At 43.8% G+C, this 72,089-nt stretch overlaps 1 protein-coding gene across 1 annotated transcript; it reads left to right on the top strand.

Annotated features, from left to right (window-relative positions):
• The first annotated feature begins 12,034 nt into the window (after nt 1-12,034).
• LIN28A (lin-28 homolog A) lies at nt 12,035-35,582 on the top strand. The gene is made up of 4 exons (XM_040422240.1): nt 12,035-12,065; nt 20,528-20,706; nt 33,051-33,235; nt 35,396-35,582. Exons 1-4 carry the CDS (start codon nt 12,035-12,037, stop codon nt 35,580-35,582), a joined length of 582 nt encoding a protein of 193 aa, XP_040278174.1.
• The last annotated feature ends 36,507 nt before the right edge of the window (nt 35,583-72,089 follow it).

Genomic DNA, 72,089 nt, shown 5'->3' on the forward strand with positions numbered 1-72,089 from the left:
GTCCAGACTTATAATAGAAGTCAATGGGGACGGATCCGCTTGAAGATGACACTATATGGCTCAATCTTCAAGCGGATCCGTTCCCCATTGACTTTCAATGTAAAGTCTGAACGGATCCGCTCAGGCTACTTTCACACTTAGAAAATTTTCTAAGTTATAATGCAGACGGATCGGTTCTGAACGGATGCAAACGTCTGCATTATCGGAGCGGATCCGTCTGATGAAACATCAGACGGATCCGCTCCGAACGCTAGTGTGAAAGTAGCCTTAGCTGCATCACCATGGACCCATCAAAGCAAAAAAATAAAATTCTGGCAGTGACGATTAGCAAATAGATTGCATATAATGCTTGCATCTATTTTGTTATTGCATTATTATATATTTTTTCTGTGATTTTTTTTTAGCAAATAGATTACTTAAGTTTTTCAAAATTATGTTTTTTAGTTTTTTTTTACCTCTCACTTATAATATGTGAGTTTATGCCTCCCAAGTGTCCCTTCTTTTGGAGGTACAGTCCCTCTTTACTCCTTAAATGTTCGTCTTTTTGACCCAGGAAATAAATGTGCTTTAATAAAATTTAATAAACTACTCCAGAAAATATGGGGCAGTTGGCAGTGGATCCACCAAAGTTATGAAGAGGCGCCGGCCTGTATATAACTTGGGCGGATTCTCCGCCACTTCTAAATGTAAGACAGCTTCCTTGCTAAAACAGGCATAGAAAATGGTAAATGAGATGGGTCTGTTGGCCCGTCCCCTTACCCGCCCATGCCATGCCCACTTTTTTAGACCTGGTCTGAGCGAGGAGAAGTCGCAGTTTGTGGCGCAATTAGTACATAAGTGATATTTGATAAAGCAGTTATGGGCCATAATAATTGGAGCCTACAAATACCAGACAAAAGGGGGAGATTTAATATCACTTTTATGCCACAAAAGGGACATTGAACAGTCTCAAATTATGGTGCACACCATATTTACACCATAATCTGCGACTTTTAGCTCTTCTAGGCATTTTCTAAAGTGTCGAGAAAACAGTTAAAACCTCCCACAACCTACCCGATTTACTATAATTTATCTAGCATTATATAATAATGCCCCTTTTATTGCCTCCACACAGTAATAGATTTCCCTTTATGCTCCTCTCAGTAATAATGCCCCTTTATTGCCTCCACTTAGTAACAAGGCCACATTTATGCCCCTCTCACTAAGGCCTTTTTCACATTGCCATGTGCTGGCGGTCCGCAATGCACGGGCACCGACCGTGGGGCAGCCACATAGGGTCCGCGAACTGTCCGTTCCGCCAGAAAATAGTTCGATATTTTTGCTCAACAGAAGCACATTCCGTAGTGCTCTGTAGTGCCTCCGTGGGGTTCCATTCCGTGCTTCCGTTCTGCACCAGATCTCCGGATTTGGGGACCCATTCTGAATCCGTGACGCGGAATGCACACTTCTGGTGACCCGTGTATTCCGGAACCGCCGTATGCAGCCCACAATACAGCGATGGGAGCACTACTGCCGTGTGAAAGAGGCCTTTATTTGCCTCCACTCAGTCATAGGGCCCCTTTTATTGCCTCAACTCAGTAATGGTGCCCCCTTTATGCCCCTCTCTGTAATAATGCCCGCCTGTATTGCCTACACTCTGTAATTATGCCCCATTTACCGTATGTCCCTCTTATAACCCCTTTATTGTCCCCACTCACTAATACTGCCCTTTTTATGCCTCTCTTCAAAAAAATTAAATGTGTACTGACCTAACCTCGTTTGTATTACTAGTTGGCAGTGATGGTCAGTTCGCAGTGTTCGCCAGCGAATACATGCGGGCTGCCATCTTTAGTAAGGTAGACTCACCCATCCGGCGATGCACAGGTAAGCCCTTACCTGTGCCTGTGCCGGGAGCCTGTCTGAAATCAAATGCAGTCACCCGGAGCAGGCAGTTCCGAGAACAGCCCGATGAAGGCCCCCGGCGGCTGTTCTCAGAACTGCCTGCTTCCGGTGACTGCATTTGATTTCAGACCGGCTCCCGGCACAGGTAAGGGCTTACCTGTGCATCGCCGGACGGGTGAGTCTACCTTACTAAAGATGGCAGCCAGCATGTGTTCGCTGACGAACACTGCGAACTGACCATCACTGCTAGTTGGGACTCCCTCTTCAGTTTCAGTTGCCCAGGCCAGGCATCGAACTGCTTGTCACTGCCTGTGATGAGCTGCCAATGTCAACAGCATGTGCCCCAATGTCTCATAGGCTGCAGGTTGAAACCATTTGCGACCTACAAGATGTGTAAATGTTGGGATAAGAAGCCAATGGTGATGCACCCGGCCTGTAACATGGTCCCACACAAACTGCCCCGACCCAAAAAGAAAAGAAAAAAACATGCCCGAGTTTGCCTGGGCTGGCACTGGCCCAGCACATGCACTTTTATGATTGGAGCTTCCCTCTGTGGAAATAGACACATGACCCTGGAGTGTGGCATAAAATGAAGTGAGCAAGTTTTCCATGGATAAATCCACATTAGAGTGGGAAAATTTAGTGACCTCAGCCGCTTTGAAGAAGGCATGGTCATTGGTGCTAAAAAGCTGGTGCCAGTATTGAAAAATTGGTAACTTTGTGGACCTGTCTTGTGCACCGGTGTCAAGCGTATATCGAGAATATTCTGATTGAGGAAAAACATCCAGCGAAGGGGGTCATATGTAAGTAAACAACTCATCGACAAAAGGAGTGAGAGGAGGATGTCAAGAATCGTTCCGAAAAACAGGTGGTGCACAGTCAAGCAGATTGCAGCCAAGACAACGCTGGGCCACATACTGAAGAAACAACAAGCTAACCCCTTTTATGTCGTTCAAAGTCCTTGTGCAGTGGATACACTTGGAGCTTGGGTCATATTATGTAGAAAAAGGCTGAAGATTCGACAAAGAGTGTAACCAATAAAATCCACTGTTTATTGTATCAATAATATATAATCCAACAAGGAACATTGCACGATTGGTGTTTCAATGGAGTGCTTCTTTCACAGCCCACTAACCAGGCTGCCAAAACACATAGGAAAATCATGCAATGTTCCTTTGGATTCTACTGTACATTTTGGATAAAATAAACTGTGGATTTTATTCATGACACACGGTGTCGGACTTTCTGCTATTTCCTAAATACAATACTAGTGCTCCAACTGACATGCTTGAATGGAGAGTTCTTCATCCCTAAGTAGTCAACCAATTCAGATGTAATTGCTATCTAAGGGAAACAGGCATAGCCAGAATGGGACTAAGGGTGGCTATACACATTCAATAACGGTCGAACGTTCAGCCGACAGCTATCTCTTCCGATTCCCCCACGTGCATGTGTATTTATTGGGAGAGGGGAAAAAGCCACTGCCAGACACCCCCCGGCAGCATCCTATCTCCCAAGAGAAAAAAAGGATGGATTGCCCGATCCTTCTATCCTCTGACACCATATGTCAGGGGAGAGTTGAGAGCTCCCCACACACATTAGACTGACATTCTCAACAATACACTAATGTGTATGGGGGCCTTTAAAAGCAGTTCTGGCAAACAAAGCTCACCAGCTCACATGAAATATCATGAGAAGATGGTGACATACAATGCACACTGCAGCAAACTTTGCTTTACCTGGTCACTTGACATTCCCTTAACCCCTTCCTGTCATGGCATTTCTGTTTTAGTTTTTTTATTTTTCTGTTCACATAGCCATATGAGGGCTAGTTTTTTTTTGTGGGACAAGTTGTACTTTCTAATGGCACCATTTAAGACTGCCTAAGGCCCCTTTCACACGGGTGAGATTTCCGCGCGGGTGCAATGCGTGAGGTAAACGCATTGCACCCGCACTGAATCCGGACCCATTCATTTCTATGGGGCTGTGCACATGAGTGGTGATTTTCGCCACATGCTCCTCTTTGTTCGTTTTTCACGTAGCGCAGGCCCCATAGAAATGAATGGGGTTGCGTGAAAATCGCAAGCATCCGCAAGCAAGTGCGGATGCGGTGCGATTTTCACACACGGTTGCTAGGTGATGATCAGGATGGGGACCCGATCATTATTATTTTCCCTTATAACATGGTTATAAGGGAAAATAATAGCATTCTGGATACAGAATGCATAGTAAAATAGGGCTGGAGGGGTTAAAAAAAATAAAAAAGAATTTAACTCACCTTAATCCACTTGTTCGCGCAGCCGGCATCTCTTCTGTCTTGTTTTGTGAGGAATAGGACCTTTGATGACGTCACTACGCTCATCACATGGTCAGTCACATGATCCATCACCACGGTGATGGATCATGTGATGGACCATGTGATGAACGTAGTGACGTCATCAAAAGGTCCTATTCCTCACAAAACAAGACAGAAAAGATGCCGACTGCGCGAACAAGTGGATTAAGGTGAGTTAAATTCTTTTTTTTTTTTTTTTACCCCTCCAGCCCTATTTTACTATGCATTCTGTATTCAGAATGCTATTATTTTCCCTTATAACCATGTTATAAGGGAAAATAATAATGATCGGGTCCCCATCCCGATCGTCACCTAGAAACCATGCGTGAAAATCGCACCGCATCCGCACTTGCTTGCGGATGTTTGCGATTTTCACGCACATCCATTCACTTCTATGGGCCTGCGTTGCGTGTAAAACGCACAATATAGAGCATGCTGCGATTTTTACGCAAGGCACAAGTGATGCGTGAAAATCACCGCTCATGTGCACAGCCCCATAGAAATGAATGGGTCCGGATTTTTTTCCTTTGCTTTGCTATATTCTGATCCCATAACTTTTTTATATTCATGGGGCTAGGTGAGGGCTCATATTTTTCTGTTGTTTTCAATGACACCATTTTGGATTCTGTATGTGTGCAGTACCCTAGAAGGGTAGGAGTGTGCTGTCCTACTTCCTGCCAGGAGGGGGAGTTCGAGTTCAGACAGCAAGGAGAAAGAAAGCACATGCCAGAGCTCCTGCTCAAAGGGACCATATCCAGTTCTTCTGTGAGACCCTTACTCCAGGGAAATTATCTGAATCAAGAACACTGCTTCCAAGAAGCTTAAGTGTGCCTAGACAGCAGAGTGTAGAAACTGTATATTGTGTGGCACAGTGTATGCTATATGTGTATAACATAAACATATTTCACATGAAAACTTACAATTACTTGGCTTGGCCCTTGGGGATCTCGGACACCACTTCAACACTTTGGCTGGGGGCTCGGCGGAGCTGATGATGTGTTTTATCCTAATGAGAAAGATTTCATAATAAGGATTTGGAGAAGGGGCAGAGGGTTAGCAGAGCAGGGAGAGGCTGGTGCTGCTACTAGGGGGTCATACCATGGGGGAGTAATAAAGCCCACCATAATGCCCCCAGTAGAAATAATTCTCCTTATAATGTGACAGTGCAATAAATACCCCCTTGTAATGCCCCCAGTTGAGCTAATGTTCCAAATAGTGCCCCCATAATATGCCAGTATAAAATACCCCTATATAGTTCCCCCAGTAAATGCCCCCATAGCGTTCCTCTCCCCCCTCCCTCCTAGTGCCCCCATGATGTACCAGTATAAAATGCGCCATATATAGTGCCCCAGTAGATGCCCTCAGTGTCCCCCATAATTTGTAAGTATAAAATACCCCTTCTTAGTGCCCCCGTAGATGACCCCATAGTACTCCTCTCCCCCTTCCCCATAGTACCCACCATAATGTGTCACAGTATAAAATGCTACTGTACAGAGCCCCCCATATAAAATACCCCTTCTTTGTGGCCTCAGTAGATGCCCCTATAGTGCCCACCAATAATGTGCCAGTAAGAAGTGCCCCATAGATGCCCCCAATCATGTGCCAGTAATAAGAGCCCCCCCACCATCTTGTGCCAGTAACAAGAGCCCCCCCATATCATGTGCCAGTAGCCAGAGCCCCCCCCCATATCATGTGCCAGTAGCCAGAGCCCCCCCATCATGTGCCAGTAGCCAGAGCCCCCCCATCATGTGCCAGTAGCCAGAGCCCCCCCTATAATGTGCCAATAGCCAGATGCCCCCCATCATGTGCCAGTAGCCATAGGCCCCTCCATCATGTGCCAGTAGCCAGAGCCCCCCTATAATGTGCCAGTAGCCAGAGCCCCCCTATAATGTGCCAGTAGCCATAGGCCCCCCATCATGTGCCAGTAGCCATAGCACCCCCTATAATGTGCCAGTAGCCATAGCCCCCCCTATCATGTGCCAGTAGCCATAGCCCCCCCTATAATGTGCCAGTAGCCATAGGCCCCCCATCATGTGCCAGTAGCCAGAGCCCCCCATCATGTGCTAGAAGCCAGAGCCCCCCATCATGTGCCAGTAGCCAGAGCCCCCCTATAATGTGCCAGTAGCCATAGGCCCCCCTATCATGTGCCAGTAGCCATAGGCCCCCCTATCATGTGCCAGTAGCCAGAGCCCCCCTATCATGTGCCAGTAGCCAGTGCCCCCCTATCATGTGCCAGTAGCCAGAGCCCCCCCTATCATGTGCCAGTAGCCAGAGCCCCCCCCTATCATGTGCCAGTAGCCAGAGCCCCCCTATTATGTGCCAGTAGCCAGAGCCCCCCTATAATGTGCCAGTAGCCAGAGCCCCCCTCATATCAGCCCCCCCTATAATGTGCCAGTAGCCATAGGCCCCCCATCATGTGCCAGTAGCCAGAGCCCCCCATCATGTGCCAGAAGCCAGAGCCCACCCTCATGTGCCAGTAGCCAGAGCCCCCCTATAATGTGCCAGTAGCCATAGGCCCCCCTATCATGTGCCAGTAGCCATAGGCCCCCCTATCATGTGCCAGTAGCCAGAGCCCCCCTATCATGTGCCAGTAGCCAGTGCCCCCCTATCATGTGCCAGTAGCCAGAGCCCCCCCTATCATGTGCCAGTAGCCAGAGCCCCCCCCATCATGTGCCAGTAGCCAGAGCCCCCCCATCATGTGCCAGTAGCCAGAGCCCCCCCTATAATGTGCCAATAGCCAGATGCGCCCCATCATGTGCCAGTAGCCATAGGCCCCTCCATCATGTGCCAGTAGCCAGAGCCCCCCTATAATGTGCCAGTAGCCAGAGGCCCCCCTATAATGTGCCAGTAGCCATAGGCCCCCCATCATGTGCCAGTAGCCATAGCCCCCCCTATAATGTGCCAGTAGCCATAGCCCCCCCTATAATGTGCCAGTAGCCATAGGCCCCCCTATAATGTGCCAGTAGCCAGAGCCCCCATCATGTGCCAGAAGCCAGAGCCCCCCCTCATGTGCCAGTAGCCAGAGCCCCCCTATCATGTGCCAGTAGCCATAGGCCCCCCTATCATGTGCCAGTAGCCAGAGCCCCCCTATCATGTGCCAGTAGCCAGTGCCCCCCTATCATGTGCCAGTAGCCAGAGCCCCCCCTATCATGTGCCAGTAGCCAGAGCCCCCCCCCCTATCATGTGCCAGTAGCCAGAGCCCCCCTATTATGTGCCAGTAGCCAGAGCCCCCCTATAATGTGCCAGTAGCCAGAGCCCCCCTCATATCAGTAGCCGCCAGTATTGTACACAAAAAACACATCAGAGGAACAGGGGAGGGACACACCTCTCCCTCCCCTGCCGCACAGCTATCTGTATCGCTGTCCTGAAGACATAATGGAAGCGCTCATCTCCCTGTGCCCTGCCGCCGCTGCCGCCGCTGCCCCCACTTGCCACCACGGGGGACGGGGCCCACGAAAATATATTTAGTTGCAGGCCGGCGGGGGCCCCTAGGACTCTGGGGCCCAGGGGCAATTGCCCCCCTTGCCTTAATGGGAGCGCCGGCCCTGCACCTGGTGACCGAAACTGCACTTTGTCCCTACAACTGCTGGATGTACCATAAGTTATATTTTCCACTAAATTATGCTTTTACTTCTTGCTTGATTCTTCAAACCACCTTTCGACTGCACCAACTTTTTATTCCTTTTTTTGGGGGGAATAAAGCTGTCCTGCATGGCACATGTGCAGAGGTATGAAAACAGGAAAGCTGGGTGACATTACATAAGCTAGCGAGCTAAGAAAGCACTGAAGAGAGAAGTCTGCTGGGAACATGTTGTGAGAAGTCGGCTCCGGCAGGTTTTCTGCCATTATGGGGTGTCTGGCGCAAAAATGAGATGGGAGGCAGAGTCAACTAGAAAACAGACTGGTTAGCTCTGCCTGTTATCTCCATCCACACAGAGTGTCCTCTTCAAGAAGAAGATGATTACATCTGTGCACTGCCATTGCCGGCCCTGACTGGAGATTTACATCAGCCTGGCCCACTGGGAATCTGACGAGACTCCTGTTGGCAAAAAGTGTAAAAATTGTATCAATGGAAAAACATTGACTGGTCAGGAGAATCGAGATTTGTGCTGCACCATGCTAATGGGAGGGTCAGAATTTGTTGTAGGCAGCATGGATGGATGAACACTAGGAGTGAGCGAACTTCAGTTTTCAAGTTCGGCGTACAAGGTTCGGATTATCTAGGAATAACGGAATTCTTAAAGGGTTTCTGTCATCAGAAAAATCGTTATGTATCTGGCCGACATTAGAGATGTGCTAATGTCAGCAGAACATAACTGTATGATCTTTAGGTCCCTGCCTGCTGCCGTTCCCTCAAAATAAAGACTTTTATAATATGCTAATGAGCCTCTAGGTGCTACTGGGGCGTTGCTGCAGCACTTAGAGGCTCCGTCTTCTCACCCTTTGGCACGCCCATGTCCAGTTGATTGACGTCCTAGTTCTCCTCTGTGCCCGTAAAATCCCACCCTGTTTAGTATTCGGCTCAGGCACAAGGAATGAAGCCGGCAGCAGGAGAGCGTCCTTCACTCACTGCGCCTGCAGTGCTGCAGCATGGTGCAGAACAAATCTCGATTCTCCTGACCAGTCAATGTTTTTCCATTGATACAATTTTTACACTTTTTGCCAACAGGAGTCTCGTCAGATTCCCAGTGGGCCAGGCTGATGTAAATCTCCAGTCAGGGCCGGCAATGGCAGTGCACAGATGTAATCATCCTCTTCTTGAAGAGGACACTCTGTATGGATGGAGATAACAGGCAGAGCTAACTATTAGCAAGATTTTTCTGATGACAGAAACCCTTTAAATAAGGCTACTTTCACACTAGCGTTTTTTGCGGATCCGTCATGGATCTGCAAAAATGCTTCCGTTACAATAATACAACCGCATGCATCCGTCATGAACAGATCCGGTTGTATTATGTCTTTTATAGCCATGACGGATCCGTCTTGAACACCATTGAAAGTCAATGGGGGACGGAGCCATTTTCTATTGTGCCAGATTGTGTCAGAGAAAAAGGATCTGTCCCCATTGACTTACATCGTGTGTCAGGACGGATCTGTATGGCTCAGTTTCGTCAAGCGGACAGCAAAATGCTGCAGGCAGCGTTTTGGTGTCCGCCTCCAGAGCGGAATGGAGACTGATTAGAGGCAAACTGATGCATTCTGTGCGGATCCTTTTCCATTCAGAATGCATTAAGGGCAAAACTGATCCGTTTCGGACCGCTTGTGAGAGCCCTGAACGGATCTCACAAACTGAAACCAAAACGCCAGTGTGAGAGTAGCCCAACCTGAACCTTGTACACAGACGTTCGCTCAACACTAATGAACAGTGCCTGTCAGGTGTGGACAGTTCAGACTGGTGGTGGAAACATATAACACATTATTACCTTTCTAATGAAAACGACTAGGGTTATACCTGGGAAGTGTATGAATGTAAATGATGTGTGCCATGTCACCATAGCATAGCAAATAAAGCAACAGCAATGCTAATATCAAACCATATTTAAATATAAAAGAAGTATATGCATGCAGGGTGTAGGTGACAGAGACATCATTGTCAGGATAACAAGTGTGTGTAGCCTGTGGTAGGTGAAGGTAATACTTCAATAAACAAGGGACAATAGCTAGTCTGCCTACACCCATATGAGAAAGCTGGATCCCATCCATCCCAGCAGTGCAACCTATGTCTACAAGAAGCCACTCAGATGTCTATCATCTTGTACATGTGACTATCTGTAGGTTACTGTGGAGAACGTACTGTACTCCTTTCTATTAACAATTAGATCAGGGCTGGGATTAGGAACTGTGATAATCGCTATTTAAATGTCTCTTCAAGGACCACCCATCAGCTCTTGTGTGATGGTCTGAATGAAGCATGGGAATTGTTAGCCGGCTGCTTGTTTCTACTTCTCAGTAAATTACCAGGAATCTCAGCAATGTCGGGTATATTTATCTTCCTTTCTGCCCCCACTACTCTTGTTTCCGTTGCCTAAAAAGGTGAAAGCAATCGGAAGCTTACACCCTCCCCCATCCTCTAGATCCTGCCAGGAGAGGTGATTCTGACCCTTCTGGTCACACTAGACCCAATAAACCCAGGCATGACCCTACCTCTAGTCAGCAGAGCTCTCCAGTCCTGGTACATTATTATTTCAATCAATTGGAATCACCTTCAAATATTTATCCTCATGGTAATCTTCAACAAGCTAATTGACTCCAGCACCCAACAGTCACAGCAAGAAAAACGAAATAGACCTGTAGATATCTGCAGATATGGTCAATGACAGACCACAACAGTTTATCCAGTGACTTCATTATTTTAGGCTCAGGCATAAATTTGTATGTCTTGTATGTGTCCAGGATGAATATATAATTTAATAGACATTTTGACATTGGTGACACTTCAGGCATGGAAAAGTTAAAAGGTTTCAATTAAATCCAGCGACCAAGACTAGTTTAAACTGACCACACAGGAAATTGTGGCTGGACACACGGGTGACAAGGGCTTTGTCCAATGCCTGGGTGTGACGTACAAAGATGGCCTTTACATTCCTCTCTGGGGGTTGAAAGGAGTTATCACCTAAACAGATTCCTAATGAAGAACCAAGGAGCCCTGAGGCAATAAGGGAGTTGTGTCCTGCTGTCTGGTCTACAATGCATTGCTAATGCACCATGGTTAGCAGCATAGCATCAATCTAATCAAATCACGTGGATACATCAGTATGCAGAACCTCATCTGCAAAATGCACACCTCAAACACATTTGAAACTAAAAATAAATCCTCTGATGTGTTTGTTCAGGGTAAGAACTAAAAACAAACGTGATCAAACTCTACAAGTTGGTGTGGCTACTTCAATGCAAAACAAGCATTAAGGGTAGTCCATCACTTGGATTTCCGCCTCCCCTCTACTGCAAGTTGGACCTACACCACTAATTGACAAATGGAAAATACCTGGATCCAAAATCTTAGAATACCTCAACAAAAATTTGAAGACTATAAATTCTTTTCAAATGTTCCCAATACCTCCTCCTTTCTCCTGTGCTCTGGGGGAGGGGATGCAATAAGAGGAGATGGAATTGGGAAATCACTCCTGGTCAGCTCAACCCCTGACTGGACATCTTTCAGCTACATTTGTCCAGGGAGGTGGGATTCATAGGGGAGGTCTTAATAGTATGCCAAAGTGTGGTAGTCATTCATTTTTTTTGTCCAGGCAGGTGGTCTCTTTTGCTGATTGGGCAGTTGTGACACCCCACGCCACAAATTGCAATTATTTCCAGGGAGAGCTGTATGTGAATATTCTTTCTTGACCAGGAAGGAGCATGTGATGGTGACAATATGACAACCTTTAATCATGTGGACCTACGAGGGAGCTTAGCCTGACCTCTGATAGAAGACAACTATTTAACCTTTGGGCTCAACATGGCAGAAGGTGATGGGGTTGAAGGGTTGGGGCGGTTCTTGGCATTTCATCCTGAAGGTGATTTTGCTAAAATTTGAAAAGGTGTTGGTGAGGAGGAGGAGTGAAAGGGGAAGCTTTGCCTGTTGGTCTTCAATTGTCTTGCAAAATTTTGGATCTTTTCAAAGGCAACCGCCCTCCCATTTCTATTGTTTAGTAAAGATGTAGCAAACCTTATTTCCCCCTTCTGTGCGTTTAATCTCCTTTTCTAGTTTTGGGGGAGGGTGGGCAGTTTGCGATACTGAAGTTTCTGGCAAAACTGAAGGACACCGAACGTCTGCTGTGACCAGACATTGGATACTTTATAGCTTCAGAGGGGTCCAAGAACATGGGATCTGTCTCCAACCAGGAGCTCACAGGTGATGTTTTTTTTTTTTTTTTTTCCCTAAAAGAGCTAGGATACCTCTCAGTTGGGACTTGGGTTGCACTGTATAGGGTATGAAGCTGGAAATAATGTATTGACCAGTTTTGAGGACATTTCACTGGTGAAGCCAAGAGCTTCTCTACATGCTTGTGCTGTTTTGCTTCCTTTGCCGGGGTCTCGTAAAAAGCGCCCACAAATCATTGCACGAAACCTGAGACTCCAGATTTATTGTGGAATGTGGTCTTGCGGTCTCCATTCATGAATAAGCTCCAGAAGATCCAGCTCCAGCCCGTCAATAATGAGTATTTCCCAGGCAGCCCTGTGCTCATTTGTCTTCAGTTGATGTTTCTATCATTAATAAAAAGCAACAGGAAATAAGTTGTTGCCTTCTGCTTAGAGCTAGGGATTGATTTGTGTTGATGGATACATAGATAGAAGTATCTCCAATAAATGACTATATCCTGGACTATGCATGCACACAGCTCTGCAGGCTCTGGTTATTGCTAGAAGGGCATCTGTGCTAATAAGGACCATTTGTGGATCTATTCTAGTCCCATGCAGCAATTCTCATAAACCTTTCTGATGCTGGAAATGGTTTGTGTGTTGATCTCATCAGGAAATGTTTTGTCTGGAAAGTGAAAACCTCATATGATCATACTATTTCAATGTGCATATGAATAGGTCAGTGGATTCAGCAGGGAAACTAGCTGCTACTTTAATGCTGTGTTCACATCATATTTTTGTCCCACATTTAATGATGTAGGCATTGAATGGATGGATGCCTACAATGACCATAGAGTTTTATTATATAAAAAATATATATGTTCACGTATACACCTTTTTTCTTTTGTTTTGCTGAATTCTGCAAAATGCAGCATAGTACACATTTTGTATCCTTTACTTTCCCAAAGTATATGTTAAATGTGGTACAAAACCTGATGTGAACACAGCCTAAGATGTTTCATTATTTGCTATTTTTATATTGTTGATACAATGAATAAGTATCAATTGAGCAAAATCTGGCCACAGACAAAAGTGCTACCTCTGTACAAAAAATGGTTCAGTTTGTTAGTCAGAATGCTCATTAGGCCTCATGCACACAAACGTTTTGCATGGGGTTGCAAAAGATGCGCGCAGCACCTGGAATACCTACATTCCAGGACCCCCGCAAAAAACCCCAAAACAGAACATGTCATATTCATTTCCATATCACGGGCAAGGATAAACTGGTCTATTGAGGGACAGACCTTCCATTACGTTAAATGCAGAAACGCACGCTGCCGGTATCCATGTTTTGTGGATCCGCAATTTGCAGACTGCAAAAGACGGTACAGCCATGTGCATGAAGCCTTAGGAGCAGAATTATCTCACAATATGATTTTTCCAATGAAAATTATTTGTGTTGTGGGAAATTTTGTGGTTTTGCTCCAAGTGTAGTTTTCTCAGAAGTTAGTAAAGAAAATGATAAGATCTTGTTTTTAACCACTGAAGGAACATTTTGAAATAATGAATTATTTTTAGCACTGTGCAAGTAACGATTAGACTCGTCAACAAGAAACTGTTCTGGTAACAATAATGATCATGCCTATGGCCAATTTTAGTTATTGATCACTGGACAATTTCCCATATGTAAAATTGCACTAAATCTGCATGGTCAAGCCATATGTAGTAACTGAGGTTAGGCCTCGTTCACATTTCTGTGTGCATTTGACGTCCTTTAAAAAAAAAAAAAAAATCCATCCAGGTTTCATCTGTGAAGGATCCGTGTGTCCGTTTTTTGCCCTCTGTGTGTCATATGTATACCACGCACGCTGCTCGGCAGGAAATAAATTTACATAGACTCTCCTACCAGTGGTTACTGAAAAACGGACTGCAGGCGAATGGCATTCATGTGTGGTGCATGATTTTCATGAACCCATAGACCTGAATGGACACGTTTGATCCACTACACGGATCAAAGTAGTACACGCTTCCGTATATATATATATATTTTTTTATGGAACCATGGACCGTTAAAAATGCTCAAATGTGAACTGGCCTATTGTTTTACATGGATCAGTATGCTGTTCGCAGAATATTGAAATGTGAATGAGGCCTAAGGCCTCATGCACACGACCATTGTGTGTTTTGTGGTCCACAAATTGCGGATCCTCAAAACACGGATGGCATCCGCGTGCGTTCCGAAATTTGCGTAAAGGCATGGACAGCCATTGATATAACTGACTATTGTCTGCAAAACGGACAAGAATAGGACGGGTTATATTTTTTTTGCGGACCATGGAACGGAGCAACTCCGTGTGCTGTCCGCATCTTTTGCGGCCCCATTGAAGTGAATAGGTCCGCACCGGAGCCGCAAAAACTGCGGCTCGGATGCGGACCAAGACAACGGTCGTGTGCATGAGGCCTTATACAGTGAATTGGTGTAGTTTTGTACGGTTCACACATGAGCGTACTCTGTATGCGCGATTTATCGGGCGTTTACATACGCACGGAGCGAAACAAGCAAATGCCCATTGTCGCGCGTTCCCGGAAGTCTATGTACGGGCACGCGGGACCATACGCCCCAAAGAAGCTCCTGTACTTCTTGGGGCGTAGGGCGTTTTACAGTACGTTCGTACGCGCTGTAAAACGCTCAGGTGAGAACCATTCCCATAGGGAATCATTGGTTTTTGCCTGTTAAGCGTTTTACAGCGCGTAGGAACGCGCTGTAAAACGCTCAGGTGTGAACCCAGCCTTAATGCTCTTTTAAGCATTGCAGTAAAACATTTTAAAAACCTGTAAAAGCTGTGCGTTGTAAAGCTAAATCTAATCCCAGTGAGGATGGGGTATGCAGTGATTTTGGCCACATCAAGCATCTTGCAACCAAAGATCGCTGTGTAGAAATGCAGCCTCACAACATAATGGAAGTGAATGGGGTCACACCAAGACTCGTATGTTGCTGTGACCAAAACCCCAGAATCGCAAAAAAACTGCAGTGTTTGATTATTTGTATTTTTTTGTAACTCTGGAGTTGTTGTCACGGTAATTGCAACCCTACTGGCTTCCATTATGTTGTAAAGCTACACTGATACACAGCAATCTTTGGACAAAGCCGCCTGACCCTGACACTTTTGTTACTAACTTAAAGGAGTTATCCGGTAATAAATATTGATGACCTATCCCTATGATAGGTCATCAATATCAGTTCAGATATCGGGACCCTCGCCAATCAGCTGTTAGAGGCCAGGCATTCAGTGAGCACCGTGGACTCTTCCTAGGCTATGTACAGCGCTGTGCTGGGAAAGCTGCCAGGAGCAGGGTGTGCGCCCCAGAGCTCAGGGGAGCGTGGCAGCTCCCTAAAACAGCTGATTGGCTGGGGTGCCGTGACTCGTTAGATTATCATTATATATTACTGGATAACCCCTTTTAAAGGGGTCCAGGATAAAAATATATTTAAAACATCACCCAGTGATTGGCTGCATAAAATGGTGGGGACCAGCCATCCTTGGCATAAGGCTAAATTCACACGAACGTATTTTGTTTCCGTGTCCGTTCCATATTTTATTTTAATTTTTTTTGAGATAGAATGCAGACCTATTCATTTCAATGGGTCCGCAAAAAAATGCAGACAGCACACAGTGTGCTATCTGCATCCGTATGTCCGTTCTGTAGCCCCCCGCAAAAAAAAAATAGAACATGTCCTATTCTTGTCCGTTTTGCAGACAAGGATAGGCATTGTTGCAATGGATCCGCAAAAAAAACAACGGATGTCATACGGACGTCATCCGTGTTTTTTTGTTTTTTTTGCGGACTGCAAAACACACACGGTCGTGTGAATGTAGAATAAGGCCTCTTGCACACGAACGTGTGCGCCCCTTTGCTGTATTGCGGATGGCATTTGCAGATCCGCAATACACGGGTGCCGTTCCATGGGCATTCCGCATCACGGATGCGGACCCATTCACTTCAATGGGTCCGCAAATCCGGAGATGCAGAACGTTGTCCTATCTTTTTGCGGAACGGCCGGATCGCGGACCCATTAAAGTAAATAGGTCCACAATCCGCTGCGGCTGCCCCACGGACTGTGCTCGTGCATTGCGGCCCGCAGCACGACCATGGGGCGCACACGTTCGTGTGCAAGAGGCCTAATAGTGGTAGGAGATCGTTGTGGTAAGTACAGGTGAAACTTGAAAAATTTGAATATCGTGCAAAGTTAATTAATTTCAGTAATTCAACTTAAAAGGTGAAACTAACATATGAGAGACTCATTACATGCAAAGTGAGATATTTCAAGCCTTTATTTGTTCTAATTTGGATGATTATGGCTTATAGCTTCTGAAGCCCCAAAGTCACGATTTTGAGGTACCCTTTGCTCAGGGGGTATGGATTAATTAGCTGACTAGAGTGTGATACTTTGAGCCTAGAATATTAAACCCTTTTACAAAATTCAAATTTTAAGTTGCATTAATGCAATTCCTTTTAATCTGCATTACTGAAATAAATGAACTTTTGCACGATATTCAAATTTTTTGAGTTTCACCTGTACACCTTTTTTTATCTACTGTATTTTTACCCAGCTGAGACTTTTTTTTTTTTTTTTTTCCCTTCAAAACTTCTTTAAAGAGGTTGTAAGAGAGTTTTGAAAAAAAAAATGGAGCAGCAAATTTAATAAAATAACAAAAACAGTGCTAATTTTTATATCCCCACGATCCAGCACTCTTGCTCTTTACAGGCTGCCAACACTGATGTTCCAAACATGTGACTGCTGCAGTCCATAAGTGGTCTCATTGGTAATCTGCAGTAGTACTGGCATCACTGCTGATCTTTTTATTTTTTTCAAACGCTTTGCAGCTGGAGGAAAAGACAGCAGAGGAGACTAAATGAACTATGTTTTTTGCAAACAATTTTTATTGAAATTTTTGAATGTATAACACATGGTTACAGCACAGGCATTGTATGGGTAATTGAGGTCTATAGAAAAATAAAATAAAACACGTTAGTCATTGCCTTGTTCCTGTATAATAATGTAATGTATAACCTTTTTGCATAGATAAGGACCGCCAGGGCAAACTGATTTTGGTGACCTTTTTCTATACATGGAATCCATTTGACCAAACAAGGACCGGAAATCTCTAGTAAACCACCTTGAGATTAACTTAAAGGCTACATGCACACGACCGTTGTGTGTTTGGCGGTCTGAAAATTGCGGATCCGCAAAACACGGATGGCGTCCGTGTGCGTTCCGCAATTTGCAGAACGGCACAGACACCCATTGATATAACTGCCTATTCTTGTCCGCAAAACTGACAAGAATAGGACAGGCTCTATTTTTTTTGCAGGGCCACGGAACGGAGCAACGGATGCGGACAGCACACGGAGTGCTGTCCGCATCTTTTGCGGCCCCATTGAAGTGAATGGGTCCGCATCCGAGTGGCAAAAAGTGCGGCTCGGATGCGGACCAAAACAACGGCCGTGTGCATGAGACCAAACAGCTATAAAAATGCAAATAGAATAAAAGAATGTTAAAAAAAAGTTACAAAACGTAGCAAATACAACAAAATTAACACATCATAAAGGTAACATAGAAGTTTTACTTCTTCCGTAGCTTCATACAAGCTGTAAGGAGCTTTGATAAGGCACCTATAGACTCCTATAAGGCCCTGTAAAGTTCACAAGGAGGGCCCAAAGCTAATACAGAACTGCAGAGACTCTCTCCAAAATGCCACCTACATACAGCTCTGCCATGTGCATGAGGCCTAATCGAGATGCTGTGTACAATGTGTTTTCTAGAAATGGAGTCTTTTTGGGACTGCATTGAATCCCTTTATCCAGATTTTCCCAGTGAACGCAGAAGCACTTTCAGTTATTGGCACTGTAACACATGGTTTTACAAATATCATTACATGAATCAGCACGCATAGTATATTAGAGATACAACAATGTTACATTTGTCAATATGTAATTTATTTTTATCTCTATGCAACATGATTTGGGCTAATGTCCTATTTATTATAGATGTCAATAACATAGTATCCTGTCTTTAGGTAACTTTTATCCTGATACGTCAATAATGCACCCCCTCAACCCTGATGGGGTATTGGGTTCTAGCAGTCAAGCTCCCCATCTATGTATCATTTATTATTTGTCCAGTAGATAAGTGATAAATGTATCTAGCTAGAATAAGGAAATGCATTAAAAAAAAAATCCTGCTTTAGAGTCCATTGCAAAAAAAAGAATATCTCATGAAGTTTACCGTTTTTGTGGTGGCTGCACTTTTCTATACAGTTTAAATAAATATATATTCGAGAAATACCACGCTGACTCCGAGGCCAAAAAGATAGTTCTGTTTTCTGTCGGATGACTGAAGCTCTGTGGATATGTGTGAAGTATATGCAGGGAGATTTTCAAGATGTATGCCCAAAATGTTGAGCTCAAAAGTATTTTATTAAAGGCCATAACAAATCTTTTTGAAAGTGTCGCGCTACCATACTCATTTTGCCAAGTTCTCCTGGCTATACATGTTTGATAGCTGTCTGCTGAATGATCATTCTGCCAACACCTACCTCTCTAAAACCCACTTATTTATTTTCTGCACTTATATAGCGCTACTATATTCCTCAGCGCTTTTACAGACATTAGCATCAAGCTGTCCCCGATGGGGCTCACAATCTAAGGTCCCTATCAGTATGTCTTTGGAGTGTAGGAGGAAATCGAAGGAAACCCAGGGAGAACATACGAACTCCATGCAGATGTTGCCCCTGGTCAGATTCAAGCCTAGGACCCCAGCGCTGCTAGGCATCAGTGCTAACCACTGAGCCACCTCTTGCAGTTGCTGATCTCTCTAATAACAAACTAATAAGAGTTGCAGTTGAAATCCAACTGCACCATCCTGATCTCCCTCAATGTCTGCTGAGGGGTAATTTACACTGCATAATTGTCGTGCCGATGATCAGTAGCGAGCATTGCAACGAACGCTCGTTATCTCGATAATTGCCCTGTGTAATGGTGCTGCAGATCAACTGCTCCTTAATTGGGTGAAACCATGGTTGATGCAGACACCTAAATCATTGTTTCGGGGCAGCAGATCAAAACAATAAAGCTGTATTAGGATGAGAGATAGCAGTAGCCATAGCTCGTACAGTGGAGGTGATGGCTGCATGTGAATGCAGCCCTTTGTCTATACTGATAAGCAGGCAATTGTTAGGAAAGAACAGTTCCTTTCCAATAATTGTTGGCGTGTGGAAATGCGCCTTAAGTTGGTAGATCCCCATACATTTTAGATTGTTAGCTGGACCTGCTGAAATCGGTTCGTTCAGATATTCATCCAATGTTTATGGTCAGCTTTAGGGCCCTATTATTGCGCAGATCTGTAACGTGCAAGCAGTATCTGAAAGACAACTCTATATTATAGAGAAAATAAAGGTTTTATTTTAGTAACAATAACAGCAGATGAGGAAGATCAGAACAGGTACTATTGTGACAAAATATCTTTGTGCACAAATGGCCAACTCAGACCAATACCATATGTGATGAGGGCCCTATTACACAGTCAAATGTCGGGTCAATGAGTGCGCATAATTTTATATGCGAACATAAGAGATATGATCAGCTAGCAAATGAGTGTTTGTTCATTAGTAGGTAGATCGCTGGGCAGCAATGATCATCTGCCTATGTAAAATATCCTTTACTCTTTTATCTTCCAGCATAGTCGTAAATAAAATGATGTATTTGGCTTAAAAAAAAAAAAAAAAAAGCAGGTTTCTTTCATCCTCACCTTATTTTTAGACCGCTACCTACTGATACTGAAAGGCAGATATCTTTACTAGCAATCATTCAGACATTTGGGGGGAGATTTATCAAAGTGGTGTAAATGAAAACTGGCTTAGGCCAGGTTCACATCACCATTTTGTTTTCGCTTCTTCTGATCAGTAAGAAGAACAGAAAAAAAAAATGATTCTGTATTTTAGGCATCCATTATGCAGTTATGCACTTTTTGCATCCATTTTAGCTATTTCCATCTGAGATACATTATTTTTAGATGGTTATTTTATCTGATTGGTTGCTATGTGTATCTAAGCCAGATTCACTTTTGATGAATCACCCCCATTAGACTGTTTGGGGAACTATTGTATCAAAAGTTGATAATGGGGTTGGAACCCTACTTACAGCTGACACACGGAGTGCGACAAAGATTTATTGCAAATATTGTATCAAAAGTGTAACTTTTTACAACTGACTGTTTCTGCATGTAGTAGGTATGTTCTCCCCGTGTTTGCATGGGCTTTCTGTGGCTACTCTGGTCTCCTCCTACACTCCAAAGACATACTGATAGAGAATTAAGATTGTGAGCTCCACTGGGGACCGCAAGTGATAAGGTCTATAAATCGCTGCAGAATATGTAGGTGCTATATAAGCAAGTAAAATAAAAAGCGCTTAGTCTGGGACAACCTTATTAACTGCTTGTTTTTACATCTTCAGGTGGGCTTTCCAAGCATGTTACTGATACCTCAGATCCTCTCCAACCAGAGGAATCCAAGGTCCTTCAAGGATCTGGAGTATGCAAATGGTTCAACGTTAGAATGGGCTTCGGCTTCCTCACAATGACTAAGAAAGAAGGTGTTGATCTGGAAACTCCTGTTGACGTCTTTGTGCATCAGGTAAGAGGCTTATTTTTGTAAGAATTTCAACTTTACAAATAGGTTTCAGTGCCTTTTAAAGTACAGTCTGAGCAGAAGAAAAATAAAAGTTTAATACTTGGATAGTGGCTCCATAGATGGCTCTGTTGCTTTGCAACAGGAGGGTCTTAGGTTTGAATATGACCAAGAGCAACAACTGAATGAAGTCAGTATGTCTTCAGGTCTGCTAGTAATAGGCCCATACCACTCAAAATTTCACCGACGGGTCAACTTCAAACACCACATCTCTGAACTACTGGAAGTAGTTGGCCTGTATCTTTAGACATTATTTTTTTTTAGATTTCTTGTTTTGCTGCGATGTGTTTGTGTTACAGTGCCCAATTGCCAAACTCCACAGTGATAGCCGCCACACAGTTAAAGTGCCTCCCTTAGTGCCCACACATAATAAAAGTACCCCTGAAAAACAGTAAAATAAATACTCGCCTAACTACATTTCCCCAATGATCAGTAAACTTCTGTACTCCTGTCTGTAGGGAATCATCACTGAGATCCAATGTAAAGTTTAGGCATGTGTGGGAAAACATATTTCATTTATTATACTGTATCCCATTTTATTTGAAAATATTTTAATCCAGCAGCATGATGTCATAATGTAAACTTTTTTCTTTTCTATACCATTGAATGATGTGTATAGCAGGTAAAGGTACCCAATCTTTGTAGTAACAGCATGTACATGATTTTACTTTAGATATTGGTTTTAAAAAAATCTGTCCGCCTTCTAATCTAATGTTATCAATTCTGTTGATTTACCTATCTCTCTGGAGATGAGACCTCCTGCAGAGGCCAAAATGATTATTTTGTGATGAGCCTTGAGTAGTGGATTCTTTGTAACCTTTACTTGACCTATGCATTCTCAAGAGATTTTAGAAGTGTGTTGGTGGGATCCTGGGCATATATCTATTTATTGTCCTGAATGTCCAATTTCCTTATTGGAGCCACTAACATTCCCAACATCAAAAGCTCTGATGGTTTTGTTCTGGCTACAGTCATCTCCCACCAAAGAGCACAGTATTTCCTATCTCAATATCTCCTGTTTAAGCAGGACATGGATTAAGATAAGACATCCAGAAACCGGAAGATAAGTTCCAAATTGCATTGTATTCTCCAGATCCACTGATAGGATGCAGTGGGCACATTGCTTGATGATTAACATACAAAAATCTAAACATCTACTTTTAAAAGGATTAATTTTTAGCATCTTTGTCTCTCTCCAAAGCCACCATGAGTGAGGTCATATAAAAGATATTATTCATGTTAATATTCAAGTAAATTACCATTGTGTGTCATGCAAGCAGTACCCTCTTTTATTTATTTTTATATATATATATATATATATATATATATATATATATATATGTCTGTGTTTTGTAATATGTCTACCTATCAAAATACTGTTGAATGATATACTGACATCTATGTTGGTCAGTAGGAATGGATCTGTAATAAAAGTCAACAACAACAAAATCATACACAATTTCAATTTCCTAAGTACTGACCTTTTTCAAACATATTGAGAACTTGCCCCAATGATAAACCTAATAAATGTACATTTTCACTGACTGGCTTTATTTATTTATTTTATGCACTTATATAGCGCTGCTATATTCCACAGTGCTTTACAGACATTAGCATCCAACTGCCCCCAATGGGGCTCACGATCTGTCTCCTATCAGTATGTCTTTGGAGTGTGGGAGGAAACCAGAATATCCGGAGGAAAGCCGCGCAAACACGGGGAGAACATATAGACTCCATGCAGATGTTGTCTTTGGTCAGATTTGAACCTAGGACCCCAGCGCTGCAAGGCACCAGTGCTAACCTATGAGCCACCGTGCTGCCCACAAAGTGCTACTTTAACAATATTTAACATGCATGTTAACTAACTAGTTGAAAGCTATTGGTCTGTAAAGTTGCTTTATGAAGCACTGTCCTTTATTTTACCAGTGTTTAAGAGAAAGTGGGAATAAGGAAAACCGCCTGGAACAACCAATAAACTTCTCCATAAAGATGACACAGACAAAGTAAAATGGAAGGAAAGCAGATGCATTTATTCTTCTCACTATAAGGCATCCTTCACACTGAATTTTTTGTGGCTTTTTTTCGTTTTTGACATTTGCTTGAGGCATTTTTTTTTTCTGTAAAAAGTCTATGGGAAAACACAAAAAAATTTTTTTTTTTATTGTGGTGCTTAGTTGCAAACATTGATATTTGAAAACTATTCCCAATATTGGAAATATCATCATTGCTGCAAGTGTATTTTCATGTGAAGTTATCATTACCTCTAAGGTTTTTTATTATACACTTAGGCTACATGCACACGGCCGTGCCATTTTTTGCGGTCCACAAACAACGGAAGCCGCCCCTGTCCTTCTGCAATTTGCGGAACGGAACGGGTGGCCCATTGTAGACATGCCTATTCTTGTCCGCAAAACGGACAAGAATAGGACATGCTATTTTTTTGTGGGGCCACGGAACGGTGCAACGGATGCGGACAGCACACTGAGTGCTGTCCGCATCTTTTGCGGCCCCATTGAAGTGAACGCAGTTACCAGCTTACCTCTAATTTCCGAGGAGTAAACAGGACGTATGTTTTACGTGGAAAGTAAAGGTATGGTCGGTACTTGCTGCTCATGGCCGCTTTCACACAGTCAGTGTGATTTTCATTAGTAATTGTGGGTCAAAAACACAAAACAGATAGAAATCGTTAAATTATACCTGATCTCTGTGTTGCCTCCACTCTTGGTTTTGGCTCCTAATCGCTGGTAGAAATCACTGATCAAACACTGACTGCATGAAAGCGGGCAAGGTCACCTGTAGAAACACTTGAATTACACACATGAAAAGTGATTAGTAGATTTTCATCTATAGGGTCCATAAAAGTTTGATCAGTTTCAATTAATTTACGCCAAATTGGACATTAATCTATTAGGGTACGGCACCCATTCAGATTTTTTTCAAAATTTTAGATTTTTCTGAAGATTTCATTTTTTTTTTTTTTTAAGTATCGCCGCATTCGTATTGAGCCGCAGAATAAGAATGTCAGGTCATTTTTAGTGCATAGGGAACGCTGTGATGTCAAAACCTTGGTGGAATTTGGTATTTTTTTCAAATTTGCCACACAAATATTTTTTTTCCTTATACAAAACATGGCAAATTAAATGGTGGCATTAAAAAATGCATCTTGTCCCACAAAAAATAAGCCCTCATATAGCTATGTGAACGGAAAAATAAAAATGTTATGGCTTTTGGAACATGAGGACAAATCAAAAATGTAAAAATGAAAATAGGCCTGGTCCTGAAGGGGTTAATACTTTCCTTTTTTATGATCCACTCCTGATTTTGGATCAAGAAAACCGGAACGTTTGGCTGCACCCTTAGGACTATTATATAAACATGTGGATCGGCGCACATTTACACAAGCCTATCACACTGGTCGATGCAAAGTGAATAAGGGAACTATTGTTCGGGCTACTTTCACGCTAGTGTTAAAATCTTCAGATCGATAAAAACTATGGGGGTCATTTATGAAAAGATGTATACAAATTTTTGGTGTATATCTGTCGCAGATTCGGTCACTAAGGGGATTTGCAGCGAATCTGTGACTTCCCCATACGCGCCATGTATACCAGTTCTAAAAATATTAAAAAATAGCCTATCGTAGTCGTTCATTCAGTTCTAAAGATTAATGGCAGCACATCCTTGATTAAACAGGTAGATGTGCTGCTGATAATTGTGCATTTTTCATCCTGACTAACGATGCTAATCAAGGGACAAATTAGCGTTTCGCTCGTTTATTGGCTGATCATGGTATGATTATATGAAAGCTTGCTACTGTTAAATGGCCTGAAAATTGTCCAGTCTAAAAGGCCCCTTTTGTCTGATAAAGATGTTATTTTATAACTTTAGGAACAGAGACAAACGTATAAATCGCCATTCAGTGATATTGCAGAACGATAGCCACCCCAATAGTGAATTTAGAATAATAATTGAAGCCAATTAAATCACAAAAAGTGTCAAATAGTGCAGATTTGTATATGTATGAGAACATTGCGAGAGAGAGTTTTCGGCCAAACCAGTGTGCATGGAATATATTGGCATTATTACTACTACTTATCAATCATTAATTAAACCTTCTCGTAATGCTGGTTCCCTGATGATAGACAAAGCTGATAAACGCAGGCCTAGCTTGGTGCCAGGGCTCTCCTAGAGATAGCTGGTATCTCTGCAAATGCAAGAATGAAAGTTAATATTTTCCTAGTAAATATTGTCAGAGGTTTGAAAAACAAAAATCTAAATCTGAGTACATAGTATCAAAAATACTGGACATTCATAATGCAAATCAACACGTTAATGAATTAAAGGTAAAATGGTATTCCTTTCATGCCATGGCATTTATCACAGCATCTGATGCAACCGAACAAAGTACAGAGCACATGGCTACCTGCATATTAGAGCAAGCCCCTTCCCCCCCACACCGCTTTGCCTTCCCCCTACTCTGTTAGGAATGCAGGGAATGTATAGCATGTCTGAGATCCCTTTGTTCTTTCACATGGATAGTTAGAATATCATCTCTGTCATAGGCAGGGAAACCTGGCACCCCCCACCTGGTGAGAAGGAAATGACTTTTACACATTTGTTAGTAAAAATTAGACTACAAGGGAATCCCCATGCAAATGGACACCTAGGATAATGGATGTGCGTACAGTCTATACAATATGTCACACACTAACAACAAGCCACCAAAACAAGGCACTTTATAAATACTGCTACTACACATGCCATAAATGAATAGTTAAAACCCTACCATTTGGATTTTATTCTTAAAACCATGAAACTTTGTTGGGCATGGGTTGGCACAGCTGTTAGAATGCTGCCTTGTAGTCCTGGGTTTGAATCTGACCAAGGGCAATATTTGCAGAAATCCCTTTGTCCATATAGTGTGTTTTAGCACTTGTCATTTTTTTAATGCATGTTTCACATGCCTAGCATTTTCTTGTAGAGGAAAGTATATGGACCATGAGATGTCACTTTCCTTTCTCAAAAAAAACATTGATAAGAAAATTGGCATGCAAATTTAAAAAAAGCCAACACCTATTGCACTTGCTTTTTTTTTTAACGGCAAGAAAACGCAGAGTTTATAGGAGAAACCTGCCAGGCAATGAGGGAAAACACGCCAGGTTTCTGCAATTTATAGAAAAAAAAACAAACACCTCAAGGGTGAAAAAAAACAGCTGTTTTTCCCATAGACTTCCATTCAACTTCTGGAGCTACTGTTTTTTGCCAAAAGAAATGTGGCAAAAAATGCACCAAACCCACAAAATTTAAGTCTGACACCAGGGGTTACCCCATGAGTAATGTAAAAAATGAAAATCAGATGATATATAGCACATGGCAACCCTGTGCATGACACGGATCTCCCCATTTATTGCTGCAGTTGTTCTGCTAGATCTATTTCAAGCATGCATCTCAGGGTGGGTTTGCACACGCTCGGGGGGGGGGGGTCCTTTCTGCTGCAGCTGGTGGCAGTTGAAGGATGGAACTGAGCATGTATGATAACCTTAGGCCTCATGCACATGGCCGTTGTGCGGCCGTTCCGTGCATTGGGGACTGCGGTCCCCAATGCACGGGCAACATCCGTGCGGCAACCGGGACGGATCGAGACCCATTCAACTTGAATGGGTCTGTGATCCGTCCGCACCGTAAAAAAATAGAACATGTTCTATATTTTATTTTATTTTTTTTTGCAGTGCGGAGGCACGAAGAGAAACCCCACGGAAGCACTCCGTAGTGCTTCCGTGGAGCTCCGTGCCTCCGTTCCGCACCGCAGCTCCGGATTGCAGACTTATTCAAGTGAATGGGCCGTGTGCATGAGGCCTTAGTGAGCTGGACATAGAATTTAGAAAATGAGAAAACAGCAGGTGATACTATACAGGTGGATTGCAGTAGCTATACTGAATTTAATGCAATTACAAAAGTATTCAGATCCAGGTGATGGTTTAAAAAATGTATAATATGTTTTGTTGGACAACCTCTTTAAGGGTTTTACTGATAGGGCATATGGACATTATAGAGGGGGAAGGGGGGCTCTGTTTAGGACCCTCTCACTCTGTGAGCCAGAAAACAACTTCTGAGTACAAGCTTCTCTTGTTCTGATGGACTTGCGTCATGTTTGTATTAGATGGTAGCCATTCATGTGAACGACTGCCATGTAATCCTGAATTTACCACCTGGCTGGCTGTGGATTCCCCCAGCAAAATCAGCTGTTTGCCAGGGGTGCTGGGAGCGGGAGCTGGGGCAATCAATGCTTTTAACAGGAAAATCTGGCCATCATCCACACAACTGCTATTTAATTTTAATCTTGTTTAACCAGTAAGTACTATTAAAGGGGTTGGCCACTTTCTGGTTATTGTTGAACAATGTGTATGTAGGATGATTATATGGCACTTACCAATATAGCCTATGTTGAAATTCTGTGACACTTTCTATATTTCATAAGGTATGCCCCTTTGTTTACAGAGTATTTTGTGCTGTCCACACAGAGGTCCTGTCCATAAAATGGAGGCTGACTGAGGGTCATGTGACCAGGCAAATCACCTCCATTCTAATACATTGTATCTACACTAAACTCCCAACAGAATAAGTGCAGATGGCAGGTGCAGTGTAGGAGAGTGTACAGCCTGGGTAATAGGAGCGATTCTATTACACCTTGCTGCACTAATTGGGGATCCAGATTGGTGTTATACTGCTGCATCTAGTTGTTTGCATTATATGATACATCAGCAAACCTTGCTTGTGATTGGGGTGCAAGTTCTGTGTGATACAGCTATTTACGGGGTGTATTAATAGGAAAGATACGTATGTCCCATTAGCTATTCTGCATTGATTTTACACAGTTAAATTTTTTTGGGGGGTGTATTAATAGGAAATAAAAAAAAGGGAAAAATGTCATAATTGCCATTCAGCGGTGAAGTAAAATTGTACTACAGCCATTTACGTGGTGTATATGGAAATATGCGTACGTCCCATTAGCCGTTCTGCGGTGAATTGTGATTGTTATATTTCTTTTTTGTGGTGTAGAAATAGGGGAAAAAATATGTCAAGTGGCGTTCAGCGGTGAAGTTACATTGTACTACAGACATTTATGTAGTGTATAAAAATGAAATATATGTACGTCTCATTAGCTGTTCTGCAGTGAATTGTGATTTTCCTATTTCTACACCCCAAAAAAAGAAATATAACAATCACAATTCACCGCAGAACAGCTAATGGGAAGTACGTATATTTCCTTTTAATACACCACGTAAATGGCTGTAGTACAATGTAACTTCACCACTGAACAGCAATTGAGATATATATTTTTTTTTTCTGATTTAATAACCCCCCCCCCCAAAAAAAAACTAAAACTAAAAAAAGCAATCACAATTCACCGCAGAACATATAATAGGAAGTAGGTTTATTTCCCTTAAATACACCCTGTAAATGGCTGTAGTATAATGTAACTTCACCGCAGAAAGACAATAAATGTTCCCGCCATATATGTAAATGCACCTTAGATGAGTCCTGTCTCCTCCATGCTTTAGAGATGAGACCAGCGTTCTCTGACTCTTGGAGTGCAGCCATGTCCACAAACGAATAAGACACACCCTCTGATTGCTCATCTCCATCCCTTCTCTTCCAAGTCTCGCAGCTGCACAGTATACATTATATGATCAGTAGTAATGTTGATCGTGAATATTCTAATTGCAAATTTTTATCGCGAATATCGGCACTTTGTAATCTCGAGTATTCTAGATTTTTTTTTTTTCATCAGTGAGTGAGGTGACTGGTTCTGCACATGCGCGGGATTTGGGACGTGAGTTTGGGAGGAGGGTAGGATCTTTCGATTCTGTCACTCATGTAAGGGGAGGTGGGGTTAGGAATGGGAAGTGATGAGGTAAGCATTTAATTTACATAATTTGAAAAAAGCAAAAGTGGACTGTAAAAAAAGTACTTGGAGTTTTTTTTTTTTTTTAAAAGGGAGAACTATCTCAGGATGCAGATGATTCTTACGGTTAAAAACCGGTGACAGGTTCCCTTTAATTGTTCACCAGTGAAGTTACATTGTACTACAGCCATTTACGTGGTGTATTAAAAGGAAATCTACATACGTCCCATTAACCTTTCTGAGGTGAATTGTGATTGTTATATTTCTTTTTTTTGGGGTGTAGTTATAAGAAAAAATTTGGCAGACACACCCAGCCAAGAGTCGGTGGGTTCCTCTGACATGACATTTAGTTGGCATGGCCTGGGAGCAGGCCCTGTGCCCCCACCTGTCTTGAACCTTCCTCTGTCATTTTCAGTTAGCGCGAGAAGTATTATATGCCGTAGGCTCGGCTCCACTTTTCAGCAAGGACAAGCTACTAGAAGACAGTCAGCAGCTACTGCCCAGCCAAAATCTGGAGGAGACATCTGCTGCTTCCTCCAGTAGGCGGGAAAGTAGTGATGATTAGAGTCGCGTGGGAGCAGGTGTTGCGAGAGGTCAGGCTTCTGGTCCTGAGACCGTTGAGGGGGACATCAGTGATGTACAGACAGTAGTGGATGATGATGATGATGATGATTATGTAGCCGATCGCACTTGGGAGCCGGATGAAGAAGAGGCTTCATAATCCTCATCAGGGGAAGAGTGTGGCAGCTTGCATGTGAACCGTGTCTCCGCTGTGGTGGTCCAGCCTGCCGCAGCAACCGCTGCATCACCCAGTGGCACGCACCCAATTTCATGCAGTCAAGGCTCCACCACCTCAGCTGAAGGGAGCTGCCTGTACTTCCCATCATTTGCTGGTCCTGATACCTGTGCTCCTCGTCCTCCTTCTCCTCATCAGTAATTCTGTCAGCAATGGATCACCAAAGCGATTGCCAAGAAACAACAGTATGCGTGCACTCATCCAACAGCTCAGAAACTGAAAGTGCTCCTGGCCAAGTTGCTCGTGCTGCAGTCCCTCCCTTTCCAATTCGTGGACTCTGCACCTTTCAGAGAACTGATGGCTTGTACTGAGCGGAGGTGGAGAGTCCCAAGCCGTAATTTCTTTGCAAAAAAAGGCAGTACCAGCCCTGCACACATATATAGAACAGAAGGTGGGCCAGTCCTTGAGCCTGTCGGTGTCTGCCAAAGTGCACGGCAGCGCCGACGTGTGGAGCTGTAACTACGGTCAAGGACAATATATGTTCTTTACAGCCCACTGGGTAAATGTGGTTCCTGTCCAGCAACTTGGCCAGGTGACGCCACTTCCACCTCCACGTTCTGACGCCGTTGGTCCTGCGACAATGTCCGCCTCTGCCTCCTCCTCATCTTCCACTGTGTCCTCAGCATGGACAATTCACACTGCTCCTCCAGCATACCACATGTGCAGGGCACGGCGGTGTCATGCTGTTCTGCACCTAGTTTGCCTTGCCGAACGGAGTTACACAGGGGAGGAACTGCTCTGCGTCCTTTATTAAGAAATCAAATCCTGGCTTTCTTCTCAACAACTCAAAATCAGAACCATGGTGACAGACAACAGATAGAACATTGTGTCAGCGCTGTGTCAAGGAGGGCTGAGCCATGCACCCTGCATGCCGCACGTGTTCAATCTGGTTGTAAAGCGGTTCCTGAAGTCTTCACCCCATCTGCAAGACATCCTGTAAATGGCCAGGAAACTTTGCATGCACTTCAGCCACTCGTACCCTGCAAAGCACACCTTCCTTGAGCTGCAGCGGCAGAACGGCGTCCCTCAACATAGGCTAATATGCAACGTTTTCACCAGTTTGAATTCCACCCTCCATATGTTGGACCAATTATATGAACAGAGAAAGGCCATAAACGATTTCTTGATGATACAGGCGGACAGCGGTACTCCCCTGTGTAACTTCGATGTTAGCCAGTGGCAGCTCATGCGTGACACCTGCCATTTGCTCAGGCCCTTTAAGGAGGCCACTTTATTTGTCAGTCACCAGGACTACGAGATGAACAATGTCATTCCACTGATTCATGTCCTGGAACAGATGCTGCTAAATCTGGCTGGACAGGAGACGTGACGACTACCTCTCACGACTACATGAGTCCAGTGGGGCCAGAAAGAGGAAAAGGACAAGGAGAAGGACAGTTGAGTACAAGCAATGTGTAGAGAAATGGCTGATTTTTCTACACAGGTGACAGGAGAGGAGGAGCTACAGGGCAATGAGGAAGACAAGGCAGATGACCCAGACACACTGTGGCAGTATGCAGTGGAGATGAAGGCAGGGAGTCCTTCCGAGCCACTTGCGCAAATGGCCCGATGCATGCTCAATTGCTTGCGTAGTGACAGCCGAATTGTCACCATTCGGCAAAAGGATGACTACTGGCTCTCCACCATGTTAGACCCTTGCTACCGGGCTTTTTTTTACACCCGCTGAGAGGGAGGACAAACTAAACTACTATCGAGACATCCTATGTAGTCAGTTGGCCGCTGCCTATGTGCGCCATCGCCCATCCTCAGGCAGGTCTGACAGGGGGCTCTCTGCGCTCACATTCCACTGCCATGCTGCTGGGTGGGGGTTGGGAGGGCAGGAGCAGTACCAGCTCCATCAGCAGCAACTTAAGTCTAAAGTCTCCTACTGAAGAAACTACTCGCCAGCAGCAGCAGCTAGACATAGAGCAGAACCTGAACCAGCAGGTTGTGGCATACTTGGAATGCACCCTGCCACCCCACATCGAAGATACTACTGGACAGCCAAACTCTATTTGTGGCTGCAACTGGCAGAGTTTGCCCTGGACAAGCTTTCCTGCCCAGCCAGCAGTGTGGCATCAGAGTTGGTGTTTAGTTACCCCAAGGAGAACTCTCCTGTCCACCCAAAATGTGGAGAAATTGACCTTTTGTGAAGATGAATCAGGCGTGGATCAGCCAGGATTTTAAAACGCCAGTGCCTGATGCATCAGACTAGATCATCCATGGTGCCACACCTACACTTTGACAAAATAGACCTGTTTCTTCTGGCTACTTGCTTTAGATACTATTCGGATGTTGCCACCTGACATATGCCACACCTTCTGCCAGGTGCTATTACAGCAAACCACCATCTTCAGCTGGTACTGGTATTGCCGCCCACCCAATGTCACTGGGCTACTCTGTGGTCTCCTGATGCTCCTGCCACCTCACCACTCTGGTCTCCTCATGCTGCCACATAACCACTATGTGGTCTCCACATGCTGCTGCCACCTCACCACTGTCACTGGGCCACTTTGTGGACTTCTCATGCTGTTCCCACATGGGCCACTATTTTGCCTTTTTGGCCTGGTTGACACCATCATTTATTTGACCCTTCTTCTTATCTGTCAGAAGGAAGGAAAAATTAGATGCACAACGGATCCTGTCTATGTAGCAGCTGTAAGGCCTGTATGACGTGGTCCCTATTTTGCATCAGAATTGGCATATGGTTTGGTAGCCAAAAGCAGGAGTGGGTACAAAACACAGAAGACATGCAAAGATTCCATTCACGTGTCATCATATGACATGTCTAGGATCCACTCCTGTTTTGTTTTTTTTTTTTTAGCTTTTAGCAATACTGATGGATTACTGACCAAATGCTGACCGAGTGAAGGCGGATGCTTAACAGACAGGATCTGTTTTTTGGGGGTTATTGTTCTGACGGATCAGAGGAAGAGCAAAATAATGACGTCAACACGAACTTACTGCTGACACCATCTCCACTCTTTAATGAGGGCTCTACTTGTATAAGCGTTTAATAGAACAGATTCTTTAAACATCTACGTGGAATCAACTGATGACAGTGTAAAAGGAGTATGCTCTTTCAAGCTATAGTAGGATCTTTTGGCCTCTGCATAGTTCTTTATACCTGGCACTAACATTGACCTGCAAGGCTGAGTTCACACTTGAGTTATTTGGTCAGTTTTGGCCAGGTAATTGACCAAATGTGTGAAGTGATTCTAAGAGCGACGCCTGTCATACTGACTCACAGTAATATTTCACTACCACAGCAGACTCTTTATGCGTGTTACTGCAAGACACAGTGTTCTACACCACTTTACAGGCTCTCTGCCGCCAGGAAATAGCTGTTTTTTTTTAACGTGATTCGCCACAAATAAATTCAGATTGAATCGAATCTTTTCGGAAAATTTGGCGAACCAACTGAATCAAAGTTTTGAGAAATCCGCTCATCTTTAATCCATATATGTATATCATAAATGGCCATTCTTACTATTGCACTGTTTCTTGAGGTCAACCAGTGTTTAATATCAGTTTTCTCCTATTCTCTGTACTTCTAGTTATAATCTATTTTTTTCTTCCCACTAACAGAGTAAACTGCACATGGAAGGTTTTCGTAGCCTGAAGGAGGGAGAATGTGTGGAATTCACTTTCAAGAAATCTTCAAAAGGCTTGGAATCCACAAGAGTGACAGGACCAGGGGGTGCTCCTTGCATAGGAAGTGAGAGGAGACCTAAAGTAAAGGGACAACAAAAACGAAAGCCAAAAGGGGACAGGTAAAATAAATAATATTTATTCAGATAAAACTGGACAAACCTCATTTAAAAAAATTGACAAATTTAAAGCTACTTAGATTTAGCATTCTGAAAATAGTAGAATAGATAAAGATGGAACCTCATTTGTTGATACCTTTTATCAATAGATAAGAGACCACCAAGGAAAGACAATTACCCATAACAAGTGCCTGTCAATGCTATAGTAAGTTGATTGGCACTCATTAAAATGCGCTTTTAAACTGGGCAACTGTTGGAGGGTGAACGGCTGCGCAAACAATTGCTCATACCTTATCATTGCTCATGCAGCTGATTAGTTTCAATTATTGTCTGGAGCACATTACACTAGACAACATTTTACTACTTCATAAAAGACCCGATCAGCTGACAAATGAGGGTCTGGGTGTAGTTTCGGTAAATATTAAATTGTCAGTGATTGATAGTATTCTCTGTAGAAGTGTGTGTGTGTATACATACATAACAGTCAGTCCCTGATACCACCTCCCCTGCCTACTAAGAGCTGTTCATGGGGGTGGTGTTACATTAGAAAAAGCAGAGATATAAATGTAGAAATTACAAGTTTTACTGAATTATTTTCCACAAAAATGCAGTTCTGTGCAAATGTTTTAGGCAGCTGTGGGAAAAATGCTGCAAAGTAAAAAAAGGTTAATAGTGTGTTTTTTTTTTTTTTTTATCAATTTAACAAAGTGAACAAAAGAACTGTAAATCAAATGAATGTTTGGTGTGATCACCCTCTGCCTTGAAAGTTGCATCAATTCTTCTAGGTACACTTGTGCACAGTTTTTGATGGAACTCGGCAGGGAGGTTGTTCCAAACATTTTGTAGAGCTAACCACAGATTTTCTGTGGATGTAGGCTTGCTCAAACCCTTCTGTCTCTTCATGTAATCAAAAACTGACTTAATGATGTTAAGATCAGGGTTCTGTGGGGGCCATATCATCACTTCCTGATTCTTTTTCTTCTTTACAATGAATATAGTTCTTAATGACTTTGGCGGTATGTTTGGGGTCATTGTTCTGTTGCAGAATACATTTAAATTATTAATACTTCTGTTTTTTTAAAGCATTTTTTTTTCGATACCTGCCTAAGGGTACTTTCACACTTGCGGCAGAGAATTCCGGCAGGCAGTTCCGTCGCCGATGCGGATCCGTCTGACACATGCATTGAAATACCTGATCCGTCTCTCTGCTGTCATCCGGAAAAACGCATCCGGTATTTTTTTTTTCTCCCACAGATTTAAAGGTCTGCGCATGTGCAGACTGGAAGAACGGATCCATCAATGCGGCAATTTTAACGCCGGATGCAGTACTAATACATTTCAATGAAAATTAATGCCAGATCCGTCATTCCGGGAAGTGTTCAGGATTTTTGGCTGGAGAGAAAAATGCAGCATGCTGCAGTATTTTCTCCGGCCAAAAAACGTAAGAGGGACTGAACTGAAGCATCCTGATGCATACTGAACGGATTGCTCTCTATTCAGAATGCATTAGGATAAAACTGTGATGGAACTCAATACCGAAAAAGAAAAACGCTAGTGTGAAAGTACCCTAAGTTTTACACAGTCCTATATGTATCAATCCGCTGTGTAACTGCTGTCTGCAGAAAAGGTCCTCTTAAGTAAATGTTTCAATTGGTTTGATAAATTTAGTACATGTAGCTCTTTTGCCTAGCGTAGGTAAACTCCAGTTTACATGCCACTAACCTGTAGGAATATTATTGCACCTTTTTTGCAACATTTCAAAAAGGCGCAATTGATAAATCTAGCAGAAATCTAACAGACATAACCAAACCACGTCACTTTTCCATCTACTTTGAAAAGTTACAAAGAGTCTCACACATTTTTGAGCAGAAATACTGTGCTCCAAAACTTGCAACTTTTTATGGCAGAAAACCAGCACTATTTACATTTTCGGCTGGGACAAGCTGAATTAGTCAGAATTGTCTATGAAAATTCAAATGCTGAACCTCAAATGTTGGGCTCTTTCTCAGGAAAGAGGTACATTGTGGTGTCCTAGTCACACCTGCATTTTTATGTTCTGGAATTGGACATTTGAGGGTGATTTTTATAACAAGACTTTTCTCATCTTGTCAACTACTACTACCGGTTTCTGTCATTTTTACATATACTACTTTGTCCATACAGGTGCTATAACTGTGGAGGACTGGATCATCATGCCAAAGAATGTAACTTGCCTCCTCAACCTAAGAAATGCCACTTCTGCCAGAGTACAAGCCACATGGTGGCACAGTGCCCAGTGAAAGCTGCACAGCCTACCAGTTTACAAGAAAAGTCTGCCATTGATGAATCAAGCCCAGCAAATACAGAGTAGCTGGAGAGTCTTAGGCTAAGTTCACACTATTTGGTTTGTCTTCAAAAATAACATATTCCATATGAACTAGGTAATACAAAATATAATGCAGTTATGAGGGATATATTATGTAATGAGTTTATATATAGAAACGATTTGAGTAGAACTGTTCTTGCTCTATAACCTGCTGCCTGCAGAATGGACTTCATTTTCAGAGTAGTGCCAGACATGGCAGCCGTCGTACATTGGAGAAAAGGCTGAGATGCAGCTGAAAACTGTGTTGGTTTGTGAGTTGCAGCTATTTTGGATTACTCATTACAAATTGATTGACAATTGCTTGTTTATGGTTAATGGCTGCACTGATTTTAAGAAAAAAATTATAAAACTGTGTGACCATAAACAAGTAATTGTCAATCAAATTTTTTATATTAAAAAACTGTTTTTTGGCCACACGGTTTTCAGCTACATCAAAGTTGTCATCTGCCATGTCTGTGTCTACCATTAATGGGTTCTCTTTAAAGGTTATCTGTCATCTAGAAATCGCCCAACACACACTGACTTGTAAGATAAGCTCAGCAGAATGTCATAATACCTTTCACTCAGCAGTCTGCTTCATTCAGGAGAAAAAGTACTTTAATTCCATATGCAAATGAGCAGTTACGTGCACCAAGGACAGGGACAAGTGCTCCCTTGCTCCTCCTGCTTCCTTTACAAGCCCCTCCCTCTCCTTGATTGACAGGGCTATGACTATGTAGATACCTGGCTTTGTCAATCAAGAAGGAGAGGGATGGGCTGGCAAAGGAAGTTGGAGGAGCAAGGGAGCACAGAATCGCTTGTCCCTGTCCTTGGTGCACTTAAAGGGGTATTCCCATCTTCAGTTTTCATACTTACCTTCGTCCAGCACGACGTCCACTTCCTGGATTCGGCTAGGTTTGAGTGACGTCCTCTCCCGGCCAGGCCGTGCAATGTCCTGAACGCACACGCATGCCGCACATGTGCCATGGTGACTTATTCTGGCCTGTATAGTACAGAGCCAGCGTGCGCGTTCGCGGCTCTATACTATACTGGCCAGGAAGAAGTTATCATGGCGCATGCATGGCGGCGTGCGCATTCAGGACATTGCGCAGCCCGGCCGGGAGAGAATCTTCAGTCTTCTGCGCAAGCGCGGCCCGGCGGGATTCGACAGGAGAGGTGGCCGTAACCAGGGGAGACGAAAGACAACAATCAGGTAAGAGGGGACTTTTTTTCTCAAAAAGGGTGGGAATTGGATAATAAAAAGTATTTTAGAAAAATGATCACTGTCAAATCATTAAGAGATTTAACAGTGATCATTGTGATGGGATAACCCCTTTAACTGTTCATTTGCATATGGATTAAAAGTACTTTTTCTCCCGAATTTTTAGCTACAAATCACTAAGTGAAAGGTATCATTTCATTCAGCTGAACTAGCTCAAGGAATTGTGCCTGGTTTAACAGGTCATTTCCAGGTGACAGACTCCCTTTAATGTTACTACGTAGTAGTGTAACTGCACAATAGTTTAAAATCCACAACAAAAAGAACAGAAATAGTGTGAACTTGGCGCTTTATCAGGAGCAGAACTAGGACCAAGCAATAGTATTAGAGTGGGACAGAAGAATGGAAATTCTAAAAAGTCATACAAATTACTATAAGATAGCAGATTATAGTGCTGAATGGACTGATAGCACGGTACCTTAATTGTACAGACACTGTGCAAACTCACCAACAATCTATAGCTACAATTGCTTTTGTATCAATTAGGGTAATTGTGCACAAAATTACAATTTCTGTTAGCTGGCCTTAAATGGTGACTTCTTCACATCTTAAGTCTGCTTCAGACAGGCGAGTGTAGTCCATGAAACACTGCGTGTGTGACGGGTACATTTTGCACAGTTTCACCAAGACAAATTCTCTGCATCATGGTGATTTGTGATGCTGTGTGTTCCAACCTGACCATGGGTATACAGTCCTGTCTTCACAGCATGTGAGTACAGGACAGGAGATCTGCCATCGGGCTGGAACTCATAGCATCAAAGATCAGTATACTTGCATTACATGAAATGGCATTGACTTAATTCTCCTACAAACTATATGAGTGAAACCTTTTAACCTGTTAGTTCCCACTCAGATATTCCTCAAGGTCCCTAGTTTCTGCTCCTATAACTTCATACCTCTATATATATTGAAATCTCTAATGTGTGTCTATATTATGCTCCAAGTGTTTTCTTGTACTTCAGATTTTCTCTATTTTTTTAATATTTTAATCTATATTTCTTGTACACCTCAGTCTTTTACAAGGATGCTTTTGCGCACTGTCGACTTGTTAATAAGAAGTGGTATGTAAATAATGTGCAAACACTGAGAAATGGGGGGGCTTCTCGTGGTCTACAGCTATTAGCAAATGCACATTTTAACTTTCTTCTGTGTCTGCAACCTACGATGTATGGAAATCTCCCAAATTAGAAGTTGGCATACCCATACACATTCGTAGCCAAGCATATGCCAAAAACGTAATGCTGTACATTTCTGTGGTATACAACGGGATAACATAGTCTCAACTGTATTTAGAACCATAATCGACTGTGCTGAGAAAACATTTTAGGAGTACATTTGTTGGGACCATATTAAATGTTCTTGCCAAACATAATAGCTGAATGTGGTGTGAACTTAGCCTAACACTCACCAACAACTGACAATCTGGCTTCTGACCAGATATTTGAGTGACCTGTATAGGAAATATTCCAACTGTCAACTACCAGTGACCAAGCGTTTGTACTGTGTTTGCAGTGTACATTCGCTGAATGCATAGCAAAAGCTCCCCAGCACATATACCAAATGCATCAATAGGAGCTCAGTGACCCGAAGTATGCCAATAGGGTATCCTTTTTGGCATACAATGATGGACATTTATCAAGACCGCCGTACCCATACGCCAGTATTGATCTGTCTGCACTGACGTTAAATTTTTAATAAATTAGGCGCATCTCTGCCCTACCATGCACCAGATACTGAAGTCTATACCAGCTACATGCTGCAGACTTTAGCTATAATCTTAGCTATAACCTTCCGCTAAGCCCGGCTCCCTTTTCTTGGCACATCGGAAAGGTGCCAGGAAGCTTAAAAAGTCACAAAATATGGTGCACATAATTTGTGACTTTTTTTACGCCACTTTTGTGGCATAAAGACGTTGATAAATGTCCCCCATTGGGTCGGAATGCATATTGAATAGCCCAGGCCACTAAATCATTAAAAATATGTATGCCACATGGTATATACTTTTTAATAACGGAAGTCAATGGTAACATATGCCATTGTATACCACACAGTGGCATATGTCAGAAACTTCTGTCAAGGGTGTATGTCCACAGTCTTTCCCAATGTATGCGTCTGATGTACACTGCAAAGTGCCTTAGGTTCACACTACATTCAAGCGTTAGACTGCAATGCAATTTTTCATGCAAATAGATTTATAAAAAAATAAAAATAAAGCAGCAACCACAATTTGCAGTAATGTGTTGCTATATGTTTTTGATAGAATGATGATCAATATTAGATACCGATTGTTGTAGCCACCCACAGTATTAACCAAGTCTACGCTGTAAAGACAGCGAGATCATTGGTATAGGACTTTAGATTAATTCATAATGTTGGCTTAAAATGAAAGTGTATTCAGAAAAAGATTACCAAGGGAAAAGCCACATTTTTTTTTCATTGAAGAGTTTATGAAAATACTTACAGTCCAATAAAGGCAATGAATTTTAGGACGCAATATGGACCCTATTTCCTGCTGTAAATTCCCCACCAGAGGTACTAAAACTGTGCTTCTAAGGGGCATAGGGACCAGTATGTGGAGTTTAAAAATGTGACTGTATGCATGCCGGCTGCTGTTATTGAAACACATGGCTGCTAAATTTTTGGATCAGTGTAATATGGTTCCTGAATATACCCATGAGTTTGCGCTTTGAACAAACTTCGGCCAAACTCCAGAAGTTGCACATTATTTACAGCTTACCATTTATTAGCACATAAGACTGTGTACAACAAATCTCTCCTTTAAGTATAGGTTACTGGGTAATGTATGAGTCTGATGTCTATAACATTGCACTGCCCCTTCATACCTCTCCCAGACCCTTAGGCCTCCTGCACATAACCGTATCCGTTTTGCAGTCTGCAAAATGCAAATCTGCAAAACATGGACACCTTCAATGTGCAATTCGCATTTTTCTCAGTTCCATTTAAAGAACTGGTTATTCTTGTCTGCAAGGTGGACAAGATTAGGGCATGTTCTATAATTTATGGAACGGCTACACGGATCCGCAAAAAATGCGGATGTGTGCATGACCTAATAGGAAAGAATTTGTCAGTGGGTTATCCGCAAAAAAAGGATAGAACACTGAAGAAAAATACGATCGTGTGCACGAACCCTTATATTGAGATGACCCGGTCAGTTGTGCAGAGAAGGGGATTACTGTTAGGATTGATAGTCCATTAGTAAGAATAACCCTAGTCAGATACACAAAGAGGAGAGAGCGAGGAAGGATCTGTAAAGCTCATTCCTAAGCTTTGCATCCTGAGTCTCCAACCCCTCTTTAAAAAGAAGACATATATATTTATATAGTGTGGGTATTGAGCACTGTATAAATATATGTAGATAGTCAGTGTATTATATACACATTCTATAACTGTATATAATTTGATCTTTTCTATTTATCAGTACACTTTGCCCTCCACATCTGGTACTCACATTAACTAGCACTACATAGTTAGAAGTTGCTGGGTCTATGTCACTGTATCAGGATACATATTTATTTTTTGTTTTATATATGTATATTTCGCTGTACATATATATAGTTTTACATAGAACTATATATGTATATGATAAGAACATAGGATAATACATATTTATATATATATATATATATATATATATATATATATATATTTTATATATCAGTGAAGGAGGGCACTGATATTCAGGATGAAGATACACGGGTAATCTGTATGTATCCTGTTCCAACACCCAGTGATATATCCAAGAATATATTGTTTTTGTGAGCAATATAAAAAGGGTTATCTGTTCACTGTGTCTGTGCTGCTGATAATGTTAAAGTGAAGCTCCAACTTCATAAATGGAAGAACCATATAACTAGTAGTTCCTATAAGATAAAAAAAAAATAATAATAATAATAATAATAAATAAAAAAAAAAAAAAAAAATATATATATATATATATATATATATATATATATATATATATATATATATATATATACACAGTACAGACCAAAAGTTTGGACACACCTTCTCATTTAAAGAGTTTTCTTTTATTTTCATGACTATGAATTAACACATGTGGAATTATATACATAACAAACAAGTGTGAAACAACTGAAAATATGTCATATTCTAGGTTCTTCAAAGTAGCCACCTTTTGCTTTGATTACTGCTTTGCACACTCTTGGCATTCTCTTGATAAGCTTCAAGAGGTAGTCCCCTGAAATGGTTTTCACTTCACAGGTGTGCCCTGTCAGGTTTAATAAGTGGGATTTCTTGCCTTATAAATGGGGTTGGGACCATCAGTGGCGTTGAGGAGAAGTCAGGTGGATACACAGCTGATAGTCCTACTGAATAGACTGTTAGCTGCTTTTTTCTTGCCATAATACAAATTCTAAGTAAAGAAAAACGAAAAAATGAAGGTTGGTCAGTCAGTCAGCCGGAAAATTGGGAAAACTTTGAAAGTAAGGGCTATTTGACCATGAAGGAGAGTGATGGGGTGCTGCGCCAGATGACCTGGCCTCCACAGTCACCGGACCTGAACCCAATCGAGATGGTTTGGGGTGAGCTGGACTGCAGAGTGAAGGCAAAAGGGCCAACAAGTGCTAAGCATCTCTGGGAACTCCTTCAAGACTGTTGGAAGACCATTTCAGGGGACTACCTCTGGAAGCTCATCAAGAGAATGCCAAGAGTGTGCAAAGCAGTAATCAAAGCAAAAGGTGGCTACTTTGAAGAACCTAGAATATGACATATTTTCAGTTGTTTCACACTTGTTTGTTATGTATATAATTCCACATGTGTTAATTCATAGTTTTGATGCCTTCATAGTCATGAAAATAAAGAAAACTCTTTGAATGAGAAGGTGTGTCCAAACTTTTGGTCTGTACTGTATATATAATATAATATATAATGTATGTAATTTGGTTAGGCTACTTTCATACTGCATTTCTGCCCAATCCGGCAGGGGTCAGCAAAAACGCTTCTGTTACTGATAATACAACTGTCTGCATCCGTTATGAACGGATCTGGTTGTATTATCTTTAACATAGTAATCATGAATCCGTTTTTTTTATTGTGTCTGAGAAAACAGATCCGTCCCCATTGACTTGCATTGTGGGTCATGCCGCACGCCGGATCCATTTTGCCCCGCATCCCATGATGGAAATGAAACCGCAGTTTGCTGTGGTTTGCTCTCCGGTATGGGAACACAACCAAATGGAAAGGAATGCATTTTGGAACATTCCGTTCTGTTCAGTTCAGTTTTGTACCCAATAAATGAGGACAAAACGAAAGCGTTTTTCTCCTGTATGAGATCCTCTGCCAGATCTCAATACCGGAAAATGTAAACGCAAGTGTGAAAGTAGCTTTAGGAATGGAGGTTATGGTCCTTATAGCAGCCCTCCTGACAGCTGTATACAATTGTGGTGCTTTCTCCTTACTTTTATAAAGTACGCTCGCCAGTTACATGCCACATGATCTTTCAATGGACAGAGGGGCCAAGAAATGGGCACTTGTTTCCAGCTGATGTCACAAAGCATCTGGATGTCCTCCTAATAAGAATAATAAAATGTATTTATATAGCGCCACAATATTCCGCACCGCTTTACAAGTTCATAGGGTTCATATACAAAACAAAAATAACTGGATAATATGCAACTGAAACACTAGGAGTCAGGGCTCTGCTCGCAAGAGCTTACAATCTATGATGAATTGGGGGTGACACATAAGGTAGCATATACACTCCACTCATAAAGGTTATAGTTGTAGCCTAGGGACTGGTGGTTGGATGGTTTCATGATGAAGCTTCACTTTAACACTTTTGTTTTATTACAAAGCCCATCTTTTAGGGCGATTACCAGATAAGTGGTTTTTATGCAGACAGTTGTACTCCATGCATATGTATTTATACAAATATATAGATATATCTACTCCGGAATGTGTCAGGTCACAGTGTTAGTCTGGATTGGGTGGGCAGGGGATATTTTAATAACTATACAATTGTTATGAAATCTACCTCAGGGATGTCAAGCTGTGTATGTATCCAGGTGTATGTACTTCAGGCTGTGCACAAATCCCCAACTAATGCTGAGCTCAGGAAATTTTGTCTTCTCCGGATCTATGTTTGTGATTTCTTTTTTTTCTTTTTTTTTATTAGCTAGCTTTCTTACTATCAATAAAATCTTATTCAATTTTGCAAAATAAATAAATTGCCTCTTTTTCTTTCGTAATGAAGCGCTACAACATTTTTTGGCCTATATGCTACAGAGTAGGCTATTATTAAAGTATAACTGCCATTTCACTACCAAAAATAAAATTCGAAACATATGCTGAAGGGAAGATAATCATAAAGCTATATTTTTCAGCTAATTTTACCTTTCTGATGTCTGTATTCAGACCTTAGCAACCCTATTTCTCTGTACCTCTATTTCAGCATCTTCCTAGGATGGCCTCTGCTGCACTTCCTGTGGTGATCTTTGCCATGTCCTTGAGGCCATCCTGTATTTGCCTCTCTTCCCATAATGCTTTGCTCTCCTCACATGAACTAGCAGTGTGTATCCTCTCACATACAACTAACCAGAGATAGACAAGACCAATCAGAATGCAGATAATCTCCCCCACTACCCCAGAGCAGTGTGTATCCTCTCACATACAGCTAACCAGAGATGGACAAGCTCTGCATTACATGAAATCAGTAAGAATATTTCTATATATTTTTCCTAGATTTTTTTTCCCCGCTCCTGTAAGCTCTGCAGATGCTGCCTCATTCTCCTCCACACTGACAGGGAGGGGAGCAGCTGCTTTAGCTGCTCATATCTCTGGTTTGATACCGGCTTTGTATTGTTTGAAAGATGACATTCCAAGCTTTCAGACAATACCAGAATAACAGCAATATGTTCAGTACAGGGGAAGATATCACTAATGTAAATCGGGATGCAGTGAATGAAGCTGAAAGTGAAAGTAAAAGCATGTTTTATCTGTGATTATTCCCGACTCTATTTCTAACAATATTATCTCTTCTGTTTCTTGGACTTCAGCTGTCATTCTGGTATTGTATGAAAGGAATTTCATCTTTCAAACAAGACCAGTTGCATGTTTCTAGCTGCTACCATTCAGGATAAAGCAGCCCTCCCCCTCCACTCTCTGCCCGAGCCCAGGCACTCAGGGCTGTGCTCCTCTTCCCAGTGCTCTCCCGTCTCTTGTTTATATGAGAGAGGAGACGGCTGCACATGACAACGGTCTGAGAAGAAGCCATGTTCAATAGGAAAGTAGCACACATTTGTGGGTGTTAATGAGGTGAAACTGAAAATGATAAAAATGTTAAAGCACAAAAGCATTTATACAGCAGGGTGTCCTATACCATTAGGGTATAAAAAATGAAACTGCAGTTACACTTTAAAGAATAACATAGAGCCTCTTGTGTATACCTGTTTCAGTTGATTTTTCTTTTATGGGTTGCCCACCCTCTTGGCTCCTTATTATCTAATATGGTTCTTCTTAGGCCATTGTCAGAAACATAATGCAGCCTACATTTCCCATTATGCCTCTGGCGTGTCAGAGGGGGCAGAATCTTATCACACTGCACTTGCTGTGCGCTAGAGGCAGCAGGTGTTAGATAAGTTTCTAGCTGTCAGCTCTTACAAGGAGGAGGGGGTGAGAGCCATGTGAAGCTGCAGCTCATAGAAATACACAGGAGATTCTACACACAGTATACACAGACAATTACAGTATGTTCACCTGGTGGAAATATATGTTGGAAAAATCCATTACATCCGCCACAAGTGAGAGATGATGCTTGACCTCTGTAGGGGCAGGACTACACAGAGAGAGAATTTTAAACGCCCCCACCTTCCTCAGTGTTTTCCTGTCCCTACGGGGTCAGCATACAGAGAGGCCACCCGGTTAGGAGGTGAAGAGTTTGTTTCTTTACTTTTACCTTCATCCCCCCTCTGCCTTCCCGCGGCAGGGGCTCAGGCTAGGCAGTGGGGGCAATGAGGATGCTCGCTCTGGCCTCTGCTGGAGCCTGCGTTCCTTACACCAACTGTTATGGTCTTCCTTCCACTCTGAGTCGGAAGAAGTCTGCCAGTGCCGGGACCACGTGGGACGCGCGCGCGCAGTCTGTTCCCGGCTGTGCTATAACATCCCTTACGTCCGACTTGCGGGAGGGGGGTGGAGTTTTGCACATCAGCGCGCTTGCTGATGATGTGAGACGCCAGGAGGATTTGAATAGAGGCGGACAATGGACTCATGCGGCTCAGAAGCAGCGTCTCCGCTCCCATTTCGGGATCTGAAGCTCACGCATCCTGTCGGGAGGGCCCTGACCCCTCTCCGGCTACATCCTCCGTGAGTTCCCCTGTGGGGGGTATAGATATTATATCTGTATATTTTCTATGTGGTACCTAGATCTAATGGATGATATTTGGTTGCTCTTTCTCTGTTTCAAAGGGAGCAAAGAAAGCCAAATCTAAAACCAGGTCTCTAAAGTGCGCTACATGCGCCAAGAGACTTCCTAATAACAAAAAAAAAATTATTATTCAAAGTCTGCATCTCTGACATTTTCCCTTCCCCTTTTTCTTTTATTTTCCAAACACAAAAAAGACCAATACAACAATAATGGACCGTCCAAAAGGTCTGTATTACAAAACAATTTACATTTACATTACATACCTTTTACCCCAGATACCAACCCACCCCCTTGAAGCGAGAGAGAGGGGGGGAGAGAGAGAGAGAGAGAGAGAGAGAGAAAAAAAAAAAATAATAATAATATTTTTTTTTTTATTCAAACACCTTGGCCCTGGTTCAACCATTTCTTCCAAATTTTATCAGTTTTTCCCTGTCTATCGCTCTCTCTCTCCGGAACCTGTTCCAATCTAATCAGGTTAAACAAAGCTTCGTGCCCCTGACCTACTGTAGGAGGATCTTTGTTTATCTATTTCCGAAGTATCAGCAGTCTAGCCTGAAACAGTACTTTATTCAACACCAACTGTAGCTCTCTATTTAACTTAAGGTGTGCAGTAGCCCCTAGTATACAGACTACGGGATCTCCCGAAACTTGGATACCCAATAATAATGATGTAATCTCTACAATCTCTTTCCAATACCTTATCAATTTTGGGCATCTCCAAAAACAGTGTATAAGATCCGCCCTCTCACCCCTACATCTTGGACACTTATCCGAGGTTCTAACCCCCATTTTCTTTAGCACCCAGGGAGATCGAAATTTTATGTGAAGCCCTTTCTGAAACCCTAGTATAACTTCTAAGGGCGTCGTTCCATTTTTCTTCCGTGAAGGATAGGAGCTCTTTTTCCCAGTTTCCTCTAGCTGATATTATAATCCCTTCTTTTCTTGCCTCCATCAAAATTCCATATCTTTTTTTTGTAGCACCTTTTTTTTCCCTTCCATTGGTAAATTTATATATTCTATTTGATTGTTCTTTTCTATATTTATTTGGATTAGCTGGTATCCTAATAGCGTTTTTTAACTGGAGATATTTAAAGCTATCCTTTTTTTTTTTTCAAATTAAGGTTTTATTGAAATATTTCGGTACAGCCAAAATAGAGACATATGCAAATTCAAAAAGTGTTAACAATTTAAACATTATGTCCACAGAACTGTGTTGGGTATACACCCGTTATCACATAGTATAGCTCATGGGAGAATATGAGTTAGACATATCTAAATGGACATGTAAAATTTCAGTAACATATAGACAGACAAGACGTTGGACAAGGGAGTAGGGGGGAGGAAAGGAAGGGGAAAGGGTACAATTTCTACTGAAGCGGTTAGGCCTGCGCATCACGAAATGCGGCTGAAGAACGAAAGACTTCCCAGGGGCCCCAAGTCTGCACATATCGTGTGATGTTTGCGGGCGTAATACTAATGAGATCTTCCAACCTCTGATACAAAGCGATTTCGTCAAACCACTCCTCAGGCGAAGGGGGAGAAGGGGATTTCCAATGCCTGGGGATCACCGCCTTTGCTGCCTGAACCATATATTTTAGGAGGGATTTCTTATATGCCGGGACATTCAGGACACTGTCGAATATTAGAAGAGCTTCTGGGGAGTTTTGGATAGGGACACCCGTGACCTCTTTAATTATTCTATGAACGAAGTTCCAAAAGGGCCTTAAGCCGCTACAGTTCCACCACACATGAATCATCGTGCCTTCCTCTTTAAGACATCTCCAACAACGGTGCAATACCGTCGGGAACCATTTGTGAAGTAGCGCTGGTACTCTGTACCATCTAGATATAATTTTGTAGCTCGTTTCCTGAGCTTTGGCCGAGACCGTTGATTTGTGTGCTAGAAGGAAGCATCTGTTCCACTGGGCTGGGGTATATTGATTCCCCAAATCCCGCTCCCAGGCTTTACAATATGGAGGAAGGCACGAGGATCGCTGATGTATCAGAAGTTTGTATACTAAGGATATGGAGATTCTACACACAGTATACACAGACAATTACAGTATGTTCACCTGGTGGAAATATATGTTGGAAAAATCCATTACATCCGCCACAAGTGAGAGATGATGCTTGACCTCTGTAGGGGCAGGACTACACAGAGAGAGAATTTTAAACGCCCCCACCTTCCTCAGTGTTTTCCTGTCCCTACGGGGTCAGCATACAGAGAGGCCACCCGGTTAGGAGGTGAAGAGTTTGTTTCTTTACTTTTACCTTCATCCCCCCTCTGCCTTCCCGCGGCAGGGGCTCAGGCTAGGCAGTGGGGGCAATGAGGATGCTCGCTCTGGCCTCTGCTGGAGCCTGCGTTCCTTACACCAACTGTTATGGTCTTCCTTCCACTCTGAGTCGGAAGAAGTCTGCCAGTGCCGGGACCACGTGGGACGCGCGCGCGCAGTCTGTTCCCGGCTGTGCTATAACATCCCTTACGTCCGACTTGCGGGAGGGGGGTGGAGTTTTGCACATCAGCGCGCTTGCTGATGATGTGAGACGCCAGGAGGATTTGAATAGAGGCGGACAATGGACTCATGCGGCTCAGAAGCAGCGTCTCCGCTCCCATTTCGGGATCTGAAGCTCACGCATCCTGTCGGGAGGGCCCTGACCCCTCTCCGGCTACATCCTCCGTGAGTTCCCCTGTGGGGGGTATAGATATTATATCTGTATATTTTCTATGTGGTACCTAGATCTAATGGATGATATTTGGTTGCTCTTTCTCTGTTTCAAAGGGAGCAAAGAAAGCCAAATCTAAAACCAGGTCTCTAAAGTGCGCTACATGCGCCAAGAGACTTCCTAATAACAAAAAAAAAATTATTATTCAAAGTCTGCATCTCTGACATTTTCCCTTCCCCTTTTTCTTTTATTTTCCAAACACAAAAAAGACCAATACAACAATAATGGACCGTCCAAAAGGTCTGTATTACAAAACAATTTACATTTACATTACATACCTTTTACCCCAGATACCAACCCACCCCCTTGAAGCGAGAGAGAGGGGGGGAGAGAGAGAGAGAGAGAGAGAGAGAGAAAAAAAAAAAATAATAATAATATTTTTTTTTTTATTCAAACACCTTGGCCCTGGTTCAACCATTTCTTCCAAATTTTATCAGTTTTTCCCTGTCTATCGCTCTCTCTCTCCGGAACCTGTTCCAATCTAATCAGGTTAAACAAAGCTTCGTGCCCCTGACCTACTGTAGGAGGATCTTTGTTTATCTATTTCCGAAGTATCAGCAGTCTAGCCTGAAACAGTACTTTATTCAACACCAACTGTAGCTCTCTATTTAACTTAAGGTGTGCAGTAGCCCCTAGTATACAGACTACGGGATCTCCCGAAACTTGGATACCCAATAATAATGATGTAATCTCTACAATCTCTTTCCAATACCTTATCAATTTTGGGCATCTCCAAAAACAGTGTATAAGATCCGCCCTCTCACCCCTACATCTTGGACACTTATCCGAGGTTCTAACCCCCATTTTCTTTAGCACCCAGGGAGATCGAAATTTTATGTGAAGCCCTTTCTGAAACCCTAGTATAACTTCTAAGGGCGTCGTTCCATTTTTCTTCCGTGAAGGATAGGAGCTCTTTTTCCCAGTTTCCTCTAGCTGATATTATAATCCCTTCTTTTCTTGCCTCCATCAAAATTCCATATCTTTTTTTTGTAGCACCTTTTTTTTCCCTTCCATTGGTAAATTTATATATTCTATTTGATTGTTCTTTTCTATATTTATTTGGATTAGCTGGTATCCTAATAGCGTTTTTTAACTGGAGATATTTAAAGCTATCCTTTTTTTTTTTTCAAATTAAGGTTTTATTGAAATATTTCGGTACAGCCAAAATAGAGACATATGCAAATTCAAAAAGTGTTAACAATTTAAACATTATGTCCACAGAACTGTGTTGGGTATACACCCGTTATCACATAGTATAGCTCATGGGAGAATATGAGTTAGACATATCTAAATGGACATGTAAAATTTCAGTAACATATAGACAGACAAGACGTTGGACAAGGGAGTAGGGGGGAGGAAAGGAAGGGGAAAGGGTACAATTTCTACTGAAGCGGTTAGGCCTGCGCATCACGAAATGCGGCTGAAGAACGAAAGACTTCCCAGGGGCCCCAAGTCTGCACATATCGTGTGATGTTTGCGGGCGTAATACTAATGAGATCTTCCAACCTCTGATACAAAGCGATTTCGTCAAACCACTCCTCAGGCGAAGGGGGAGAAGGGGATTTCCAATGCCTGGGGATCACCGCCTTTGCTGCCTGAACCATATATTTTAGGAGGGATTTCTTATATGCCGGGACATTCAGGACACTGTCGAATATTAGAAGAGCTTCTGGGGAGTTTTGGATAGGGACACCCGTGACCTCTTTAATTATTCTATGAACGAAGTTCCAAAAGGGCCTTAAGCCGCTACAGTTCCACCACACATGAATCATCGTGCCTTCCTCTTTAAGACATCTCCAACAACGGTGCAATACCGTCGGGAACCATTTGTGAAGTAGCGCTGGTACTCTGTACCATCTAGATATAATTTTGTAGCTCGTTTCCTGAGCTTTGGCCGAGACCGTTGATTTGTGTGCTAGAAGGAAGCATCTGTTCCACTGGGCTGGGGTATATTGATTCCCCAAATCCCGCTCCCAGGCTTTACAATATGGAGGAAGGCACGAGGATCGCTGATGTATCAGAAGTTTGTATACTAAGGATATGGGGTGTAAGGTCGCTGAGGAGGAGACACACATCCGTTCAAACTCAGAGAGAACTTGGTAGAACCTGATCGGTCGGGTTCTTGAGCTTTGAAGAAAATGTTTAGAAGAGTGTCCTGGAGGGAATCTAGGGTGATCAGTGACTGGCACCAGAGGGCCTTTAGGGTCAATCAGTGAGGTTGAGCGACTAATGGATGCTAAAGTTGCAAGGGTATGGTGAGCAGAGAAGGACAAATGTGACGATGTTTGGCGTGGAGAGCCCACTAGCCATGGGAGGGTTGATACCGCGCACGTTGAAGTATCTTTTGTAATTTGTACCCACGCCTTGGGCGAATCAGCACGTGTCAAGTCCAACAGTCGGGCATATGCTGCAGAGTGATAGTATAGTCTACAATCTGGAAGACACACTCCTCCCGTTTCTTTGGTGCGGGTCATTATCTCCCATTTTATCCGCGGTCGGCCAGGAGCCCATACAAATTGTGTGAAGCACCTACGGAGTTGGGACCAGAAAGTAGACGGTATGCGGAGGGGAATAGTTTGTAGAAGGTACAGTAGTTTTGGTAAAAGGGTCATCTTTACTATACTAATCCTTCCAAACCAAGGAAAGTCTCGCTTACGCCATCCGTCTAAATCTTTTTGAAACTGTAAGAGGAGGGGCGCAAAGTTCAATTTATGAAGACGTGAGAGGTCTGCTGTCATTTTAATCCCCAGATATGTTATGCCTTTAGATGGCCAGGTAAAGGGAAAAGAAGCCTTAAGAGCAGGGGTCAGATCACTCGGCAAAGTGACGTCTAGGGCCTCTGACTTGGACATATTAATTTTAAAATTGGACCAGGTACCAAATTGAGCTATTTCCCGAAGTAAGGACGGCAAAGAGATACGTGAGTTGGTTATGTAGAGAAGGAGATCGTCAGCAAACGCCGCGCATTTATACTCTCGTGATCCGATCTTTATCCCTGTTATGTCTGGATTGGCCCGAATAGAAGCTAGCAGGTGCTCCATAACCAGAACGTATAATAAGGGGGATAATGGACATCCCTGCCGTGTCCCATTATGGATTGGGAAGGGGGGGGGGGGAGGGCACCATTTATTTTGACTCTAGCAGAGGGATGTTGGTACAGTGTCAGGATCTTTGACAGGTATATTAGGCCCAGACCTATATGTGAAAGGGTCTCATGGATGGCACGCCAAGATATCCGGTCAAAGGCCTTTACTGCGTCTAGGGAAAGCACCATGAGGGGGGTCTTTTTGGATTTGGCATAGTGGATGATGTCTAGGGTTTTAAGAGTGTTGTCCCGGGCCTCCCTCCCCGGCACAAACCCAACCTGATCAGCAGAAACCAGGGAAGGCAGATAAGTGTTCAATCTGTTCGCCATTAATTTGGCGAAGATCTTGAGATCTACATTTAAAAGGGAGATAGGACGATAGCTGGCACACAGGTGTGGGTCCTTTCCCGGTTTCGGAATGACCGTAATGTGCGCCTCCGTGGTCTGCGCCGGGAAGGGGAGCCCAGGAGACACTCCATTGAAAACTTGGAGCATAATAGGGGAAAGATTGGAGGAAAAGGCTTTGTAAAACCTAGCCGTGAACCCGTCAGGGCCTGGGCTCTTACCACCCGGGAGCGACTTAAGTACCGTATGAAGTTCAGTGTCTGTGAATGGAGCCTCCATAGTGGCAGAATCAAGCGCAGAAAGCTTGGGAAGTAAGAGAGGTAGGTCGGGGTGTTTGCCCACTACTTGAGGGGGTGTCTGGGGCAGGTTGTAGAGCTTCGAGTAGAAGGAGTGGAAAGTAGCCGCAATATCAGCGGTTGTGTGGATCAAACGATCCTGGGCATTTTTGATAGCGGGGATATGGGAGGCTGCTAGTCTTCCCTTTAGAGCCCCTGCCAACATACGGCCACTTTTATTCCCGTATTCGTAGAATTTACTCCTGCAAATTTGTACCATACGTTTGTAGGATACATCTAGGAGGCGTTTAGCTTCCATACGTGCATTCTGGAGATCATGCAGGGTTTGCAGGGTAAGTGCTCGCTTGTGGGCAAGTTCCAGGGAAGTGACTTTTTGCAGAGCAAGTTTAAGTGAATGGGCTTTCTCTTTCTTGAGGCGGGAGCCATGCTTAATGAGTACACCTCGAAGAACACACTTCAAGGCCTCCCATCGGATCGGTATTGGAGTGGAGTCCTCCTTATGATCCGATAAGAAGTTTGTTATACTGCTAGCAAGGTCAGCAGCGCACCCCACGTCAAGAAGGAGACTCTCGTTCAATCACCATGTCCATTCCTGTCTAGAGAGGAAGGGCAAATTCAAGGAGCAGTATATGGGAGCGTGGTCCGACCAAAGGATATTTCCTATTTGTGTGGAGTCAAGCCAAGATAGGGCCGATTGCTGGATAAGGATATGATCAATACGACTATATGAGCCATGGGGGGCGGAATAAAAGGTGTAATCCTTATCAGCTGGATGTTGGATCCTCCAGGCATCTCTCAATTGCAGTTGGAGCAGTGCCCGTTTTACCTTTTTAATGGTGGGATATGTGAGGGAGGCACGTCCAGTCAAATTGTCAAGTGTCGGGTCAAGCGTCAGATTAAGGTCACCACATAAGATAACTGTCCCCCTGAGCAACGGTATGACGTCATCAATGAGGTTTACAATGATTTTGATTAGGGGCATATACATTAAGGAAGGTTAATTCCTGGCCTCCAATAAGTAATGTGAGGGCCAGATATCTTGCATCTGGGTCGGCAGTACAACCTAGCACTTGATGGGGTAAAGACTTGTGGATCGCTATGGCGACTCCTTTGGTCTTATTCACCGCATTATTTGCAAAGTGCCAGGTGGTGTAGTGTCGATGTCGTATGCTCGGGGCGCTACCCTCCTTAAAATGCGTTTCTTGGAAACAGACAATATGTACCTTTTGGCAATGGAAGTGATGAAGTATCTGGGCCCTTTTTTCGGGAGTGTTGAGGCCCTTCGCGTTGAATGATGCAATCTTCAGAGACCCCATTGCTGCGGGGGGAGGGGGGAAGGAAAAAAACACAAGGAAGGCACGGGGAGACAACCGACAAAAAACAAAAAGAGAAGAACAACAGTTATAAGTAAACAAACAGGTGGAGAACCCTGAAAAAGGGAAAAATAGAGTATTTTTATGTGACCCAGAGGTCTAAAGAGGCTGTCACCTGGGGAAGATACCCCAAGGGAGAGTCTCCACTTATTTGGGGGAGAAAGTGTCAGCCGGACAAGAGCTGACCCCCCACAACACCAGTGGATGCAAGTGAAAACTTATAAGCACCAGCAAATTTAGAGCATAAAGGCAGATAAAGAGAATGGGCAAACAGCTAAGAACCAATAAGGAACATTCGGTATATTAGATCTTTAGTAGTCCCAGGCAGTTAAAGCAGGGAGCCCCTCAGGTGGTAAGGCGAGGTGAGGATCTGCGACTTGAGTAGTCTGATCCTTTCTGACGTCGTCCTCTTGAGGCCTTAGCAGAAGAACTGAGCGCTTTTTCAACAGGCAGTGGATGTTGTCGCCCCCTCGACTCAGAGGCAGGCGGGAGGAGGGAAGGCCAGGGTCCCAATTCAACCGGTGGCAAGTCCAGCTGCTGCAGAAAATGGGGAAGATCTGTAGGGTCCCGCAGGGTGACTACTTGATCTTTAGGGCCTGCAAGTAGAGCAAAAGGAAAGCCCCAGCGGTAAGGGATACTGCGCTCTTTGAGACGGTGTAACAGTGGGCGCAAGGCAGCACGTTGGGCCAGGGTGTAATGGGATAAGTCCTGTAGCAAGATAAAGGGGACACCGTCGTAGGACAGAGACGACATCTGTCGGGCCTTGAGCAGAATCTGATCTTTGATGGCATAAAAGTGAACTCTGCAGATGACGTCCCTTGGTTTTGAGGGGTCAGGGTTGGGAGGCCTCAATGCCCTATGGGCTCGGTCGATTTCGATGCTGGAGCTTGGCGGATGTCCCAGGAGGTCATTGAAAATTTTTACAATGGTGGATAGAAGAACCGCCTGTGTTATAGACTCAGGGAGGCCTCTGATCCGAATATTATTGCGACGGCTCCTATTTTCGACATCATCCAGATGGTATTGCAAGGCGTGTATCTGTGCATCGTGGGATTGTAGCTTGTCTTTCAATACCTGCACATCTGCAGACAAGGAATCATGTTCCTGTTGGACAGTGTCCACCTTTGTATCAATCAAGGCCATCTCAGAGCGTACTTGCGTGAATTCTTTTTTACATTCCTGTAAAATGTTAGCTGCAAAACTAGAGAGGTCTGCCTTGGTGGGAAGTGAGCACATCAGGTTGCGTAAGTCCGCCATAGTAGGTGGCCGGGAGTCCTCGTCAGGTAGAGGAACATGAGACCCAGATCTCTAGGGCAAAGGTAGAGAGCCCCATGAGGCCGACGCTGCAGGGGCAGCCAGGGTCTGTGTGCCCGGTGATGCGATGCCCTCATGGCGTGGGTGGGATCCGTCCCACGACGAGCCCGTGGACCAGTGTGGGGAATTTGCTAGGGACGGCTCAGGAGAGCGAGTTAAAGGGGGCTCCCGCAGCGTGTACGGGGAGGAGGCCGCAGCCTGTGGCAAATTTGAGGCCTTTTCATTAACCTTTTCAGGTTGCCCCCTGTGAGAAGTGTCTCTCTGTGGCTGGGGGTGTCCCATAAGGCTGGCAGGGGGACCCAGCGGGAGATCTCACTCCTGGGCTCAGTGAGGCTGCAGGTGAGGTGGGGGTTCTAGGACCCCAGGCAACAGGGTGAGGGGTCAACTGAGGAGTCCTCTGTAGCGGGGGGAACTCCTCCTCACTAACCTGAATCGCCGGGCCGCAGGGAGACATCGTGGCAACTGCTAGGCCTCCATCCTGGGCTGGAGATGAGGGATCAGCGTGTGCTTCATAGTCCTCTTCCGCCTGGGCATGCGACACCTGGGTCCGGTCAGGGCTGCTGCCTAAGGACGGCACTGATGCAGACCTGATTCTCCGTCGATCCGGTAGGTACGACCGCTGATTCCGGTGCTCAGCTCCAGGCTCAGCTACTGCTGAGAGTTGAGATTTTTCAGGGCCAGCGGCGCCATCTTGGAAGCGCTTGGCGCGCTCGGTCAAGTCGGGGCCTGGTGTTGCAGGCTGCCGGGCGAAAAGCCTGGGAATGTCCCCCTGTGAAGATGCCAGGGGGGCTACAGAACGAGCCTTGACTTTTTTAGGGATTTTGCCCATCTTTAAAGGGTCGCTGGCGGTGGATTAGCTCCGGTGCTGTGGAGGAGCTCGCAGCCGCACGTCCTCACTCTTGCATAGCTGGCCACGCCCCCTAAAGCTATCCTTTTGATGGATCCCAAACTCCGCTGCCAAGGTAGAGAAGTCCTTCAGTTTATCTTCCTCAAATATTTGCACTAAATATTTCACTCCCTTCTTTTCCCAATCTATATAAGATTTAATCCTTTTTGCACTTCCTTTAAATTTATATTTTTCCAAATAGGTGTGTAGTCTAAATAACCCTTAATATCCATAATTTTTTTGAGTTCCACCCATATGTTTCCCATTAAATTCATTATCTTATTTCCTGTGCTATTTTTCTCTAGTGTTCCTGACTCCAAAACCTCAAAATAATTTGTGTCCCCTATCCACCCCATTTTTACTAACTCATCCCTCCCCACCGTTCCTTTTAACGTTCCATTTATCTGTGTATATTGTGTTATTAAATAATAAAAAAAACAATTTGGAACTGCTAAACCACCATCTCTTACTGGGAGTTGAAGAACCTCTCTCCTTAGCCTCGGAGTATCACCTTTCCAGATAAAATCCCCCATTAAACTATCTAACAACCTGAAGAGTTTTTTCGACAACCACATTGGGGAGTTTTGTAAAACATATAGTATTTTTGGAAGAAAAATCATTTTTATTAAATTCACTCGAGCCAGCATTGACAATGGTAGTTTTTTCCAGATGTGTATTTTGGTTCTAAGTTCTTTTATTAAAGGGAGTACATTTAATTTTTCGTAATCTTGTATATTTCTAGAGATCTGTATACCTAAATATTTAAAACTCTCATGTTGTTCAAGCACATGTACCCTTGCAAAATTTTGTGATAGCCCCTTACCTAATAACATCATATGGGACTTCTCCCAATTTATCTTTACCCCTGAAAAGAAACCAAACTTATCTATTATATCTATAACTCTATTAAACTCATCCCCCGTATTGTGCAAAAATAATAAAATATCATCGGCATACATTATTAATTTTTCCTTTCCATCCCTATACTGAAAACCATTGTACTCACTATTATTTCTTATCAAACATGCCAAAGGTTCTATTGCAATGGCGAATAATAATGGGGAGAGAGGGCATTCCTGCCTAGTGCCCCTATAAAGGGCAAAAGGCAGGGACAAGCTCCCATCCACCATCACCCTGGACCTAGGATTAAAATATATGAGTTGAATTCATCTTATAAATCCCTCCCCTATACCAACCTTTTTCAAAACTGCCCATAAATACTCCCACTCGATGCAATCAAAAGCCTTTTGTGCATCCAGTGAGAGTATAGCTTTTTCACCAGCTTCTATTTTATTAGCTTCAATATTAAGGTACAGCCTTCTAATATTTTAGTATATTGTCCTTCCTGGTATAAAACCTGTCTGATCTTCTTGGATTATACCTTTAATCACCTTGGAGAGCCTACTTGCCAAAACCTTTGCTAGAACCTTCACGTCCGTATTCAACAAAGATATTGGTCTGTATGACCCGGGATCTAGTAGCTCTTTGCTCTTTTTTGGGATCAGTGTTATTATTGCTTCTTTCATTGTCTCTGGTAACTCACCAATTTTTTGGGCCTCACACAGTGTCGCTCTTAATTCCGGTATTAACACCTGCGAGAAAGTTTTATATATTTCAAAGGGGAGTCCGTCACACCCTGGTGATTTTAATGGTTTCACCTGACCCAGAACCTCCTCTATCTCTGAATTAGAAATTTCTTTATCCAGGTATTCTTTTTGTGTTTTAGATATCTCGGGGATAACAATCTGGTCTAAGTAATTGTCCAGGTCCTTTTTGTTGTACTGTACCCTAGACTTATAAAGTTCCTCAAAATATTCAACGAAGACCTTTTTGATTCCCTCGGGTGAACTGACTATTTCATCTCTATTGTCCCTAATTGACCCTATCCATGTTTTCCCTTTCTGATTTTTCACTATACCCGCTAGGATTTTTCCAACCTTTTCTCCCTCCGAAGCCAACTGAAACCCCTGGAAGAACAATTCCTTCCTTGTTTTATCCATATAATATTTTTTTTAATTTTCATGTTCTTGCTCCCATTTCCTCTTATTATTTCCAGTCTGATTCATTATACATATAGATCTTGCTGCTTCTAAGTTCTTTTCCAATAATTTACCCTTTTCTTTGGTAGTTTTTTTTAAAATACAGGGAGTGCAGAATTATTAGGCAAGTTGTATTTTTGAGGATTAATTTTATTATTGAACAACAACCATGTTCTCAATGAACCCAAAAAACTCATTAATATCAAAGCTGAATATTTTTGGAAGTAGTTTTTAGTTGTTTTAGCTATTTTAGGGGGATATCTGTGTGTGCAGGTGACTATTACTGTGCATAATTATTAGGCAACTTAACAAAAAACAAATATATACCCATTTCAATTATTTATTTTTACCAGTGAAACCAATATAACATCTCAACATTCACAAATATACATTTCTGACATTCAAAAACAAAACAAAAACAAATCAGTGACCAATATAGCCACCTTTCTTTGCAAGGACACTCAAAAGCCTGCCATCCATGGATTCTGTCAGTGTTTTGATCTGTTCACCATCAACATTGCGTGCAGCAGCAACCACAGCCTCCCAGACACTGTTCAGAGAGGTGTACTGTTTTCCCTCCTTGTAAATCTCACATTTGATGATGGACCACAGGTTCTCAATGGGGTTCAGATCAGGTGAACAAGGAGGCCATGTCATTAGATTTTCTTCTTTTATACCCTTTCTTGCCAGCCACGCTGTGGAGTACTTGGACGCGTGTGATGGAGCATTGTCCTGCATGAAAATCATGTTTTTCTTGAAGGATGCAGACTTCTTCCTGTACCACTGCTTGAAGAAGGTGTCTTCCAGAAACTGGCAGTAGGACTGGGAGTTGAGCTTGACTCCATCCTCAACCCGAAAAGGCCCCACAAGCTCATCTTTGATGATACCAGCCCAAACCAGTACTCCACCTCCACCTTGCTGGCGTCTGAGTCGGACTGGAGCTCTCTACCCTTTACCAATCCAGCCACGGGCCCATCCATCTGGCCCATCAAGACTCACTCTCATTTCATCAGTCCATAAAACCTTAGAAAAATCAGTCTTGAGATATTTCTTGGCCCAGTCTTGACGTTTCAGCTTGTGTGTCTTGTTCAGTGGTGGTCGTCTTTCAGCCTTTCTTACCTTGGCCATGTCTCTGAGTATTGCACACCTTGTGCTTTTGGGCACTCCAGTGATGTTGCAGCTCTGAAATATGGCCAAACTGGTGGCAAGTGGCATCTTGGCAGCTGCACACTTGACTTTTCTCAGTTCATGGGCAGTTATTTTGCGCCTTGGTTTTTCCACACGCTTCTTGCGACCCTGTTGACTATTTTGAATGAAACGCTTGATTGTTCGATGATCACGCTTCAGAAGCTTTGCAATTTTAAGAGTGCTGCATCCCTCTGCAAGATATCTCACTATTTTTGACTTTTCTGAGCCTGTCAAGTCCTTCTTTTGACCCATTTTGCCAAAGGAAAGGAAGTTGCCTAATAATTATGCACACCTAATATAGGGTGTTGATGTCATTAGACCACACCCCTTCTCATTACAGAGATGCACATCACCTAATATGCTTAATTGGTAGTAGGCTTTCGAGCCTATACAGCTTGGAGTAAGACAACATGCATAAAGAGGATGATGTGGTCAAAATACTCATTTGCCTAATAATTCTGCACGGAGTGTAGTTCACCTTTTTAAAAAACATCCTCTCAGGTATGCCTTAGCCGTGTCCCACACTATAGATCTTTTAGCAGAACTGCTATTTTCTAAAAAATTAAATTTTAAATCCAGTCCTATACTCTCTTTATCTGTGATATAATTTAACCAATGAGGATTAAACTTAAATAGTGGCAGATTTTGCCTCTTGCTCAAATCCAAGTCCGTTACAATGGCACTGTGGTCAGATAAGGCCATAGGCAAATACTTTATCTTTATCCTACTTTGGGTCATTAAGTTTTTATTTCCTAGGACCATATCTATTCTTGACCACGTTTGATGTGTTTTAGAGTAACAGGAATAAATTATTTCCTCAGGATTCAAAAAACGCCAAACATCAATCCAGTTGAACTCCGAGACCATTTTACAAAAATCTACGTTTTGTACCCTTCCCCCTCCGCCAGACAATCTGTCTCTGAGTGGATCCATTACCACATTATAATCTCCTATCGCAATCATTATACATTCCTGTCTATTCAACATAAATCTATGTAACTCGTACAACACATCTGACTTATATGGTGGAGGAATATATACATTTGCGATTACCATTCTAACCCCTTCCACAATACAATGTAGAAAAAGGTACCGGGCGTGGCTTCGGCATGGCGGCGTGAGGACGTGTGTGAAGAGAGCTCCGTGACCAGATTCAGGAGAACAAGCAAAGACTGCTCCCCTACTCGCCTTTCCTGGCCATGACTAAAGGGAGACGATCGAGGAATCAGCCTGCGGTCCCCCCTGAGCAATCCATCGGCCGCTTCCTCCGTTCCAGCCAGCAGGGAGGTTGTGATTCACCCACAATGGCCGCCGCTCCTTGGTCACTGTGCTCAGCAGCACCGCCGTTCTCACCGGCGCCAGCATTGGAGACTGCCCGGCCACAAGATTGTCACCTGGGGGTTGAAAGTGCCTACCGTGTGGTTACTGCAGTGAGTAGCCAGGTCGCCTGCCCGAGTTCCTCATGGCGCCACGCTGCATCATCCCAGCCGGATCCCGCAAGTACCGCCAACCAGGCCAGTTCAGGGCCTACTGAATCGGAGGGCCTGCGTCCCGCTGCCGCTTCTCCCTATGAGGTAAACCGACACTCTGCCGAATCTAGGCAGCCCATGGACAGGGCCCCTGCCCACTTGGTGTCCCCTGTCATTATCTCCAAGGAGAGCCCTGCGGTGGATAAGACGCCGCCCTTGATGGCAGCTATTCCCACTCCAGGCCACACTCCAGGCCGCATGGGCCCGGTCCCAGCTACCCAGTCCCTTAGCCAAAACGTGCCGGCCATCTTCTCCACGCAGACACAGAAACCGGAGGAGCCACTGGGGTCCCCCTTACCCCCACCCTCCATTGACCGCACGCTGGCAGAACTCTGGGAAATGATAAGGGCACTACCCACTAAATCAGACCTGGAGGCACAGTTGGCCCGTATTGAAAACAAGCAGGCTCAGGCCCTGCAAGCTGTCCGAGATGACGTCCATCATCTGGATGACCGCTTATCCTCGCTAGAGCACCGCTATGCAGTTACCGCTTCCGTGGTTCATTCCCACTCGGAGTCACTATCTGCACATACTCTTCAAATGCAAGATTTCTCTCTACACCTCGACGACGTGGAAAATAGAGGTCGCCGGAATAATCTTAAGCTTCGCAACATCCCGGAGTCTGTTCCTAATGACCAATTACATTCCGTTGTGGTCAGCATCTTTAATTCAGTCTTGGACAATTCTCCTCAGACCAAAATTGAACTGGACAGAGTCCATAGGACTGCAGGACCCAGAAACCGTGATGTAGACAGACCGTGTGACGTCATATGCCGGGTCCATTTTTATACAGTCAAAGAGCGTATCCTGCGCAAGGCCTGGGAAAAGAAGGAGATTTTCTTTGAGGATATACCAATCTCTATTCTGCCTGATGTATCCAGTCTGACCTTATCGATGAGAAGAATGGTCAGGCCCCTGTTGGAGGCAATCAAAGACGCAGGAGCATCCTATCGCTGGGGACACCCATTCCATATTATTGTCAGATACCCTAACGGCCAATCCATGCAGGTTCGTTCTCTGGCTGACCTTCCGGAACTGTTCAGGTTCCTTGATGTCCGCCCCTTCACGGTTCCTGACTGGACACTGCCTCCGTCCTTACAAGGTTTGCATCAGGAACTTGACTTTCCGCAAAGAGCATCCTCCACATCCCCGAGACGGTTATCTCCTGGCCGTTCCAACTCCCTCCGCGGCCGCCTTTCCGGACCACAATACCAGCCTCCACGGCGCCTTCCTCCACCTTTTCGCTGATCCACCGGGGTATCCTCAACTGATGAGACTGTCTGTCGGCATTATTAAGAGTGGCCCAGTGGAGCTGTTCTTGGCGTCACTTCATTCTTCATGGACTTATGTGGTCTTGAGATAATCTCTGTACCTTCTCCTCTGTGTTCTCGTCCTATCTTTGGGATGACTCCCGTCCCTTTTTCTTATGTGTCTCTGCTCTTATCACTACCTTCCTCTACTCCACCCAGCTAAAGTACCTTAACCTCAGGGGAAGGGGTCTTTGATATGCTATTCTGTCCTGGTTTTCTTCTCTGGTCACGGATAGCTCTCCGTGTGACATGTGTTCTTTTTCCTTTGTAGACGCCAGCTGTTCCTCTCCCCCCATTAGGGCACTGTGAGTTCTTGCCTCTGTGAATTCTAACAGACAGGTTACTCAGTTATTTCTACCTTGATAGGTTTTTGCCCCTCGGCTGAGGGTTAGATTTCCTCCTTCTTTCCGTCCCGGTGTTCCTACCCTCCTCCCTCTCCTCTCCCTTATCCCTGCTGTCAGCATTCCTTGCTCTTACTGAGAAGTTCTGCTTGTCTCTGGTCTCGGTCTCGCAGTACTGCACCATGTCTGATGCTTTGTTGGTCTCCCTTAATGTACAGGGGTTGAACTTGCCTGAGAAGAGATCGTCCCTTCTGCGTCTCCTCTGGAAGAAACGCGCGCATGTGGCGTTCATCCAGGAAACTAATTTTCGTTCGTCTTCCACTCCGAAGCTCTCGGACAGGCGCTTTCCACATGTCTACCATAGCACTGATCCTGATACCAAGACGAAAGGTGTTTCCATTCTCATCTCCAACGATATCTCATGGGACCCGATTGACTCTCGCACTGATGGAGCAGGCAGGTACCTTTTTGTAAAAGGTAAATTAGCGGGTTCTAAAGTTACATTAGCATCTGTTTATGCCCCCAACAATGGTCAGGTGGGATTTTTGTCTAGAACCCTCAGGGCCTTGGAGGATTTCACGGAGGGTTTACTAATTCTCGGTGGTGATTTTAACATTGTCCTGAATCCTCGCTTGGACTCCTCCAAGGGCCAGGTTTCCTTCCCTCTCTCCGCCATTTCCAGACTTAAGGAACTCTTATTTTCCCACCAACTTACTGATACCTGGCGTATCCTTCATTCAACATCACGGGACTACACATTCTTTTCACATCCCCATAATTCCTACTCCAGACTGGACTATTTCTTCCTGAACCATGCTAGACTAGACCTCCTCTCTAAAGCAGAGATTGACCCTATTACATTCTCGGACCATGCCCTGGTCTCCATTTCCCTTTCCCTCCCAGCCCACCAATCCAGAGCCTGGCATTGGCAGTTAAATGATTCGCTTCTCCAGGATCTCCAGGTCACTTCGGAAGTCCAGAGAGACCTGACTGAGTATTTTGCGACTAATGTAACTCCCGAGAGCGACCCTCTTACCATATGGGAGGCCCATAAATGTTATATCAGAGGCACCTTTATTAAACTAGGGTCTCGTTTGAAGAAGGAAAGGGCAGCAAAGATATCTACTCTCCTAGCGCGCATACACGCGATTGAACAGCAGCACAAGGAGACACTGGACTTGCAGCTGGGAGCGGAACTTACCCAGCTGAGGGACCAGATTCGCTCGTTTTGCCTTTCAAAAGCCAAAGCGACCTTATTTAAGTGCCGTAGACATTTCTATGAACATGGTAACAAACCAGGCAGAACCCTTGCACGGGCGTTACAAAAGACAAGGCTGCGCTCCTTTGTCCCCCAGGTATCTCTCCCCTCCGGTAGAAAGACCTCTCTCCCGAAGGAAATAGCAGAAGCATTTAGATCCTACTACCATACCCTGTACAATCTTGACGACTCTCGTTAATCCGTTAGCCCTGAATCCAGACCCTCAGTGAGAACGTATCTTGAATCTGCGGGCTTGCCATCTATGCCCCCAGAAGCGGTTTCTGACTTGGAGTCACCCATATCATTGTCTGAGTTACAGGCAGCTATTAAGGACTCCCAGACAGGGAAGGCCCCGGGTCCGGACGGACTTACGCTTTCCTACTATAAACAGTTTAAGGACATTTTGCCTGCTCATTAAGGGCGCATATCACAGTAGTCCCCAAGGAAGGGAAGGACCCCTTAAGTTGCCAGAGCTACCGTCCCATTTCCCTGATCAATGTGGATCTAAAATTGTTTTCCAAAATACTAGCCACTCGCCTGCTACCTCATTTACAAAAATTAATCCACTTAGACCAAACTGGTTTTTTACCTCTAAGGGAAGCCCGCGACAGTACCACGAGAGCAATTAACATGATCTACCGTGCCATTACTTCCAAGACTCCAACTTTATTCCTATCTACCGACGCCGAGAAGGCGTTCGATAGGGTCAATTGGGAATTTATGTTCGAGACCCTACGCTGTGTGGGTATGGGGGACAAAATGATGGCTCGAATTACTAACCTCTACTCCAACCCCTCGGCGGTGGTCAAGGTGAATGGTCAGTTTTCCATGCCCCTGTCCATCCGTAATGGTACGAGGCAGGGCTGCCCCCTATCCCTTCTAATATTCGTGATTTGTCTAGAGCCGCTTCTATGTCACATAAGGGGGAACCCCGATATTTCAGGGCTACGGATTCATGAGACTTCGCACAAGGTTGCAGCTTACGCTGATGATCTTCTGTTCTTTCTTACCAACCCCAGAGTTTCCCTCCCAAACCTTCTTCAGGAGCTTAAAATATATGCTCACCTCTCGAACTTTAAAATTAATTATCAAAAATCGGAGGCCCTAAACATAACCCTTCCCCCCTCCTTGGTTCAATCTATTTCAGAGAACTTTCCATTTAAGTGGGCTCGATCATCCTTGAAATACCTGGGGATTCTACTGACCCCCACACTCGCGGAGCTCTACCAGGTCAACTATCCACCCCTTCTTCGAACCATAAAAGCAGACTTGGACAGGTGGCATATTGGTACGTTCTCTTGGTTTGGAAGGATATCTATTTTTAAAATGAATATACTGCCAAAGATTCTATTTTTCTTCCAAGCCCTACCGATTCACATCCCCAGACTCTTCTTCCACACTCTCTTGAAAATGCTGACCCATTTTATATGGGCAGGCAAACCGTCCAGAATAGCCAGGTCAATACTCTTTCGTCCCAAGCTGGAGGGTGGTCTTGGGCTCCCTGATTTCCTTTCCTATCATAGGGCATCGCATCTTCTTAGGATAGTTGATTGGTGTCGACACCAGGCATATAAACAATGGGTCTCAGTTGAGCAGTCCTTCCTGTCTGCTCCATTGTCAGTCATTCCTTGGCTGTCCACCCAGGTCCCATTGGAGGCTCGCTTACACCCAACAATTGGCCCTTCCTTGAAAGCCTTAGCCTGCATTCAGAATCGCCCAGGTATCTCTCCATCCCCCTCTCCCATGTTCCCTATTTTGGGGAACCCTCAATTTCCCCCAGGGTTAGAGCGAGGTCCTTTCAAAGAGCTAGTGAACTGCAACAAATTTAGGGCCCACCATCTGACCTCGGATCAATGGCTCACCCCACAACAGATCTCAGAGACTGTGGGACTGCCTACCCTCAACCCCTGGCAGTCTAGACAACTCACGCACTTCCTGTCTACACTTCCTCCGGCGACTACATACATTCGTGCTAAGACAGATTTTGAGGCCCTCTGTGAGCAGTCTGGAGTGACTAGACGTACCCTTTCCCACACATATAGTCTGCTAACATCCCCTCCGGACCAACCTCCCCCTAATTTTATCTCGGAATGGGAAACTGATTTAGCAATAACTCTTTCTTCAGAACAACGGTTGAGATTATACACATGTATTCACAAATCATCTATGGCCAGCAATGTTCAGGAGGCGGGTTTCAAACTCATGTCACGTTGGTACAGGGTCCCAACTAGGCTCAACTCCATCTTTCCATCTACCTCGCCCATGTGCTGGCGTTGTGGCTCTGAGAGGGGTACATTATTACATGTATTTTGGTCTTGTCCCCTTCTCTCGGCATTCTGGGATTCTGTGTGGGGGACCACATCGAAGTTTACTACATACACCCTCCCGAAGACGCCGGCCTTTTTCCTGCTCCATCAGTGCGAGATTCCTCTGTCATCCTACAACAAATCTGTGGTAAGACATTTTGTGAACGCGGCGAGAGCTTGCATCCCGTGCCTATGGAGGCAGTCTGCTGCTCCCTCCATATCAATGTGGATCAGTAGAGTCCAGGAGATTATGAGAATGGAGGATCTCACTTCTTCCTTGAGACACACTGAGAAAAGATTCTCTAAAACATGGAGTCACTGGTTGATCTTTTATGAATCGGCTGAATGTAAGGCGCTATTGTTACCTGAGTGAAAGTAAGGTTCGCGAATGCTGTCCCCCCTTTCCTTTACCCCTCCTCCCCTTTCTCCCTCTTCCCTTCCCTGTTTCCCCCTCTTCGTGTCTACATTATGTTTGTATTTAATTTGCATGATACTGTTCCACAGTTGTTTGTGGTTTCTCCCGAGTAGGGATCTAGAATTCTACGACCCGTTGATTGGCATTTATTTTACCTATGCTGTGATACTGAGATTTATTCAACATCTGTCTCGTTGCTTGTCATGATTTGTGGTCATTTATTTTACCAATGTTGTGATGCTGAGATGTATTCAACATCAGTCTCATTGCTTGTCATGCTTTGTTCTATTGAAAATTGAAAAATTAAAATAAAGAATTTACAAAAAAAAGAAAAAGGTACCTGCCACAGTCGTCCGCCTCACATTTAACACACTCAAATTTAATCTTTTTATGCACCAAAATTGAAACCCCTCTAGAATAGGTAGTATATACCGAATGGTACCCTTCTGCACTCCAACCCTTCTCCATCCATATGAGGGAGTCTTTAACTAAGTGTGTCTCTTGGAGGCAGACGATGGCTGGCAAGAACCTCCTAATCCACTCAAAGACAGCATATCTCTTTATCCTTTCCCGCAAACCTCTCACGTTCAACGAGACAAACCTAACCATCTAGCAGAAGGGGAAAGGAAAAGAAAAAAAAAAAAAAAGGGAACCCCCTCTCTCTCCCCTCTCCAACATACCCCCCTTCTGCGTAGCTCCCCCTCCGCTGGGCAGCAGACAAGGCAGCTCCCTTACTCAGCATTATGGCTCCCCAACCCTCCCCCGTACCCCAACCCCCTCAGCTATTCATTTGCATCTATTGGTGACTGAAAAAATTCAACCTTTCCTTTGTACTCCACCCTTAACTTTGCAGGAAAGAGTAGACTATACTTCAAACCTACCTCCCTTAGTCTCCCTTTTACACTAATAAACTCTTTCCTGCGTACGTTAGTCTCTGCAGAGTAGTCTGGGAATAGTCTTATCTTTACCCCATGTATCTGATATTTATCCGAAACTCTAGCATCCGACAATATTGCAACCCGGTCCTTGGAAAGTAGGCATTTCACCAACATATGTCTGGGATAATCCCCTGGGACCCTCTTTTTCACAGGGACACTATGTGCCCTCTCAATAGAAAACATGGGCGAAAGAATACCCTCCTTACAATTCTCCTTTATCCACCGCTCCATGAAATCTACACTGTTGTTCCCTTCTTCCCGCTCTGGAATCCCAACACATCTTATATTTGCTCTCCTCGCTCTGTCTTCTTGATTTATTATTTTTTGTTCCATCCTATTATTTATCTCTTTTAAACTTACAACCTCTTTCTCTAACTTCTCTACCGAATACTCTAAAGAAGGAATCCTTTTTTCCATCTCGTGTAATCGCTCTCTTATTTTCTCCATATCACCTCGTATTATACTAACATCAGTTTGTACTGCCCCAATCTGTGTCACCATGCTCCCCATTATGTTTTCCGTCCTAGAGACGGTATGAAATATATCATTCATCATTTTTACATCCATCTCTGGAGCTAATTTGGGGGTTCCTGAATCCCCCGTGGTACCTGCAGTCCCATTCTCATGTGTCCGGATATGTGCCTCTGTGTATGTAATTTTTTCTTTCTGTAAGGGCATTGAGACTGGGGAATTAGGAGTCAAATATTTATTTAAACTGTGCTGTTTTTGCCCAGTCTCTAATGCCGTCATTGATCTCCTACTACTAGCGCTGGTAGGAGCGCGTTGTTCATCTTTTTTCTTGGGGGGCATCTTGTATTTCTTATGGTATTTTTCTTTTTCTTTTCCCTCCTCCCCTCCCCCACTCTCCTCTCTCCTTCCTCCGCCACTCTTCCCCCTTTCCCTCTCGCAACTATTTCAGCAGTTTTTTGGCAGTTATTACAGAATCTCTGACACCAACATACGAACTCTGTCTGAAAAATATTAATGACTTATCATCACCAACATATATCAACCATTAGTCCAAACAGTTAGTCCAACCAATCAAACCCGTTCATACGACTTGATTTAAAAAAAAAAGAGGGGAGGTTAGGTAGAACGGCAGAGTATTAAAAAACAAGGGACAGAGAAAAACAAACAAACAAACAGTTAAAGGATTGTTATCACATTTCCTAATGTCCACAGGTAATAAAATAACACCTGACCGAAAAACGGTTTCTTAATCTTGCTTTCTATTAGTCACGAATCCAGAAACCACGAATCCGCAAAGTCTAGGGCGACACACACAGGTATTGGAGAAAGTTAGTATACACAAAAGTTAGTCCTTAGTTAATCCAGAGGGTTAGGAGGGGATTATAAGGGATTAGACCTACAAGAGATTCCAAAGGGGGCTTTGGACATAAAGGTGCTTATATCCCAGATCACCCATTATATAAAGAGTACATGTTCCACCGCATCAACATATCTTCACCCCTTATTCCTTATTTTTCCTCCTCTCTCATATACTTTGGTTTCAGCAGGGAATACTCATTTAAGTACGTCATACAGTACAGAATATCCAGCTCCAATTTCCAATCTCCAGCCCCACTCCTTTATCATCTGTGGTATAGCACGGCTGTAGCGAGGCTTCTGTACTGTACTGTAAGATGGACGCCACATAAACCGTCCTCTTCACTGAGCACACCACACACCAGCGGTCAGTACTCTTAGCACTCGACCACACACTAAAGAGCATAGAGAAGAAAATCGCTGAGGACACTGCCATTCAATTTTCAGCTTCACTTTTCCCCGGACGCCGGGCCTCAAACAACGCTCACATACACCGGATACCGGCCCCCATCAACACAGAGCCGGTGGCAGGACTCCAGTGCACCTCCGATCAGGGGATCTCACCACCCAGCGTCGGCGTCAGCGTCCCCGGCGTATCCTCAATGTTAGTGTCCTCACCACCCAGCATCTGTGTCGGCGTCCTCAGCGTGCTCAGCTGACTTCAATCGTCGACATCAGACGTGGCGTCCACGATCCATTGCCCCACACCAGACGACGGCGGCACACAAACAGGCTAGCGGAGCAGAGGGGGGGAGGCGGAGCCTAGCATCCTACATCAGACGCTCACATGCTCCCGGCGGTCATCAGTATCTAATCGGTGGATGGTCTGACACGTGGGACCCCCACTGATCAACTGACATTTTAAAGGAGGAGCAACCATCTATCTTTTCTGAAATGAATTTGTTAATTTAGGAAGAAATCAAAACTTCCCTAGCCTCCCTGAGAGTCCCTAGTCCCTCTATTCTGCTACCAAAGAAAGCTAGATAACCTGCTCCATCCTCCTCTAATTCAGAAGACATAGACGAGGATGCCAGATGAGATGGAGGAACTACTTAGGGCCATTAGATCTACCATGGGTATCGAAGATGTTCCTAAGCCCTGTACAGTCCAAGATGAAATGTTTAGGGGATTACGCACCAAGAGAACTAAGGTTTTTCCCATTAACGAGAATGTTAAGGACATGATCCTAGATGATTGGATTGAACCGGAGAAGAGACTAGGGGTATCCAGAGAGTTCAGGAAAAGGCTACGATTTGATCCTGCAGAATGTAAGAACTTTGACGAGATCCCCAAAATCGACATTCAGGTGGCGAAAGTAGTTTAAAAAACGGCCTTACCATTTGAGGACTCATCACAATTATACGATCCGATGGAGCATCAAGCGGACTCCCTCTTAAAGAAAGCTTGGGAAGCTTCCATGTTTGGTGTAAAAACCAATACTGCAGCCACATCCATTGCCAGGGCAATGTATTTCTGGTTGTCTGAATTGGACGAACATTTAAAAAACAAAACCCCTAGAGAGAATATCATTAATTCCATTCCCTTATTAAAATTCGTCACAACTTTTTGGGCTTACTCCTCAGCTGAATCAGTACGGTTTGCTGCCAAAGATGTGGCTCCCTCAAATGCTGCCAGAAGGGCTTTGTGGATGAAAGCCTGGTCTGGGGATAAAGCCTCTAAAGCCAAATTATGTTTTCGGGCCTGTGTTAGATAAAATATTGGAGAAGGCCGCCGATAAAAAGGGGCTATGCAAAAGGAGTCAAAGCGAGAGGTTTACTCCTCAATCCCCAAAATAAGCAGAGTAACAAACAATGACGCCAGAGTGGGAGGAAGGTTGAAGAGATTTCTATATCAGTAGGAACTCATTACATCAAATCCATATGCTTTAAACATCATAGCCAAGGGATACAAAATAGAATTCTCTTGAACCCCTCCAAAGAAATTTCTGATCACGGCCCACAACCCGGGAGGACATTAAAAAATCTGGCAGGGAGTACTTGATCTAGTCAATTCAGGTGTCATCATAAAAGTTCCAGACCCCGAAAAAGGGAAAGGGTTCTACTCAAGACTCTTTTTAGAAAAAAAAAAGCCTGACGGTACTTACCGTACGATAATAAATCTAAAACTTTTAAACAGATAAATATTGTACAGGAAGTTCAAGATGTAGTCAGTCTCCTCTACAGTTCCCCTGATCGTAAAAGGTGCCTTTATGACATCAATAGACTTAAAAGACGCCTATTATCATATACTGATACATCAGAGTTCTCAAAAGTATCTAAGGTTTGCAGTAGGAGATCCACCAATTTCAATATGTAGCTCTTCCTTTTTGCATATCATCAGCCCCAAGGATTTTCACCAAACTTGTGGTGGAAATGATAGGCTCCCTACGCGGAAAAGGAGCAAATGTCATTCCTAGTAATTGGCCACTCAGGGTCACAGAGGACTTTATAAACATCCTATCGGATCTCGGTTGGTTAATAAATCTAAAAAAATCAGTACTCGCCCCATCCACGAAAATAAGATTCCTGGGCATTATGTTAGATTCTACAGTCGTGGCCAAAAGTTTTGAGAATGACAAAAATATTAGTTTTCACAAAGTTTGCTTCTAAACTGCTTTTAGATCTTTGTTTCAGTTGTTTCTGTGATGTAGTGAAATATAATTACACGCACTTCATACGTTTCAAAGGCTTTTATCGACAATTACATGACATTTATGCAAAGAGTCAGTATTTGCAGTGTTGGCCCTTCTTTTTCAGGACCTCTGCAATTCGACTGGGCATGCTCTCAATCAACTTCTGGGCTAATTCCTGACTGATAGCAACCCATTCTTTCATAATCACTTCTTGGAGTTTGTCAGAATTAGTGGGTTTTTGTTTGTCCACCCGCCTCTTGAGGAATGACCACAAGTTATCAATGGGATTAAGATCTGGGGATTTTCCAGGCCATGGACCCAAAATGTCAACGTTTTGGTCCCCGAGCCACTTAGTTATCACTTTTGCCTTATGGCACGGTGCTCCATCGTGCTGGAAAATGCATTGTTCTTCACCAAACTGTTGTTGGATTGTTGGAAGAAGTTGCTGTTGGAGGGTGTTTTGTTACCATTCTTTATTCATGGCTGTGTTTTTGGGCAAAATTGTAAGTGAGCGCACTCCCTTGGATGAGAAGCAACCCCACACATGAATGGTCTCAGGATGCTTTACTGTTGGCATGACACAGGACTGATGGTAGCGCTCACCTTTTCTTCTCCGGACAAGCCTTTTTCCAGATGCCCCAAACAATCGGAAAGAGGCTTCATCTGAGAATATGACGTTGCCCCAGTCCTCAGCAGTCCATTCACCATACTTTCTGCAGAAGATCAATCTGTCCCTGATGTTTTTTTTGGAGAGAAGTGGCTTCTTTGCTGCCCTTCTTGACACCAGGCCATCTTCCAAAAGTCTTCGCCTCACTGTGCGTGCAGATGCGCTCACACCTGCCTGCTGCCATTCCTGAGCAAGCTCTGCACTGGTGGCACTCCGATCCCGCAGCTGAATCCTCTTTAGGAGACGATCCTGGCGCTTGCTGGACTTTCTTGGACGTCCTGAAGCCTTCTTAACAAGAATTGAACCTCTTTCCTTGAAGTTCTTGATGATCCTATAAATTGTTGATTGAGGTGCAATCTTAGTAGCCACAATATCCTTGCCTGTGAAGCCATTTTTATGCAACGCAATGATGGCTGCACGCGTTTCTTTGCAGGTCACCATGGTTAACAATGGAAGAACAATGATTTCAAGCATCACCCTCCTTTTAACATGTCAAGTCTGCCATTTTAACCCAATCAGCCTGACATAATGATCTCCAGCCTTGTGCTCGTCAACATTCTCACCTGAGTTAACAAGACCAGGGCTTTTTTTCTCAGAGAAAAGGTGGTGGAACTCACCCCCCCTCCCCTGGCCACGCCCCTACAAAACCCTAGGACCGCCCCCTACCCGCCCCTAAGACCGCCCCTTACCCACCCCTAGGACCGCCCCCTCTACCCAACCCTAGGACCGCAAGTAAAATTTGGGGGGGGGGGGGGGCTATAAAAGTCCAGCCCAGCAAAGAAACCCCCCAGATGGGGATGGCACTGGATCTGGGGATGGCACTGTTAATGGGGGGATCTGAGGATGGCACTGTTATGGGGT

The sequence above is a fragment of the Bufo bufo genome, chromosome 3 (assembly GCF_905171765.1).
Source record: "Bufo bufo chromosome 3, aBufBuf1.1, whole genome shotgun sequence".
NCBI lineage: Eukaryota > Metazoa > Chordata > Amphibia > Anura > Bufonidae > Bufo > Bufo bufo.

Excerpts from the sequence above, each read along its gene's own strand:
- LIN28A (XM_040422240.1), top strand. The coding sequence starts at position 12,035 with ATGGGATCTGTCTCCAACCAGGAGCTCACAG. Across the intron at positions 12,066-20,527 it reads CTCCAACCAGGAGCTCACAG|GTGGGCTTTCCAAGCATGTT; the intron begins GTGATGTTTTTT and ends TTACATCTTCAG. Across the intron at positions 20,707-33,050 it reads TTGACGTCTTTGTGCATCAG|AGTAAACTGCACATGGAAGG; the intron begins GTAAGAGGCTTA and ends TCCCACTAACAG.